Here is a 72,089-nt window from a genome sequence, read left to right on the forward strand (position 1 = left end):
ACCTTTGGTCCCCACCTGGCACTCAGCTCTCACCTGTGGCTCCCCGGAGCTGTTTGCATGTGACAGTGGGCACAACCAGGGCAATGGCCTCAACAAGCCAGATAAACCAGGTGAGGATAGCCAACGGGTCTCAAATGCTCGGTGAGGTAGGGAGTTGTCTATCCCAGCATGTGAAGACAGACTCTGGTGGATTGAGTGGACAAGACCAATGGAAGGTCCAATGGTCAGGAAGGCGGCCGCTGAAAGTGTCATGGAATGTGTAGAACACAACAACACAGAGGAGATGTCCTGGTCATCTACTGTGCCTAGTCCCATCCCCAGCCGTCTTGACTCTCATCTTGCCACTGGGTCCAGATGGGAATTGGGATGAGAGAGTGAGGCTGACGCTATGCAACTCTCCCTCACGTAATCCAAATCATGCACTAGTCTCAACGCCATCATCACTGGAATTCTTGACGAAAGGTCCCGAGTTCAAATCCGGCTGGCTCCCTTGAACACTCTTAATCTGTGCTGGGTTGAGCATTGATCTAGCAACTTCACCTCGTTAGAAAAAAAGTACTAATGGTGTCAAGGTCTGCATCGATGATGCTGGATGAACACTAGATATGTCTCCAAATGTCCATACATCCTGCCTCTCAGGATTTTTTCCATCTACTTCCCAACCACTGAAGTAAGAGAGCACTGATTAGAGAGCTAAAAGTTACGGCACCATTAGGACAACATGATCAGAATATGATAGCATTCACCCTGCACTTTGGGAGGGAGAAGCTACAATCAGATGTATCTGTATTACAGAAGAGTGAAAGGAATTACAGAGGTAGGAGAGAGGAGCTGCTGATGTTGATTGGAAGGGCCCACTAACGGGGATGATGGCAGAGCAGCAATGGCTGGAGATTATGGGAGCAATTTGGAAGTCATAGAATGGGAACATCCAAAAGAACTAGTTTGCTGAAGAGGGAGTGAGGCGACTGTGGCTACCAAGGGAAGTCAAAGCCATCATAAAGACAAAACCAATGGCAAAGCTTAGTTGGAAGCTATTAAACACCAATAGAAGACAATTAAAAAGACTAAGGAGGGGAAAGATTAAATCTGAAGGTATACTAGCCAACAAGATAAGAAGGGTATCGAAAATGCTTTCAGTTATATAAAGGGTTAAGGAGCAGTGAGAGTGGATATTGTATCACTGGATAATGATGCTGGAGAGGTAGCAGTGGGGGAGAAAGAAATTGTGGACAGTCAATAAGCATTTTGGTCAGTGTTCATTGTGCAACACACCAGCAGCATGCTGGAGGTTCAAGAGATTCAGGGGGCAGAAATGCATGTGGTCACTTACTGAGGAGAAGGTGCTTCAGAAGCTGATAGGTCTGAAGTTAGAAAATTCAACTGGACTAACCCAGGGATCTGAAGAGGCAGCTGAAGAGACTGTGGAGACATTTGAAGAGATTTTTCAGTAATTAGTAGATTCAGCAATAGTTCCAGAGTTGCAAATGCCACTCCACTCTTTAAGAAGGGAGGGAGGTAAAGTCAGGAAATTATAGGTCAGTTAGCCTGACTTCAATGGTTCAAAGTTCAAGGATCAAGGTTAAGTGTCATTCAACCATACATGAAGCTCATGAATACAGTCAAACGAAACAGCATCACTCCTGGACCAAGGTGAACAACACAGCACCAAGAGTCGCACACAAAGCACAGTAAGATATCAGTCAGATACATTCACACAAGAAAAATATAGTCCATGTTCTGGAGTCCATGAATGTTGCAGCAGTCTGCAATCAAACACAATCCAGCTTGTCTGTTGCTGAATAAACACTGGGGTCAGCACGACTCCAGTTTGGATGCCACACCACACCGTCACCAAAGCCTTTCTCCTGCGCAGTTGTAGATAGGCAACATTGCGGCTTGAGGCCTAGTCCTCGCTATGACCGAGGCCACACAGCTCCCGCACTGTCCACCAATAAATCACCAGTATTCCACAGTTACAATGGTCAACTGGAAAGAAAGCTAAGACAATCACTCGCTGTTAGACTGCACACCACCTTCACACACCAATGCCTCTCTGACACAGCAGCACGTCCTGCTCCTTCAGTTTCCCCGGCAACAAGCAACTCACTGATGGGGTAGAAACCACTGTGATCGAAAGTACCTGGTTGGAATGATGTTGCAGTCCATTATTGAGGATGTTTTGGGGTACTTGATGGAACATGATAAAATCAGATGAAGTCAGCAGAGAGAATCTTACCTTACAAACCCATTGGAACTCTTTGAGGAAATAACAGGCAGGATAGACAAAGGAGAGTCAGTGGATGTTGTTCACTCAGGTTTTCAGAAGCCATTTGACAATTAACCGTACATGAGGCTGGAACGATACTAGCATGGATTGAAGATTGGCTGACTGGCAGGAGGCAAAGAATGGGAATGAAGGAGCCTATTCTGGTTGCTGCCAGTGACTAGTGGCATTCCACAGGGGTCAGTATCCGGACAGCTTCTTTTCACGTTATATGCCAATGATATGAATGACAGAATGGATGCATTTGTGGCCAAATTTGCAGAAAATACAAAGCTAGTGGAAAAGCAGTTTTTTTTTACTGTAGGGAATCTGCAGAAGGATTTACACAAATTAGGAGAATAGGTGAAAAACTGGAAGATATAATATAGAAACAGAAACATAAAAAACCTACAGTACCATACAGGCCCTTCAGCTCACAAAGTTGTGCCATACCTGTCCCTACCTTAGAAATTACTAGGGTTACTCGTTGCCCTCTATATTTCTAAGCTCCACGTACAGCCAGAAGTCTCTTAAAAGACCTTATCGTATCCACCTCTGCCACCATTGCCGGCAGCTCATATCATTCACTCACCACTCTCTGAAAAAAAAAATTACCCCTGACATCTCTTCTGTACATATTGCCAAGCACCTAAAAACTGTGCCCTCTTGTGGCAGCCATTTCAGCCCTGGGAAAAAGCCTCTGACTATCCACAAGATCAATGCCTCTCATCATCTTATACACCTCTATCAGGTCACCTCTCATCCTCTATCGCTCCAAGGAGAAAAGGCTGAGTTCTCTCTTCTTGTTTTTATAAGACATGTGCCCCAATCCAGGTGACATCCTTGTAAATCTCCTCTGTACCCTTTCTATGTTTTCCACATCCTTCCTGTAGTGAGACGACCAGAAGTGAGTACAGTACTCCAAGTGGGGTCCGACCAGGGTCCTATGTAGCTGCGACATTACCTCTCGGCTCTTACATTCAATTCCACTATTGATGAAGATCAATCACCATATGCCTTCTTAAAAAACAGAGTCAACCTGCGCAGCTGTTTTGAGTGTCCTATGGACTCGGACCCCAAGATCCCTCTGATCCTCAGTGCAGGCATTACAATAAATAATAAACAGGACAATAGGGCAGTAAAGTGTCAGTCCAGGCTTTGGGTATTGAAGGGTCTGCTAGCTTGGGGGAAGAAATTGTTACATAATCTCGAATGCTTCAGTGACTTTTCCCAGACAGCAGGAGGGAGAAGAGTTTGTATGAGGGGTGTGTGGGATCCTTCATAATACTGTTTGATTTGCGGATGCAGTATGTAGTGTAAATGTCTGTAATGGCGGGAAGAGAGACCCCGATGATCTTCTCAGCTGACCTCACTATCCGCTGCAGGGTCTTGCAATCCGAGATGGTGCAATTTCCAAACCAGGCAGTGATGCAGCTGCTCAGGATGCTCTCAATACAACCCCTGTAGAATGTGATGAGGATCGGGGGTGGAAGATAGAAATACAGAACCCTAGAGCACAGTACAGGCCCTTCAGCCCTCCATGTTGTGCTGTCAACCTGAAATTATTAACCTGCTCAGTTGAGGAAAAACACCAGAGACACAAAATTACCTCTGAAACGGTTTGTATTCAGAGAGGAGTTCGCAGCCCCTCGCACTTCGGGCGTAAGGTAGCCAACTCCCAATTACTCGATTTACAAAGGCCATACTTATACCCAAAAGCAGGGTACTAGATTCGGAAATATGGTTACCGATTTAAATTCATCAATTGATTGGCTATTGCATAGCTAAGCATGTGAAATACTCAGAATTAGCAAAGGTATAAAGCGAAATACCTAGAATTAATACTGACGCACTTCAAAACACTTGAAATAGGTATCCTCAAAATACTTTGCCAAGCACATTGTCTTGTGGTCGCAGGTTCCCTTTTCCTTGTGGTCTCCACATCTAGCCTGGCACCTTATTTTAGCTACCTCTCCTTACTTCCCCAATGACGTACTTCTCCCTTGTCCTGTCTACATATTTTGCTACACTTACCCCTCGCCCACCCCCTCTACACGTACCCCTTACCCTCTTCACATTCTCAGTGCTGACCTATATAATCCTTAAAAAAAAGTACTAAACCCACACTACCCCATGACACTCCATTTTTCTTTCATCCATGTGCCTGTCCAAGAGGCTATTAAATACCCCTAATGTTTTAGCCTCCATCACCATCCCTGGCAAGTCATTCCAGGCACTCACAACCCTCTGTGTAAAAAACTTACCCTTGATGTTTCCCCTAAACTTCCATGGAACATAGAACATGGAACATAGAATAGTGCAGCACATTACAGGCCTTTCGGCCCACAACGTTGTACCGACCCTCAAAATCTGCCTCCCATATAACCCCCCCCCCCCCACCATAAATTCCTCCATATACCTGTCTAGTAGTCTCTTAAACTTCACTAGTGTATATGCCTCCACCACTGACTCAGGCAGTGCATTCCATGCACCAACCGCTCTCTGGGTGAATAACCTTCCTCTAATATCCCCCTTGAACTTCCCTCCCCTTACCTTAAAGCCACGTCCTCTTGTACTAAGCAGTGGTGCCCTGGGGAAGAGGCACTGACTGTCCACTCTGTCTATTCCTCTTAATATCTTGTTCACCTCTATCATGTCTCCTCTCATCCTCCTTCTCTCCAAAGAGTAAAGCCATAGATCCCTTAATCTCTGATCATAATCCATACTCTCTAAACTAGGCAGCATCCTGGTAAATCTCCTCTGTACCCTTTTTAATGCTTCCACATCCTTCCTATACTGAGTTCACCAGAACTGGACACAGTACTCCATGTGGCCTAACTAGAGTTTTATAGAGCTGCATCATTACATCGTGTTTCTTAAACTCTATCCCTCGACTCACACCCAATAACCTTTCTTAACTACCCTATCTACGTGTGAGGCAACTTTCACAGATCTGTGGACATGTACCCCAGATCCCTCTGCTCCTCCACACTACCAAGTATCCTGCTATTTACTTTGTACTCTGCCTTGGAGTTTGTCCTTCCAAAGTGTACCACCTCACACTTCTCTGGGTTGAACTCCATCTGCCACTTCTCAGCCCACTTCTGCATCCTATCAGTGTCTCTCTGCAATCTTCAACAATCCTCTACACTATCTACAACACCACCAACCTTTGTGTCATCTGCAAACTTGCCAACCCACCCTTCTACCCCCACATGCAGGACATTAATAAAAATCATGAAAAGTAGTGGTCCCAGAACAGATCCTTGTGGGATTCGACTAGTCACAACCCTCCAATTTGAATGTACTCCCTCCACCATGACTCTCTGCCTTCTGCAGGCAAGCCAATTCTGAACCAACTGGCCAAACTTACTTGGATCCCATGCTGTGTGACTTTCTGAATAAGCCTACCGTGTGGAACCTTGTCAAATGCCTTACTAAAATCCATGTAGATCACATCCACTGCACTACCCTCATCTATATGCCTGGTCACCTCCTCAAAGAACACTATCAAGCTTGTTAGGCACAATCTGCCCTTCACAAAGCCATGCTGACTGTTCCTGATCAGACCGTGATTCTCTAAATGCCCATAGATCCTATTTCAAAGAATCTTTTCCAACAGCTTTCCTACCATAGATGTAAGGCTATAATTACCTGGACTATCTCTACAACCTTTTTTGAACAAAGGAACAACATTTGCCTCATTCCAATCCTCTGGTACCATTCCCATGGACAACGAGGACATAAAGATCCTAGCCAGAGGCTCAGCAATCTCTTCCCTTGCCTTGTGGAGCAGCCTGGGGAATATTCCGTCAGGCCCCGGGGACTTATCCGTCCTAATGTATTTTAACAACTCCAACACCGCCTCTCCCTTAATATCAACATGCTCCAGAACATCAACCTCACTCATATTGTCCTCACGGTCATCAAGTTCCCTCTCAGTGGTGAATACTGAAGAGAAGTATTCACTGAGGACCTCGTTCACTTACACAGCCTCCAGGCACATCTTCCCACTTTTACCTCTAATCAGTCCTACCTTCACTCCTGTCATCCTTTTGTTCTTCACATAATTGAAGAGTGCCTTGGGGTTTTCCTTTACCCTACTTGCCAAGGCCTTCTCATGCCCCCTTCTTGCTCTTCTCAGCCCCTTCTTAAGCTCCTTTCTTGTTACCCTATATTCCTCAATAGACCCATCTGATCCTTGCTTCCTAAATATCACGTATGCTGCCTTCTTCCACCTGACTAGATTTTCCACTTCACTTGTCACCCATGGTTCCTTCACCCTACCATTCTGTAGCTTCTTCACCGGGACAAATTTATCCCTAACGTCCTGCAAGGGATCCTTAAACATCGACCACATGTCCATAGTACATTTCCCTGCAAAAACGTCATCCCAATTCATACCGGCAAGTTCTAATCTTATAGCCTCATAATTTGCCCTTCCCCAATTAAAAATTTTCCTGTCCTCTCTGATTCTATCCTTTTCCATAATAATACTAAAGGTCAGGGAGTGGTGATCACTGTCCCGCAGATGCTCACCCACTGACAGATCTGTGACCTGACCCGGTTCGCTACCTAATACTAGATCAAATATGGCATTCCCCCTAGTCGGCCTGTCAACATACTGTGACAAGAATCCATCTGGGACACACTTAACAAATTCTGCCCCACCTAAACCCTTGGAACTAATCAAGTGCCAATCAATATTAAGGAAGTTAAAGTCACCCATGATAACAACCATGTTATTTTTGCATCTTTCTAAAATCTGCCTCCCAATCTGCTCCTTGGTATCTCTGCTGCTTACCAAAGGGCCTATAGAATATCCCCGGTAGAGTAACTGCTCCCTTCCTGTTCCTGACTTGCACCCATACTGACTCAAAAGACGATCCTGCTACATTACCCACCCTTTCTGCAGCTGTAGTAGTATCCCTGATCAGTAATGCCACCCCTCCTCCCCTTTTCCCCTCTTCTCCATCCCTTTTAAAGTACTGAAATCCAGGAATATTGAGAATCCATTCCTGCCCTGGTGCCCGCCAAGTCTCCGTAATGGGCACCACATCATAATTCCATGTATGTATCCAAGCTCTCATTTCATCACCTTTGCTCCTGATGCTTTGCATTGAAGTACACACACTTTTGCCCTTCTAACTTACTACCTTTATACCCTTTATTCTGCTGTTCTTTCTTCAAAGCCTCTCTATATGTTAGATCTGGCTTTACTCCATGCACTTCTGTCACTGCTCTATCACTCTGGGTCCCATCCCCCTTGCAAATTAATTTCAACCCTCCCGAACCATGCTAGCAAACCTACCTGCAAGAATATTGCTCCTCCTCGAGTTCAGGTGCAGCCCATCCAGTCTGTACAGGTACCACCTTCCCCAGAAGAGATCCCAATGGTCCAAAAATCTAAAACCCTGCCCCCTGCACCAACTCCTCAGCCATGCATTCAACTGCCATCTCCTCCAATTCTTACCATCACTATCACATAGTACTGGCAGCAATCCTGAGAATGCCACACTTGAGGTCCTGTTCTTCAGCCTTCTGCTTATTTCCCGAATCTCATACTTCAGGACCTCATCCCTCTTCCTGCCTATGTCATTGGTCCCAACATGTATCACGACTTCTGGTTGCTTTCCCTCTTGTACCAGAATGTCATGCACCCAGTCAGAGACATCCTGGACCCTGGCACCCGGGAGGCAATAAACCATGCGGGTTTCCTTCTCACATCCACAAAATCTCCTGTCTGCTCCCCTGACTATAGAGTCTCCAATGACGACAGCTCTCCTCTTCTCTGTCCCATCCTTCTGCACCACAGAGTCAGACTCAGTGCCTGAGGCCCTGCCACCGTGGCTCACACCTGGTCGGTCATCCCCGCCAACAGTATCCAGGATGGTAAACTTATTATTCAGGGGAATGGCTACAGGGGTGCTCTGCACTGCCTGTCTACTCTCTTTCACTTTCCCCCCTTGGACTGCTTCTGGCAGCCTAGGTGTGACTACCTCCCTGTAGCTCTCATCTATGACTGCCTCATTTTCCCTTATGAGTTGAAGGTCATCCAGCTGCTGATCCAGATTCCTCACACGGTCTGCCAGATCGCCCAGCCGCAAGCACTTCTGGCAGATATGACCCTGTGGGAGAGGGGAGTTCCCCCAAGACTGCCACATCTCACAGGAGAGGCACATCACCGTCTCAGGAGGCATTGCAAAGACTAACTGGGAACAAGCTCATCCACCGCCTCTTCTTGTCGAAGTCTCTCGAGTCAAAGCCTCAAATCTCCACTCCTTCACTGGCCCACTCACTCACTGGTCGATTTCCACAGGCTGCTCCGCTTGAGGTGACCCTCTATTTATTTTTTTGAGCTTTTCAAACTGCTTGGTCACCTGACCTCGATTGCCCAATCAGCTGCTTTCTGCTGAGTCTTCCCTCCCTTAATTTTGTACATATGCCCTCTGGTGTTTGTTATTGGTGCCCTGGGAAACAGGTACTGACTATCCAACCTATCTATGCCTCTCATAATCTTCTAGACCTCTATCTAGTCCCCTCTCATTCTTCTACATTCCAAATAGAAAAGTCCCAGCTCTGCTAACCTTGCTTCATTTGGCTTGTTCTCCAAGCCAGGCAACATTCTGATAAATCTCTTCTGCACCCTCTCCATAGCTTCCGCATCCTTCCTATAATGAGGTGACCAGAATTGAACACAATATTCTAAGTGCGGTCTCACCAGAGATTTGTAAATTTGCAACATGACTTCTCTACTCTTGAACTTAATCCCCCTGTTAATGAAGCCTAGCATCCAATAGGCCTTCTTATCTACCCTATCAACCCATGCAGCGACCTCAACAGATGAATGGATTTGAACCCCAAGGTCCCTTTGTTCATTCACACTCTTAAGTAACTGACCATTAATCCTGTACTCAGTCTTCTGGTATGTTCTTCCAAAATGCATCACCACACACTTGTCCAGATTGAACTCCATCTGCCATTTTTCTGCCCAAATCTGCAGCCTGTCTATATCCTGTTGTAACCTTCCACAGCCTACAGATCCATCCACAAACTTACTCACCCATCTTTCCACCTCTATATCCAGATCATTTATAAAAATCACAATAAGCAGGGCCCCAGGACAGATCCCTGTGGCACTCCACTAATCACCAACTTCCAGGCAGGATACTTTCCTTCCACAACTACCCTCTGCTTTCTTCCATTAAGCCAATTTTTATCCAAACAGCCAAGGTTCCACTTATCCCATGCCTCATGACTTTCTGGGATGAATCTCTCATGAGGGACCTTGTCAAATGCTTTGTTAAAGACCATGTAGACCACATCCACTGCCCTACCCTCATCAATTTCTTTTGTTACCTCTTCAAAAAAAACTCCATCAGGCTCATGAGGCACGATCTTCTCTTCACAAAGCCATGTTGACTATAAATGAGTAGACTGTACTTCTCCAAATGCTAGTAGATCCTATCCTTAAGAATCCTTTCCAGTAGTTTTCATACCACCGACATAAGATTCACAGGTCTATAGTTCCCAGGTTTCTCCCTATTACCTTTTTTTAAACAAGGGAACTACATTTGCTATTCTCCGGTCCTCTGGCCCTGCTCCCAAAGAGGATTCAAAGTTCATAGCTAATGCTCCTGCAATCTCTTCTCTCAATTCCCACAACAACCTGGGGTGTATTATATCCGGCCCTGGGGATTTATCAATCTTAATGTTTTTAAGAAGATCCAGCACTTCTTCCTTAATCTCCACGTTGTCCGGCACACAGGCCCATTCTACTTCAACCTCATCCTGATCAAGATCCTATTCACTTGTGAATACTGAAGCAAAGTATTCATTTAGGACCTCCAGGACCTTCTCCACCTCCAGGCACATGTTGCCCTCTTTATCCTTTAGCGGTCCCACCTTTGTTCTCGTCACTCTCCTGTCCTTCACATATGCATAGAATACCTTGGGGTTCTTCTTAATTCTAAATGCCAAGGCCTTCTCATGCCCCCTTCAAACTCTCCTAATTTCTTTCTTTAGCTCCTTCTAGGCTACCCTATATTTCTCATAAGCCCCTCCAGCTTCTTATGTCTAACATACGCTCCCTTTTTCCTCTTGACATGTTGCCTCACGTGTTTCGTCAGCCACCGTTCCCTTTTCCTACCATTGTTTCCTTCTCAGTGGGACAAATCTATCCTGAACCCAGCTCAAGTGGTCCCTAAACCTCTCCCACATTACTTCTGTGCTTTCTGCTTTGAACATCTGTTTCCAATTTACTCTCACTAGATCCTGCCTCATCCCTTCAAAGTTAGCCCTTTCCCAGTTAAGCAATTTACCATTTTGTCTGATTTTATCCCTTTCCATATCTATGCTGAAGCTAAGGGAGTTGTGGTCACTCTCACCAAAATGCTCCCCTGCCAAGAGGTCTGTCACCTGACCAGGTTCATTACCCAGAACTAGATCCAGTATAGCCTCTCCTCTCATCGGCCGGTCCACATACTGTGTCAGGAATCCTTCTTGAACACACCTGACAAATTCAGCCCCATCTATCCCCCTTGCACTCAGGAGGAGCCAGTCAATATGAGCGAAGTTGAAATCACCCATAACTACTACCCTGTATTTCCTGCTCCATTCTAAAATCTGCTGGCTTATCTGCTCCTCGGTGTCTGACTGATGTCTCCCAGTTAGGAAGTCTAGGATCCAGTTGCAGAGGGAGGTGCTCAGGCCCAGTAGGTTCAGCTTTCCAATCAGCTTCTGAGGGATGTTCCTTTGGATCTCATGCCTCCTTACTTTCTCAATAAGCCTTACATGGGGTACATTATCAAATGCCTTGCTGAAATCCATACATACTACATCTACTGCTCTTCCTTCAGCAATGTGTTTAGTCACATCCTCAAAAAATTCAATCAGGCTCATAAGGCACAACCAACATTTCACAAAGCTATGCCGACTATTCCTAATCATATTATGCCTTTCCAAATGTTCATAAATTCTGCCTCTCAGGACCTTCTCCATCAACTTGCTGAAGTAAGACTCATTTGTCAATAATTTCCAGGGCTATCTCTACTCCCTTTCTTGAATAAGGGAACAACATCCGCAACCCTCCAATTGGTGATGCAAAGATCATTGCTAGAGGCTCAGAAATCTCCTCCCTCACTTCCCATAGTAGCCTGGGCTACATCTCATCCATTCCTAGTGACTTATCCAACTTGATGCTTTCCAAGAGCTCCAGCACATCCTCTTTCTTAATATCTGCATGCTCAAGCTTTTCAGTTGGCTGCAAGTCATCACTAAAATCACCAAAATCATTTTCCATAGTGAATACTGAAGTAAAGTATTCATTTAAGTACCTCTGCTATTTCCTCCAGTTCCATAAACACTTTTGCACTGTCACACTTGATAGGTCCTATTCTCTCACTTTCTATCCTCTTGCTCATCACATACTTGTAGAATGCCTTGGAGTTTTCCTTAATCTCACCCACCAAGGCCTTCTCATGGCCCTTTCTGGCTCTCCTAATTTCCATCTTGAACTCCATCCTGCTAGCCCTATAATCTTCTAGATCTCTAACATTACCTAGCTCTCTAAGCATTTTGTAAGCTTTTCATTTCTTCTTGACTAGATTTACTACAGCCTTTGTACACACCACAGTTCCTGAACCCTACCATAACTTCCCTGTCTCATTGGAATATACCTACGCAGAACTCCATACAAATATCCCCTTAACATTTGCCACATTCCTTCCATACCTTTCTCTGAGAACATCTGTTCCCAGTTTAGGTTTCCTGCCTTATAGCCTCATAATTCCCCTTACTTCAATTAAACACTTTTCTAACGTCTGTTCCTATCTCTCTCCAATGCTATTGTAAAGGAGATAGAATTACGATCACTATCTACATAATGCTCTCCGATTGAGAGATATGACACCTGAACAGGTTCATTTCCCTATACCAAATCAAGTACAGTCTCTCCTCTTGTAGGCTTATCTACATACTGTGTCAAGAAACCTTCCTGAACACACCTAACAAACTCCACCCTATCTAATCCCCTTGCTCTAGGGAGATGCCAATCAATATTTGGAAAATCATGACAACCCTGTTGTTATTACACTTTTCCAGAATCTGTTTCCCTATCTGCTCCTCTATATCCCTGTTACCATTGGGTGGTCTATGAAAAACACCCAGTAAAGTTATTAACCCCTTCCTGTTTCTAATCTTCACCCACAGAGACACCATAGACAATCCGTCCATGGCGTCCACCTTTTCTGCAGCTGTGACACTATCTCTGATCAACAGTTCCACGCCCCAACCTCTTTTACCTCCCTCCCTATCCTTTCTGAAACTTCTAAAACCCGGCACTTGAAGTAACCATTCCTGTCCCTGAGCCATCCAAGTCTCTGTAATGGCCACAACATCATAGCTCCAAGCACTGATCCACGCTCTAATACAGTGTCAGGAAATGTATGGCCATGCACTTTGGTAGAAGGAATTAAGGTGCGGACTATTTTCTAAACTGAAAAAATTCAGAAATCAGAAGTGCAAAAGAACTTGCCTGTGCTTGTGCAGGATTCCATAAAGGAAGGCAAATGCAAAGTTAGCATTCATTTTGAGAGGACTGAAACACAAAAGTGGGGCTGTAATGCTGATGCTTTATAAGGCATTGAACAGCCCACACTTGCAGTATTGTGATCAATTTTGGTCCCCTTGTTTAAGAAAAGATGTGCTGAGATTGGAGAGGGTTCACATGACGTTCATGAGAATGCCTCTGTGAATGAAAGGGCTAATGTATGTGGACCGTTTGATGGTCTAGGCCTTTACTCACTGGATCTCAGAAGAATGAGGGCATCTATTGAAGTCTATCAAGTACGGAAAGACCCAGATAGAGAAGAGCATGACTCCTATAGTGGTGGAGTCTAGGAGCAGAGGACATGGCTTCAGAATAGAGTGACATCCATTTAGAACTGAGATGAGAAAGAATTTCATTCGCTAGAGGGTGGTGAATCTGTGGAATTCATTGTCATAGATGGCTGTAGAGGAAATGACATTGGGTACAGTTAAAGCGAATATTGATATATTCTTGATCAGTAAGAATCATGGGGAGAAGGAAGGGCATGGATTTGAGAGGGAAAATAAATCACTCATGATGGAATGGAAGAGCAGGCTTGATGGGCTGAATGGCCCAATTCTGTTCCTATGTCTAATGGTCCTCTTGTGGTTCTGACGTTGGATACTGACAGGGAATAATAGCCTCACAGTCACTGCTCCTGAGCCTTATGGTCTCTTCAGAGATTTGTCTTGGTTGGCTTGTCTGCACATCACCTGTCAACTATCCTTGTCTGGACATTACCTTGCCTCACTCCTCCCCTCATCAAAATTACTCACAATTTCATCAAGGAATCTCACTTTGGTAAGACCTGCATGAAGCCATGTTGACTCCACACGATCAACTCCTGCCTTTCCAAATGAAAGTACATCTTATCCCTCAGTGCTTTCCAGCAGATGTGAAGCTATGATGTCTATAATCAAGGACAAAGGTTGGGGGGGGGGGGATTCATTTGCTTGGAAGTAGAGAATATCAGTGAGTACTTTGCTTCAGTATTTTCAAGGAAAAGGACATGGAGGACCAGAGGATCAGTGCTGAGTGTATAAGTATGTTCAGTTGTTTAGAGGTCAAGGAGGAGGAAGTGTTGGCATCCTAATGAATATTAAGGTGAATGTCCCCAGGCCATGATGGGATTTACCCAAGGTTATTGAAGGGGTAGGAAATGAGATTTCTGGGGGCTTGGCCAGTATTTTTGTGTTCTCTCTGGCCACAGGTGAGGTCCCAGTGGACTGTTGGGTCACTAATGTTGTACCTCTGTTTACAAAGGGAATAAGGGAAAATCCTAGGAATGATAGACCAGTGACTCTCACAGCAGCTGCAAGGAAATTGCTGGAGAAAATTTTTAGGGTCTACAGACAGTTCTGGTCACCCGACTACAGGTAGCATGCTGAGGCTTTGGAGAGGGTGCAGAAGAGGTTTAGCAGGATGCTGCCTGGTTTAGAGAGCATGTGCTATCATGAGAGGCTGGATAAACTTGGGTTGTTTTCTCTGGTGTGGTGGAGGCTGAGGGTAGATCTGATAGAGGTTTATAAGATTACACGAGGCAAGGAGTAGATCAAGTAGGCAGTGAGTATCTGTTTCCCCAGGTGGAAATGTCTAATAGCAGAGGGAATGCATTGCAGGTTAGAGGGGAGGTTCAAGGGGATGTGAAGGACAAGTTTTTACTCAGAGAGTGGTGGATGCCTGAAATGCGCTCCCTGGTATGGTGCTGGAGGCAAATACATGAGAAGCTTTTAAGAGATGTTTAGATCGGCACGTGAACGTGGGATTGAGTTTAAGAGCTGACAGATAATGTTGCAGCTATATAGGACCCTGGTCAGACCCCATGGAGTACTGTCCTCAGTTCTGGTCGCTTCACTACAGGAAAGATGTGTAAACCATAGAAAGAGTGCAGAGGAGATTTACAAGGATGTTGCCTGGAGAATAGGTTGAGTGAACTCAGCTTTTTCTCCTTGGAGTGATGGAGAACAAGAGGTGACTTGATAGAGGTGTACAGGATAATGAGAGGCATTGATCGTGTGGATAGTCTGAGGCTTTTCCCCAGGGTGGAAATGGCTAGCACAAGGGGGCATAGTTTTAAGTTGCTTGGAAGAAGGTACAGAGGAGACATCAGGGATAAGTTTTTTTATGCCGAGAGTGGTGAGTGTGTGGAATGGGCTGCTGGCGGTGGTGGTGGAGGCAGAGACGATAGGGTCTTTTAAGAGACTCCTGGATGGCTACATGGAGCTTGTGAAAATAGAGATCTATGGGTAAAGCCTAGGTAGTTCTAAGCCAGGGACATGTTCAGCACAACTTTGTGGGGTGAAAGGCCTGTATTGTGCTGTAGGTTTTCTATGTTTCTGTGAATGCAAGGAAAATGGAGGGATATGGACATGGTATAGATGGGGAGAGATTAATGTTTGAGTGATTTTGATTTATTTTCTAGTGGTTCAGCACAACATTGTGGGCCAAAGGGCCTGTCCTGTGCTGTACTATTCTATGCTCTTGATATAAAGGTACTTCACCCATTTCTCCCAGAAATGCTGAAACTGAGGATGATTTTCTAACACCACAACATCATCTCAATGCTTGGACTTGAACTTAAACTCGTGGCATTGTGAATGTCTCGTTAGGAACACATGCATAATCAAAGGCAGATCTGATTAAAGCAAACTACATTTGTTTAACTGACCTCCTGCTCACACCACAATCACACCCAGCTAAGCACCTGAACACATTAAGAGCTCTTTTTTCACACTCTCGGTTTTTATTCACTTGTACCTTCCATGATAGCCTGTGTCCATTCACATTTCTAGAAACTTACTGACTCTCGTTTATGAGATTTATCATATAACTTGTAATTAATTGTGGGTGTAAAGTTCCTTTTAGAAAAAAATAACTTGAGTCTTTGCAACAGTAAATGTAAACCCCCACTGACATTGCCCATTGCCCAGCGTCAAGAACAGCTGCCTGCATTTTTAACTTTATAATTTATATTCCTGCCTCTCTTCCATAGTGCACCATAAATGATTTGTAAATGTAAGTGAACATTTCAGAAAATATAATTGATCATAATATTAAAATGAGCGGTTTTACACACACCCCTGTGGAGTCCCAATCTCTGTCTCATACTCCTTCCAGAGTGTTCTCTTATCACATAAAAATCTTAAATGCAATTGAACATTCTAACACCTATTCCCATCTTTTCCAGTTTAAGCAGTATTCCTGTTTCCATAACATATCATAACTGTTCTCGAGATCCAACTGTCACCACTGATTCTTTCACGTGGGCCTAACAAATATCAGATTCGAAACTTAACATTGAGATCATGGTCATCCTCCCTCTACAAAATCCAGATTGGTGTCCAACTAATTTTCCCACAATTCTCCACAGAGTCAGGAAGCCTTGATATAATCATTCATTCCAAAATCTTACATACATGTGAAGTTAATGAAACATCGTATAGCAGACATCATCTTCCCCAGTCGGATCTGCACCACTAATAGCCTGTTTAAGTTCAGACAATGTAAGCTCAACATCCAAGCAAGAATTAGAACATCCTTTTTTTCTCTGCAATCTGGCAATTGATTGTCAAACCAGTTTCTCGATAAGACCTCTTTACTTGAATTGGCTGAACTATGTACACATATATATTTTAGTTGATGACTCTGCTTTTTCAGAGCTGGTAACTGCAACCTTCTCCCCACCATACAAAACCCGTAATGCATCCAGTTTTCTAACTCTCCCCATTTTTGTATCAGACCTCAAACTTCCCCCACATGGATCTCTTCCCAACGCCATCACAGTACATTATCCAATACAATTTCTTTGCCCTTCTTACTACTTTTAGAACTATAGATTGAGCTCTTTTCTATTGTATGAAAGATAAATAGGAGTAACATAGAAAACATACAGCTCAATACAAAGGTGTGCTAAACATGTCCCTAGCTTAGAACTACCCAGGCTTTACCCATAGCTCTCTATTTTTCTAAGCTCCATGTAACCATCCAGGAGTCTCTTAAAAGACCCTATTGTTTCTGCCTCCACCACCACCGCCAGCAGCCCATACAATGCACTCACCACTCTCTGGGTAAAAAACCCTACCCCTGACATCTCTTCTGTACCTACTTCCAAGCACCTTAAAACTATGCCCTCTCATGCTAACCATTTCAGCCCTGGGGAAAAGCCTTTGACTATCCACACAATCAATGCCTCTCATTACCTTGTGCACCTCTATCAAGTCACCTCTCATCCTCCATCACTCCAAGGAGAAAAAGCCAAGTTCACTCAATATATTCTCATAAGGCATGCTCCCCAATCCAGGCAACATTCTTGTAAATCTCCTCTGCACCCTTTCTATGGTTTCCACGTCCTTCCTATAGTGAGGTGACCAGAACTGAGCCCAGTACTCCAAGTGGGGTCTGACCAGGATCCTATATAGCTGCAACATTACCTCTCGGCTCTTAAACTAAATCCCACAATTGATGAAGGCCAATCACCGTATGCCTTCTTAACCACAACATTGTCTAACTTTCCTAAACACTGTATTTCGCTCCTTCATAGCCCTTTTACCTTCATCCATCCACTAGGGAACAGCTCTCTTTTTATTATCTCCCAGCGACATGGGTTGATTCCTTAACTATCAAGTGGAGTACAGAGCACAAGCTATTATTACTCAGCTCGACATTCTCCAAAACCAAGTGATCAGGAAATGTACTTTTACCTAGATCACCAAAACTTCCCAATTTGCCTTATTAAAAATTCCATTTGGGGATATGGGATCTTTTCTTCTGATACACATTTATTTCCATTGTACAGATGTTGGAAAAGTGATCCCCTCTCACTGTTGTATCATTATACACTTGCTGGATACATAGATTTGCTATATCCTCAGATGCAAGTGTGAGGTCTATAGGAGAAACAGTGTTGTTAAATAGATTTATCCTTGTACTCCCACCATCACTGAAGCACACCGAACACTTTCCTTCCAGGAAATATCCCACCACTGTCCTGTTCACATTTGTGTCACTGCAACCCCACACAGTACTATGGGCATTAAAATCCCCACACCATATAACCTTATTTTTCCATTTCCACCCAACACTTTCCAAATATATCAGGTGCTAACCTTTCCCAAGGGTTATAAGAAATTATTATCAGAACTTTACTTTTTTTCCCCAAATTACCACAACAACCCCTATCTCCAGAATGCTGTGTTACCCTGTTTTTGACCAAAGTACCCACTACTGCTCCATTGTCCATTTTCTGACAGCATCCTATATTAACAAAGCCTTGTATAGTAAAACTTAAGATTCAAATTTAACCAGGTTTCCCGTATACAAATATATTTCTTAAACTCTTGACCATTAGCTAGCAGGCTTCTAGCATTCCTTTGTAAGATTAGAAACAAAACCTTTGACCCCTGAACATCGTTTATTCTTCTTGTAAGGCATCATTAACAAATTCTGGAGTCAAGTCTTTTATCTCTAGATATTTTTCTGCAGCTTTTAAAATACAACATTTCCTTTAACTAAATTATTTTTAACTTGGTCCATCTATACATCCAGAGATTACTCGCCAAAGCTACTGTCATTCAACATAATTTCTTGGTGTTACTTTCCTTCCTCCCACATCTTTTAACCCCAAAGCTTCCTCACTTTGCTTACTATCTTTACAAAATCTCTTAAAGGTTTTGCACCCACAATATATCCTAATACTTTTCTTTTCAAATCTTTAGTTAATCTAATTGGATTGATATCAGAAACAGGACCAGATTCAAAACATAACAAAACTTTAAATTAGCCAGCTGGCTTCCCTAGGTCCCCCTCTAGCTCACCTCCTTCCTCTTTCCCCACTTTTTATTCTGGCATGTTCCCCTTTCCTTTCCAGTCTTGATGAATAGTCTCGACCCAAAATGCCAAGTGAATATCTCTATTCATTTCCATAGATACTGCCTGACTTGCTGAGTTCCTTCAACATTTTGTGCATGTATGTTGTCTCCCTCCTCTTCCTTTTATTTCAATTCTGTCTACTGCCTTCACCACTGGATGATAAGTCAGTACAATCTTCAATCAGCTGCTTATATTCTCATCTGCAATTCACCATCCTCAAAACAACTCCTTTCACTCAATCCTACTTCCCATTCACTACCTTCGTCACTTCCCACAATCTCTACCCCACTTCCATTCTCTTTCTCAATTTCCGACTCTTCCCTTCCCTTCCTTGACTCTGACTCTTCCCTTCCCTTCCTTGACTCTGACTCTTCCCTTCCCTTCTCGATTTCTGACTCTTCCCTTCCCTTTCTCAACTACCGACTCTTCCCTTCTCGATTTCTGATACATTTCTTCCCTTTCTCAATTTCCGACTCTTCCATTTTTTCTCAACTTCCGACTCTTTCCTTCCTTGACCTCTGACTCTTCCCTTCCCTTCCTTGACTTCTGACGCTTCCCTTTCTTAACTTCCGACTCATCCTTTCACTTCCCCAATTTCTGAAGCTTCCCTTCATCGATTTCCCATGCTTCCTTTCCCTTTCTGGACTTCCAACTCTTCTCATCCCTTTCTCGACTTCCTACTTGTCCCCTTTCATGATTTCTGACTCTTCACTTCCCTTCCTCGACTTCCGACTCTTCCCTTCCCTTCTCGATTTCTGACATGTTCCTTTCCTTTCTCGATTTCAGACTCTTCCATTTTTTCTCAACTTCCGACTCTTCCCTTCCTTGACCTCTGACTCTTCCCTTCCCTTCCTTGACTTCCGACGCTTCCCTTCCACTTCTTGACTTCCAACTCGTCCTTTCACTTCCCCCATTTCCAACGGTTCCCTTCATCGAGTTCCTATGCTTCCTTTCCCTTTCTTTACTTACAACTCTGCTTATCCTTTTCTCGACTTCCTACTCATCACTTCCCTTTCTCGATTCCCAACTCTTCCCTTCTTTCTCTACTTCTGACCCACCCCTTTCCTTTCTCGTTTTCTGACTCTTCCCTCCGCTTTCTCGACTTCTGACTCTTTCCTACCCTTTCTCCATTTCCGACTCTTCCCTTGCCCGATTTCTGACTCTCCCCTTTCTCAATTTCCGACTTTCCTTTCAGTTTTTCAACTTCTGACTTGTCTCTTCCCTTTCTCGACTTCTGATGCTCTCCTTCACTTTCTTGTTTTCTGATGCTTCCCTTTCTTGAACTCTGACTCTTCCTTCCCTTTCTTGACTTCCGACTCTTCCCTCCCCTTTCTCGATTTCTGACTCTTCCCTCCCCTTTCTCGATTTCTAACTCTTCCCTTCACTTCTCGATTTCTGACACATTCCTTTTCCTTCTCATTTTCTGACTCTTCCCTCCCCTTTCTTGATTTCTAACTCTTCCCTTCCCTTTCTCAATTTACAACTAATCCCTTCTCAATTTCTGACACTTCACTTCCTTTTCGTGATCTCGCTGCCTCTATCTCCTGAGACAGCTTGTCCACCGATGTCTGTTATAAAGCAATGGACTCTCACAGCTACCTGGACTGTACCTCATCCCACCCTAAAACACCATCCTCTTCTCTCAATTCCTCTGGCTCTGCCGCATCTGCTCTCAGGATGAGGCTTTTCATTTCAGGATGAAGGAGATGTCCTCCTTTTTCAAAGAAAATGGCTTCTCTTCTTTCACCGTGAATGCTGCCCTCAACCTCATTTCTTCCATTTCATACACGTCCGTTATTACCCCATCCCCTGCCTCACTACCAGGGATCAGGTTCCTCTTGTCCTCACCTACCACTGCACCAGTATCCGAATCCAGTGCATAATCTCCGAAACGTCCGCCATTCTAACTGGATCCCACCACCGAACACATATTTCCCTCCCCCACCCCCACTTTTTGCTATCCACAGAGACACTCCCTATGCAACTCCCTTGGCCATTCGGTCCTTTCCCACTGGTCTCCCTCCTGGCACTTCTCCTTGCAAGCAGAACAAGAGTTACTCCTGCCCCACACCTCCTCTCTCACTACCATCCAGGGCCCAAAACAGTCCTTCCAGGTGAGGCGGCACTTCACCTGCGAGTCTGTTGGGAACACGTTCTGTGTTCAGTACTCTCGGTGTGGCCTCTTTTATATCAGTCAGACGTGACGTAGATTAGGAGACCGCTTCACCGAGCAGCTACGCTCCATCCGCCAGAACATGTGGGATCTCCCAGTGGCCACCCATTTTAATCCCACTTCCCATTGTCATTCTGATATGTCCATCCATAGCCTTCTCCACTGTTGGGATAGGCCACACTTTGGTTGGCTGAACATTACCTATTATTCCGTTTGGATATCCTGCAATCTGATGGCATAAACATTGATTTCTCAAACTTTCAGTAATACCTCCTCCCACCCCTTCACCATTTCCCATCCCCCTGTCCCTCTCTCATGTCATCTCCTCCCTGCCCATCACCACCTCTGCTGCTCTTCCTTCCATGGCCTTCTGACTCTTTCCCAATCAGCTTCCACACTCTCTGCTTCATCCCTCCCCTCCAAGTTTCACACATTGCCTGGTGTTTCTCTCTCTTCTCCCCCCACCTTTCAAATCTACTCAGTTTTGTTTTCTCCAGTCCTGCTGAAGGGTCTTGGCCTGAAACATCGGCTGTACTTTTTTCCATAGATGTTGCCTGGCCTGCTGAGCTCCTCCAGCATTTTGTGTGTGTTGCTCGGATTTCCAGCATCTGCAGGTTTTTTCTTTTTGTTCCTTTTCTCTCTTCCTTCGTCTCTGCCTCATCCCTACCCAGGACTCGGCTTTCCTTTCCTGGACATCAGAGATATCCTCCTTCTTCATAGAATGGGGTTCCCTTCCTCCACCAATGATGCTGCCCTGAGCTATGTCTCCTCCACTTCCTGGACATCCGCACTCACCCCACCTTCTCTCCGCATTAGCAGTGATAGAGTTCCTATTGTCCTTACCCACCACCCCATCACTTCCACATTCAACACATCATCTTCTACAATTTATACATCTCCAAAGAGATCCTACCATTAATCATATTTCTACCTCCCACCTCTCTCCGTTTTCTGCAGGAATTCTTCTCTCTGTGATTCACTTCTCCATTCATTCTGGAAAAAAGATCCCTCCCCTTCTCTCCTCTCCCCTCCATTTATCCCCCAATCTGGGCTCTCACCTCTTCTCACCAGCCAATCACCTCCCCCGGTCCCCTCCTCCTTCCCTTTCTCCTATGCTCCATGTTCCCCTCCGATTAGATTCCTTCCTTACCATCCCTTTATCTTTCTGACCCATGAATTCACCTTTCAGCTTCTAGCTATACTCCATCCCTTCCCCCCACCTTTTTATACTTGCATCTGCTTCCTCATTTCCAGTCCTGAAGATGGTCTTGGACTGAAATTTTGACAGTTTATTCATTTCCATATATACCGTGTTCCTCTAGTGATTGTATGTGTTGCTTTGGATGTCCAGCATCTGCAGAATTTCTTCTGTTAATCTCATAGGCAGAATATTCAAACTCTTTCCAGACAGCTGTGGGACTGATCCTGGGTCACTGGGTCTGCCACAGTGTTTTGCAAACCATTATGCTACCGTCCAGCACTCTTAATTCACCAAGACAATGAAAGTAAGAGCAAGGAGAACTGACGAGGACATACTAGAACTTTGTAACACTAAATGTGTGTCAAGTCTGTCCATTTCTAGTTATCCCATTCCAGCAAGGATCTGACAGTTTTAATGGGGGCAATTGATGCTACTATTGGTGAAATTTGGCTGTGGACAGATCAGTTACAATTGGGATAGTTTCTTTGGAAAAGTTTGGATGAGGATATATATTTGAGCTGCCTACATGAAAGGGTTTTGTGTAAAAAGGGTGAGAAGGATTTTTGTCCAAGGGTCATAATGGCACAAAACAGAGTCAGCATTGTGATGCCAACCATCAAGTACCAGTCTCTAGTTTTCTGCCTTGGCAATATCTCATTCTGCTTGGTTACTCTGAAACCCAACAGTTGGAACATTGTTTCTGTGTGGCAAACTTTTCCCTGCATTCTCCATGCAGGATTTGGTAGGGTTTCAACCAAATCATCATCATATGGCTCCCCAGGGCTGCGTGACCCGCTGAATTGTCTCTGCATTCTGCTTTTCCCTTTCATGGGAATTGTTGGGGAAACCTTGAGATACACTTCTTGTTGAGAAACCCTTCGGCACCTGGAAATGACTGTTTATTGAGGCAACAAGTATGAATATGACATTTTGCACACATCAGTTCCTGAGGAGACATCAGACTGCGTGTGGGGAAATAGAATTTCAATACAAGCTCATGTTTGACCGTTACATCTTCACTGTGAGAAACTTGTCGATGTTTCTGACCATATTATTCAGAGTGTACAGGGCATGAATGCATTTTGTCTTGATCTGACCACTCCATTGATTCGAAACCACAAACATGGAACACATTTCTATCCCAGTAGATTCTGACAACTTCTTAAACTGAAGGAAGGAGAGAGACAAGTGTTACTGTAATTATAAACTCAAAGGGATTAAACATTATACATCTTTAATCTGTAGATGAAACACAATTACTCCTCATTAATCTCTCTGCTGTTCTTTGAGATCCTGCTGTGCACATACTGGCTATTTTGTTTTCCACACCACAACAAAGACACACACACCATGATGGAAATACTCCGGGCTTACTGAGGTTCTATTCTAAAAGCACTGTATTGATATCACTCCTCCCGATTACAGATTATTACTGCCTTTCTCAACCTTTTTGCCCTGGAGGAATGCTTGAAATAATTTTCAGGTCTCAGAGAAACCCCTGCATAAAATTATGATATCTACAGCTCACAGTATGTTAGCATGATCAGTAAGTAGATATAATAATCAAAAATAATTGTCTGTTCTCTTTTAAGTAGAGAATGAATTTTCAGCCAAACTTTCTTGAAAAAGTAACAGAAAGTTACGCTTAGCTTACCTTTCTTGAAGGCATATTTACGGCAGTGATTTGTGTATTTAAGGCAGAGATTAATAGGTATCTGAGTAGCCAGGGCATCAAAGGTTATGGTGAGAAGGCCCGGGAGTGGAACTAAATGGGAGAATGGATCAGCTCTTGATAAAATAGCGGAACAGACTCGATGGGCCAAATGGCTGAATTCTGCTCCTTTGTCTTATTTTTTATTTTGTTTTATGGGAAGTCTGTAATAGAGAAATGGAGGTCACTTAAAGGTGAAAATTTGAAGTTACAGAATCTTTATCTTCCTGTTAGGTTGAAAGGAAAGGTTAAAAGTTTGAGAGAGCCATGGTTTTCAAGGGATATTGGAAACTTGGTTAGGAAAAAGAGAGATATCTACAATAAATTTAGGCAGCATGGAGTAAAGGAGGTGCTCGAGGTATATAAAGAATGTAAAGAGAATCTTAAGAACGAAATGAGAAAAGCTAAACAAGGTACGAGGTTGCTTTGGCAAGTAAGGTGAAAATAAATCCAAAGGGATTCTACAGTTACATTAATAGCAAAATGATAGTGAGGGATAAAATTGATCCCTTAAAGAATCAGAGTGGACAGCTACGTGTGGAGCCAAAAGAGACTGGGGAGATTTTGAACAATTTCTTTTCTCCGGTATTCACTAAGGAGAAGGATATTGAATTGTGTAACATAAGGGAAACAAGTAGGGAAGTTATGGAAACTATGATGATTAAAGAAGAGGAAGTGCTGGTGCTTTTAAGGAATATAAAAGTGGATAAGTCTCTGGGTCCTGAAAGGATATTCCCTAGGACCTTGAGGGAAGTTAGAGTAGAAATAGCAGGGGCTCTGACAAATATTTCAAATGTCATTAGAAACGGGGATGGTGCCGGAGGATTGGCGTATTGCTCACGTTGTTCCATTGTTTAAAAAGGGTTCTAAGAGTAAACCTAGCAATTATTGGCCTGTAAGTTTGATGTCAGTGGTGGGTAAGTTAATGGAAAGTATTCTTAGAGATGGTATATACAATTACCTCGATAGACAGGGTCTGATTAGGAACAGTCAACATGGATTTGTGCGTGAAAGGTCACGTTTGAAAAGTCTTATTGAATTTTTTGAAGTTACTAGGAAAGTTGTCGAGGGTAAAACAGTTCTGGGGGAGGTGGGACCAGTACAAACAGGATGGCCTGCACTTGGGCTGGACTGGAACCAATGTCCCAGGAGGAGTGTTTGCTACTGCTATTCAGGAGGATTTAAACTAATGTCTTAGAGGGATGGGAACAAGTGCAGAGAGACAGAGGGGTGTAAAATGAGGGTAGAAGCAAAAAGTAGTAAAGTGAAAAGTAAAAGTAGCAGGCAGGCAAATCCAGTGCAAAAAGCAAAAAGGGCCACTTTTCAGCATAATTGTATAAGGGCTAAGAGTGTTGTAAAAACAAGCCTGAAGGCTTTGTGTGTCAATTCATAACAAGGTGGATGAATTGAATGTGCAGAAAGTTATGAATGGATATGATATAGTTGGGATCACAGAGACATGGCTCCAGGGTGACCAAGGATGGGAGCTCAACATCTAGGGATATTCAATATTCAGGAGGGATAGACAGGAAAGAAAAGGAGGTGGGGTAGCTCTGCTGGTTAGAGAGGAGATTAACGCAATAGAAAGGAAGGACATTAGCCTGGAGGATGTGGAATCGATATGGGTAGAGGTGCATAACACTAAGGGACAGAAAATGCTGGTGGGAGTTGTGTACAGGCCACCTAACATTAGTAGTGAGGCTCGGGATGGTGTTAAACAGGAAATTAGAAATGCGTGTAATAAAGGAACAGCAGTTATAATGGGTGATTTCAATCTACATATAGAATGGGTGACCTAAATTGGTAAGGGTCCTGAGGAAGAGGATTTCTTGGAATATATGCAGGATGGTTTTCTGAACCAACATGTTGAGGATCCAACCAGAGACCAGGTCAGTCTAGGCTGGGTATTGAGCAATGAGGAAGGGTTAGTTAGCAATCTTGTGCAAGGCCCCTTGGGTATGAGTGACCATAATATGGTGGAATTCTTCATTAACATGGAGAGTGACATAGTTAATTCAGCAAGCAAGGTTCTGAACTTAAAGGGTAAGTTTGAAGATATGAGACTTGAATTAGCAAGATAGACAGGCAAATGATACTTAAAGGGTTGACGGTGGTGGATATGCAATGGCAAACATTTAAAGATCACATGGATGAAGTACAACAAGTGTTCATCTCAGTTTGGCAAAATAATAAATCAGAGAAGGTAGTGCACCCATGGCTGACAAGGGAAATTAGGGATAGTATCAAATCCAAAGAAGAAACATATAAATTAGCCAGAAAAAGTGGCATACCTGAGGACTGGGAGAAATTCAGAGTCCAGCAAAGGAGGATAAAGGGCTTAATTAGGAAAGGGAAAAAACATTATGAGAGAAAGCTGGCAGGGAACATAAAAACTGACTGTAAAAGCATTTATATATATGTGAAAAGAAAAAGATTAGTTAAGACAAATGTAGGTCACTTACAGTCAGAAACAGGAGAATTGATCATGGGGAACAAGGATATGGCAGACCAGTGGAACAACTACTTCGGTTCTGTCTTCACTAAGGAGTATATAAATAATCTTTGGGAAATACTAGGGGACCGAGGGTCTAGTAAGATGGAGGGAAATACATGTTAGAAGGGAAGTGGTGTTAGGTAAATTGAAGGGATTTAAAGCAGATAAATCCCCAGGGCCAGATGCTCTGCATCCCAGTGCTTAAGGAAGTAGCCCAAGAAATAGTGGATTCATTAGTGATAATTTTTCAAAACTCTTTAGATTCTGGATTAGTTCCTGAGGATTGGAGGGTGGCTAATGTAACCCCACTTTTTAAAAAAGGAGGGAGAGAGAAACCAGGGAATTATAGACTGGTTAGCTTGACATCGGTGGTGAGGAAAATGCTAGAGTCAGTTGTCAAAAATGTGATAACAGCACGTTTGGAAAGTGGTGAAATCATCGGACAAAGTCAGCATGGATTTGTGAAAGGAAAATCATGTCTAACGAATCTTATAGAATTTTTTGAAGATGTAACTAGTAGAGTGAATAGGGGAGAACCAGTGGATGCGGTATATTTGGATTTTCAAAAGGTTTTTGACAAGGTCCCACACGGGAGATTAGTGTGCAAACTTAAAGCACACGGTATTGGTGGTATGGTATTGATGTGGATAGAGAACTGGTTGGCAGACAGGAAGCAAAGAGTGGGAATAAACGGGACCTTTTCAGAATGGCAGGCAGTGACTGGTGGGGTACTGCAAGGCTCAGTGCTGGGACCCCAGTTGTTTACAATATATATTAATGATCTAGATGAGGGAATTGAATGCAGAATCTCCAAGTTTGCGGATGACACAAAGCTGTGCGGCAGTGTTAGATGTGAGGAGGATGCTAAGAGGTTGCAGGGTGACTTGGATAGGTTAGGTGAGTGGGCAAATTCATGGCAGATGCAATTTAATGTGGTTAAATGTGAGATTATCCACTTTAGTTGCAAGAACAGGAAAACAGATTATTATCTGAATGGTGGCCGATTAGGAAAAGGGGAGATGCAATGAGACCTGGGCATCATTGTACACCAGTCATTGAAAGTGGGCATGCAGGTACAGCAGGTGGTGAAAAAGGCAAATGGTATGTTGGCATTCATAGCAAGAGGATTTGAGCACAGGAGCAGGAAGGTCCTACTGCAGTTGTACAAGGCCTTGGTGAGACCACAACTGGGGTATTGTGTGCAGTTTTGGTCCCCTAATCTGAGGAAAGACATTCTTGTCATAGAGGGAGTACAAAGAAGGTTCACCAGATTGATTCTTGGGATGGCAGGAATTTCTTATGAAGAAAGACTGGATCGACTAGGCTTATACTCGCTGGAATTTAGAAGATTGAGGGGGGATCTTATTGAAACGAATAAAATTCTAAAGGAATTGGACAGGCTAGATGCAGGAAGATTGTTCCCAATATTGGGGAAGTCCAGAATGAGGGGTCACGGTTTAAGGATAAAGGGGAAGCCTTTTAGGACCGAGATGAGGAAAAACTTCTTCAAACAGAGAGTGATGAATCTGTGGAATTCTCTGCCACAGGAAACAGTTGAGGCCAGTTCGTTGGCTATACTTAAGAGGGAGTTAGATATGGCCCTTGTGGCTAAAGGGATCGGTGGTATGGAGAGAAAGCAGGTACAGGGTTTTGAGTTGGATGATCAGCCATGATCATACTGAATGATGGTGCAGGCTCGAAGGGCCAAATGTCCTACTTCTGCACCTATTTTCTATGTTTCTATGTTTACTCATGGAGGACCTCACCCACATCCAGGCAAGTGTCCACTCCCCTTCTCCTTGAAGAGTCCAACCCTCTCTATATTTATTCTCTTGTATAGAATGTCTTGGGATTCTCTTTAATCCTACTTGCCAAGAGCCCCTCTTGCTTTCCTAATCCTTCTCTTCAGTTCTTTGTTTGATTCTCACTTCCTCGGCTTCATATACCTTTCCCTAACCTTCTTGACTAAATTCATCCCTTCTCTCAATATCCAAAGTTCACTTACCTTGACCTTCCTTCAGAGTGGAACATACCTGTCCAGTACTGTGCTGTTGGTCTTTAAACACCCTCCGTGTGTCAGATGTGGACTTGCCCAATAACAGCTGTTCCCAATTAACTCTCACTAGTTCCAGCCTCATGCTCTGGTAATTTGCCCTGCTCCAATTTAACCCTCTCACACAAGGTCCATACGTATCCTTATCTGTAGCTATCTTCAAACTAAAAAGATCTGGTCACTGTTCCCTGTCTGCTCACCTGTTGACTGGTTGGTCACCTGGTCAGGCTCGTTGCCCAACACCAGGTCCAGTTCAGCCCCTTCTCTTGTTGGACAATCTACATGTTGACTTAAGAAACTCTTTTGGATGCCAATTCTGCCCCATCTAAACCTCTTCCACTAAGAAGGTTCCAGTTTATATTAAGTAAGTTGAAGATCCCCATGACAACAATCCTATTGATTTTTACACCTTTCCTTAATCAGCCTGCAGATCTATTCCTCAATGTCCCAGTGACTATTGGGGGGGGGGGGGGGTGTTTACAGTACAATCCCATCAGAGGGATGGGATTGTACTGTAAACACCCTTCTTATTTTTGAGTTCTACCCATAGAGATTCAGTGGACAAGTCCCCCATTTTGTTGCCTCTGAGTGCAGCTGGGTTATTGACCTTGATTAGTAATGCAACTCCTCCCCCCACGACTCTACCTCACATGCTATCTTTTCTAACCCACTGAATCCTGTAATAATTGAAATCCAGTCCAGTCCCCTCTCACAATCAATGTCCCCGTTGTTTTCACTTTCCTTAATCAGCCTGCAGATCTATTCCTCAATGTCCCAGTGACTATTGAGAGGGGGGGGGGGTTGTTGTCTGCACTACAATCCCATCAGAGAGATTCCACCCTTCTTATTTTTGAGTTTTACCCATAGAGACTCAGTGGTCGAGCCCCCCCCCCCCCACCCCATGTTGCCTCTGAGTGCTGCTCAAGTCAAGTCACTTTTTATTGTTATTTCGAGCATAACTGCTGGTACTGTACACAGTAAAAATTAGATATTTTTCAGGACCATGGTGCTACATGAAACAGCACAAGAACTACACTGAAACTACATAAAACAACACAAAAACTACACTAGACTACAGACCTACACAGGACTGCATAAAGTGCACAAAACAGTGCAGGCAGTACAATAAATAATAGCAGTACAATAAAAACAATGGGCACAGTAGAGGGCAGTAGGTTGGTGTCAGTCTAGGCTCTGCATATTGAGGAGTCTGATAGGTTGGGGGAAGAATCTGTTACATAGTCTGGTCGTGAGAGCCTGAATGCTTTGGGGCCATTTACTAGATGGCAGGAGGGAGAAGGGTTCGAATGAGGGGTGCATGGGGTCTTTCATAATGCTGTTTGCATTGCAAATAGAACGCGTGATGTAAATGTCTGTAATAGCAGGAAGAGAGACCCCGATGATCTTCTCAGCTGACCTCACTGTCCGCTGCAGGGTACTACAATCCAAGATGGTGCACTTTCTGAACCAGGCAGTGATTCAGCTATTCAGGATGCTCTCAATACAACCTGAATGTCTCTGAATAGTCCTGCATCTCCCCCCAACAACTCTACCTCACACACTATCTGTTCTAACCCACTGAATCCTGTAATATTAAACATCCAGTCCAGTCCCCCTCACAATCAAGTCTTTGTGGTGACCACAACATCACAGTTCCATATATTTATCTGTCTGTTCTATCAGTTCATCACCCTTACCCATAATACTCCCAGTATTAAAATAAACACACTTCAACACGTGCCTTCCATTGCTTCAATTATTTTGCCCCTGCCTGTTACTGGTCATGACATATACTTTCCTCTCAATCCCTCCACTCTCTTATCCAAGGGACTGGTTCCCGTCCCACCAAACTAGTTGAAACCCTCCCGAATAGTTCTGGTGACCATCCTGTCCAGAACATTGCTTGCCCTGCAGTAAAGATGCAACCTGACCCTCTTGAATGGGCCACCACTGCCCCATTAGAATGCATAGGATCCATAGTGACTTGACTGTTTGGATTCACAATTGGTTTGGCTATGAATGAGAGGGTGGTGGTCAATGGGACTTTTGCTGGCTGGAGGTCTGTGACTAGTGGTGTTGTACTGGTCTATACTGGGACCTGTGCCTTTTATGAATCAGTAAGATCGCAGAGGATACGAAGATTGTTGGTGTTGATAGTGTAGAGATTGTCAGTTCCAGATATGGGTGGAGAAATGGCAAGGAGAGTCTGATCCAGGCAGTTCTGAGCTGATACCCTTTGGCAGGTCAAATATAAAGAGACAGTACATAGTTAATGCCAGGACCCTTAACAGTATTGACAGACAGGAGGATCTTCACCTTCACCATGGTTGGTCACTTCTATCCCCTATCAAGAAGGCGTTAGAACTCTCCAATTCTTTCTTAACAAAACAATCAATCGATTCCATTTCACCACCACCCTGCTCCAACCTCCATCTGGCAGGACTGGTCCTCACCCTCAACAATTTTCCTTCACCTCCTCTCACTTTTTCCAGACTAGAGGGATAGCCATGGGTCTCATAGGGGTGTTAGCCATGCCTGCCTCTTCAATGATTATGTAGAACAGTCCATGCAACAAGCCTTCCCCAGGAATACTCCCCAACTCTTTCTCCACTACATTGTTGACTGCATTGGTGCTGCTTCCTGCACCCATGCTGAACTCGTCAATGTCATCAACTTTGCCTCTAACTTGCAATCTGTCATTAATTTCACTCGGCCCATTCTGACTCCTTCCTCCTTTTTCTCGATCTCACTGTCTACATGTCTGGAGACCAACTGTCAACCAACATCTTTTATAAACCTACTGATTCCCACGGTTACCTCAACTATCCCTCTCCCTATCCACCTCATGTAAAAATGTTGTCCCATTTTCTCAGTTCCTTGGCCTCCACCACATCTATTCCTAGGGTGTGGCTTTGCTTTCCAGGATATCAGAGATGTCCTCCTTCTTCAAAGGATGGGGTTTCTCTCCCTTTACTATCGACGCTGCCCTCAGTCGCATCTCCGCCATTTCCAGAACATCAGATCTCAACCCATCTTCCCACCATCATAACAGTGATAAAAATCTCTTTGTCCTTCCCTAACACACCATCAGCTTTTACATCCCACACACTATCCCCTGCAATGTCCACCATCTCCAAAGGGATTCTACCACTAAAATCATACTAACCTCTACCTCCCCAACCCAGTCAGCAGATCTCTTTAATAACCCTTTCCTCAGCAGGTGATAATTACTGTGGAGAAATGGGAATTCCATTGGATGGGTAACAGAAATGTGCTGGGGAAGGACAGACTGATCTTGGTTCATAACTCAGGCTGAATGAACAGGTTCAGAGTCAATGAACAACAACGATGCTTTGCCTGTCTTTATATCACAGGTTTGGAATATTGGAACCAGGAAAATAGAAACAGGAGAGGGCTCATATTCTCTTGCACCTCCCTGCCCCACTGAATTATCATCAACCTCAGCTCCACCTTCCCATCCAGTCCACAGACCTTTGATACCCTTTCCACTGATTTCCTATTGGATATCCCTAGAAAGTGCACCTTCCCAGAGCAGAGATCCAAGACTTCAGAAATATTTCTCAACTCAGTGCTCAATGATCTTTGTCCCAAGACAGGGATCTCCATTCCTAACTGTTCAATACAGAGAAGGAAAGTGGAAACTGGCTAATCTGCATCATTCCAGCTCTCAGGAAAATGCTGGAATCCATTCTGAATATGTGACCAGTAAAACTTATTGGATAGACTCGATATCCAGGCCCAAATGGAAAATATAACTATATAACAATTACAGCACGGAAACAGAACATCTCAGCCCTTCTAGTCCATGCCGAACGCTTACACTCACCTAGTCTCACTGACCTGCACTCAGCCCATAACTCTCTATCCCTTTCCTTTCCATTTACCTATCCAATTATACTTTAAAGGACAATATTGAACCTGCCTCTACCACTTCTATTGGAAGCTCGTTCCACACAGCTACCACTCTCTGAGTAAAGAAGTTCCCCCTCGTGTTACCCCTAAACCTTTGCCTCCTAACTCTCACCTCATGTCCTTTTGTTTGAATCTCCCCTACTCTCAATGGAAAAAGCCTAACCACATCAACCCTGCTTATCCTCCTCATCATTTTAAATACCTCTATCAAGTCACCCCCTCAACCTTCTACACTCCAAAGAATAAAGACCTATCTTGTTCAACCTTTCTCTGTAACTTAGGTGCTGAAACCCAGGTAACATTCTAGTAAATCTTCTCTGTACTCTCACTATTTTGTTGACATCTTTCCTATAATTTGGTGACCTGACTGTACACAATACTCCAAAATTGGTCTTACCAATGCCTTGTACAATTTTAACATTACATCCCAACTCCTAGACTCAATGCTCTGATTTATAAAGGCCAGCATACCAAAAGATTTCTTCACCACCCTATCCACATGACATTCCACCTTCAGGGAACTATGCACCATTATTACTAGACCACTCTGTTCTACTACATTCCTCAATGCCCCACCATTTACCATGATGTTCTATTTTGATTAGTCCTACCAAAATGTAGCACCTCACACTTATCAGCATTAAACTCCATCTGCCATCTTTCAACCGACTCTTCTAACTGGCCTAAATCTCTCTGCCAGCTTTGAAAACCTACTTCATTAACCTCAACACCACCTATCTTAGTATCATCTGCATTTTACCACCGCTTCATCCAGATTATTAATGTATATGCCAAACAACATTGGACCCAGTACCGATCCCTGAGGCACACCACTAGTCACCGGACTCCAACCTGACGAACAGCTATCCACCACTACTCTCTGGCATCTTGCATCCAGCCAATATTGAATCCATGTTATTACTTCAATATTAATACCTAACCATTGAACCCTCCTAATTAACCTTCCATGTGGAACCTTGTCAAGGGCCTTACTGAAGTCCATATAGACAACATCCACTGCTTTAACCTTGTCAACTTTCCTAGTAACCCCTTCAAAAAATTCAATAAGGTTTGTCAAACATGACCTTCCACGCACAAATCTATGTTGACTGTTCCTAATGAGACCCTGCCTATCCAGATAATTATATATACAATCTCTAAGAATACTTTCCATTAATCTACCCACCACTGACATCAAACTGACAGGCCGATAATTGCTAGGTTTACTCATAGAACCCTTTTTAAACAATGGAACCACATGAGCCATTTGCCAATCCTCTGGCACCATCCCCGTTTCTAATGACATCTGAAATATTTCCATCAGAGTCACTGCTGTTTCTACACTAACTTCCCTCAAGGTCCTAGGGAATACCCGGTCAGGACCCGGAGACTTATCCTCTTTTATATTCCTTAAAAGCGCTAGGACTTCCTCTTATTTAATCATCATAGTTTCCATAACTTCCCTACTTGTTTCCCTTACCTTACACAATTCAATATCCTTCTCCTGAGTGAATACCGAAGAAAAAATATTGTTCAAAATCTTCCCAGTCTCTTTTGGCTCCACACATCGCTGTCCACTCTGATTCACTAAGGCACGGGTCGGCAACCCATGGCTCCGGAGCCGCATGCGACTCTTTGATCTCTGTGCTGCGGCTCCCCGTGGTTTGTTAGTTTTGAAATGTAATTCAAAATTTGAAGATTATGGTGATCTTGTACAATCTAAAAACGTTGTGGAGACCCCATTTCCTGGCACATCCGAACCGGCTCACAATTAGCCACCGTTCCAGCTAAGGGAGATAGCCTACGGGGGTTTGTGAGTACGTGTGTTTTGGAGCATCCGCGCCCACGGGGACGGGTTGAGGGAGGCTTTAAATCAAGGCTGTTTAGTTCGAATAAAGTTACCTTTGACTGCAGTGTCTTTATTTTCGCGCTGCGTGTAGCACTACACCGCTACAATGTGTTTTTTATCGCTATTAATATACATCACCACTGCCGATGCCTGACACCCGCCAGTGCGCGCTTTCTTTTAATTCTTCGATCCAAGGTAGGCTAACTATGGAGTAACCTTCAACCCAACGTCTTTTTTCGGAGTTCAAAATGTTTTTGTTGCATGCAGAAATGTAATTTAGTTTTCTCTGCAGGAGTTCATCGATTTCATAAATGCAACACATTATAGTTTGTTTATACATAGCATAAAGGCAAAAAAACCCGTTGTATGCAGTGTTATTTCATTTTAAATGTCAAACGGGTTTTGTGGCTCCCAGTGTTTTCTTTTCTGTGGGAAATGGGTCCATATTGGCTCTTTCAGTGGTAAACGTTGCCAACCCCTGCGCTAAGGGAACAATTTTACCGCTCACTATTGTTTTGCTATTAATATAACTGTAGAAACTCTTTGGATTTATTTTCACCTTAGTTGCCAAAGCAACCTTGTATCTTCTTTTATCTTTTCTCATTTCTTTCTTAAGATTCTTTTTACATTCTTTATATACCTCGAGCACCTCATTTATTCCATGCTGCCTGTATTTCTTGCAGATCTCTTTCTTTTTCTGAACCACGTTTCCAATATCACTCGAAAACCATGGCTCTCTTGAACTTTTAACCTTTCCTTTCAACCTAACAGGAACATAAAGATTCTGCACCCTCAAAATTTCACCTTTAAATGACCTCCATTCCTCTATTACATCCTTCCCATAAAACAAATTGTCCCAATCCACTCCTTCTAAATCCTTTTGCATCTCCTCAAAGTTAGCCTTTCTCCAATCAAAAATCTCAACCCTGGGTTCAGTCCTATCTTTCTCCATAATTATATTGAAACTAATGGCATTGTGATCACTGGACTCAAAGTGCTCCCCAACACATACCTCTGGCAGCTGACCTATCTCATTCCCTAACAGGAGATCCAAAGCTGCCCCTTCTCTTGTTGGTACCTCTATGTAATGCTGCAAAAATCTATCCTGCACACATTTTACAAACTCCAACCTTGTGCTTACTACAAATATCTGCTATCTCCTTACAAACTTGCTCCTCCAAGTCTCTCTCCACATTAGGTGGTGTATAATACACCCCTATAAGAGTAACTACAACTTCCCATTCCTCAATTCCACCCAAATAGTCTCCCTAGACGAGCCTTCCAATCTGTCCTGCCAGAGCACCGCTGTAATATTTTCCCTGACAAGCAATGCAACACCACCCCCTCTTGTCCCTCCGATTCTATCACACCTGAAGCAACGAAATTCAGGAATATTTAGTTGCCAATCACACACCTCTTGCAACCATGTTTCACTAATAGCTACAACATCATATTTTCAGGTATCAATCCATGCTCTAAGCTCATCCACCTTTCTTACAATGCTCTTTCTTACAATTTTACTATCTCCTTTTTCTTCCTTTTCCCATATATCTGTTCCTATACTGTTTTTCTTCTCCCCACTTGTCTCTAGTTTAAATCCACTGGAGCCTCTCCAGCAAGCCTACCTGCAAGAATATTTGTCCCCCTCTAGTTCATATGTAAATTGTTCCACCAGAACAGGTCCCACCTTCTCTGGAAAACTTATTTGACCTGGAAAAATAGTATTTGACGGTTTCACCACCAGGGCAGTAAAGAGGAACCAGAACATAATTTTATCTTTAACACACTGAGAGATATGACAGTCACTGAGTGTCCCTCTTTGCTACTGAACTGAATGGTCCTCCTGGCCAGTTCAGAGCAGAATGAGGAATTGTCCCCTGTGGATGTGGAGTTACCTCTGACCAACAGCAGGTCAGCAGGGGGAAAGGAGATTGTCACCCTCTGTACATCAGACACTGACATTAACAAGGGCAAAAATATCTGTGTTGAAACCTTTACTCACCCTGACTCTTGCTGATGCATCTTTTCACTTTGTCCATCACCTCCTTGTTGCTGGGACTGTCCAGAATCTTAACAGGTGAATTCCACCACTGCTGCTCCCAGAGAATTCGCAAAACGACAGTGTTGGCATCAAACATTCCCTGATGAGCAACTTCCACTGGTTTATACACTTTATCCAAACACTTTTCCAGCAGGATCACAACACTGATGTCTTCTCTTTTCACCCCTTGTTTCTCTGTGGTGGAATTACAGAGATTTCATTCACCAGGGTTTACCTGTCTCTGCATCAACAACTATCACCCAGTGGATCTCACAGCAAATGTGATGAAATGCTTTGAGAGGTTAGTTGTGACCAGAATTAACTCCTGTCCAAGCAATAACATGGACCTGCTATATTTGCCTATCACCACAATAGGTCTAGCGTGGATGCAGCCTCACTGGCTCTCCACTTGTCCTTGGATCACCTGGACAACAGCAATACCTACACCAGGCTGCTGTTTATTGATAACAGCTACCTGGACTATACCTCTTCCCACACTGTTAGTTGTAAAAATACCATCCCCTTCTCTCAATTCCTCCATCTCCGTGGCATCTGCTCTCACAATGAGGCTTTTCACTCTAGAGTGAAGGGGATGGCCTCCTTTTTCAAAGAAAGATGCTTTTCTTCCTCCACCATCAATGCTGCCCTCAACCGATCTTTCCTATTTCATACACATCTGCACTTACCACATCCTCCAGTCACCCTAACAGGGATAGGGTTCCTCTTGTCCTCACATACCACCCTACCAGCCTCCACATCCAGCACACAATTCTCTGAAATTTCCGAAATCTCTAATGGGATCCCACACCAAACACATATTTCCACCCCTCAACTTCTGTTTTCTGCAGGGATCGCTCCATATGCGAATCCCTCATCTATTTATCCCTCCCCACTAATCTCCCTTCTGGCACTTATCCTTGCAAGCGGAACAAGTGCTACGTCGATTCCTTGAATTTCTGGAAATGGACCTCGTCCTTCACCATTCCCCCTCCCCTTTTCCTTCTCTCACCTTATCTCCTTGCCTGCTCATTGCCTCTCCCTGGCGCTCTTCCCCTCTTCTTCCATGGTCTTCTGTTGTCTCCTATCAAACTCTCCCTTCTCCAGTTCAGTATCTCTTTCACCAATCAACTTTCCAGCTCTTTACTTTATCCCACCCTTCCTGGATTCACCTCTCTCCCCTCCCCCAACTTTTAAATCTACTCCTCATCTTTTTCTCTCCAGTCCTGCTGAAGTATTTCGGCCCAAAACGTTGACTGTACATTCTTCCACAGATGCTGCCTGTCCTGCTGAGTTCCTCCAGCATTTTGTGTGTGTTGCTCGGATTTCCAGCATCTGCAGATTTCCTCGTGTTTGCGTACTGACACCTTTTGTCTCTGTGACCTTTGCAGGATTTTTACACAGTTAACATGATGAACTGAGATGGCTAATGTGAGCAGGCTTGGGCCCACTTCGGCTTCTCCGGGGAGCGGACTTAGGACTCAATCTGATTCAGAATGCTGTTCTGAATTCTATTCTTCGTCATCTCTGCTGCAAGATTTATGAACAGTTCATGAGACCATGAACCCTACCTCACTATTTCAGTCTCTATTTACACTACTTTTTAAATTGTTTTCATTTTTCTGATTTATGTTTTATACTGTACTGCTGGTACAAATCAACACATTTCACTCCTTATGTCAGTGTTATAAAACCTGATCCTGAATGCAGTGGGTCAGGCAGGGTCTGTGCAGATGGAGGGATGGTGACATTTCACAATCCTGATGCAGGATTTCCATATGAAACATTGACCATCCCTTCACCTCCACAGATGCTGCCTGACCCACTGACGTCCTCCAGCAGATTGTTTTATGCTTCACAATTATTGAGTGACGGAAAAGAAGAGGGAAAAGTCAGCACAGTCACCATTGAGAAATGTCACAAGTCAGAGAGAGCAACAGAGAACAAGAGTATCGACCTGTGACCCACTGGAGGGCATTTCGAAGATCCTCATCTTGACAAGACACTTCATAAACAAACAGAAGACAGGGAACTCCTGGCCCTTCACATGGGGAAATGTGCAGTTCCTCCACAATCTTCTCATGGACGTCTCCTCGACCGTAACACTGCACTGTAAAACACAGAACCTGTGCTCACTCAGCCTGTCTCACACCATGTGTACATTTCACTCAGGGTGATTCTCATTTTATAACTTATCGATGCAGCTATGAAGAAGGCAAGACGGTGGCTATATTTCGTTCAGAGTTTGAGGAGATTTGGTTGTCAAATAAAACACTCGTAAACCTCTACAAATGTACCCTCAGGAGCATTCTGAGTTGCTGCATCACACTCTGGTGTGGGGTGGGGTGGCCACTGCACAAGAACAAAGTAATTTGCAGAAACCTGTAAAATTAGTCTGCTCTATCAAGGGTACTGGCCATTTTATCCAAGACATCACACTGCTTTGTAATTTCTTTTTTTTTTCAATACTTATTTTAACTTACCTATATTGAGCATTTGGTCCATAATGACAGACGAGAAAGCTGATTAACCTCAACAACCATTTTATTGTGATAGACATGAAACAGACTGGGTACCATGACCCGGAGAGTGAACCCAAACAATCTCACACAGACGGGGGAGGTGACCATCACAGACCCCGGTTACAGTCAGGGCGACCCACAAATAAACAAGCGAATAACTGTATAATCCAAGCTAAAATGTAACAATAAATGAACTGGAACTTCCTACCATAATCCCACAAAAACATTTTAACCCAGGAACAATAAACAGTGCTGGTGATTCGAAATGCAGGGGCAGGGGCCGACCACGCTCCCCCAATTACTTTATATATGTGGTTAAGGTATTTATATATATATAAAATTGTATTTTTCCCCTCGATATTTATCATATATTTCATTGCACTACCACCATGAAGTTAACAATTTTCATGTCACATGTTGGTAACACTAAACCTGATTCTGATTAACAGAAGGGAATGGGGTTGATTTAACGTTCCTCTGAGCTCGGAGGTGGGCGCCAACTGTCGTGGGTCAATAGACCATGTTCCGGGAATGAGAGATCATGATTCAACAGATTAACTGTTATCTCCCCACGGGACACATCTCTGTGATGCTCCAAATGGGGTGTCTGAGGGCAAGTATTGCACATTGTACAGTTCAGAACTGGGAGTAGATCCATCTCCCACACCCCACCCACCCTCTGCTCGCAGTCCCATAAACAAGTGCAAACACGTCTGTGTTGAAACCTTTACTCACCCTGACACTTGTTGATGCTCCTTTTCACTTTGTCCATCGCCTCCTTGTTGCTGGGACTCTCCTGAATCTTAACAGGTGAATTCCACTGCAGCTGCTCCCAGAGAATTCGCACAACAACAGTGTTGGCATCAAACATTCCCTGGTGAGCAACTTCCTTCAGATTATACACTTTATTCCAACACTTTTCCAGCAGGATCACAACACTGATGTCTTCTCTTTTCACCCCTTGTTTCTCTGTGGTGGAATTACACAGATTTCATTTACCAGGGTTTACTTATCTCTGCATCGACAATTATCACCCAGTGGTACTCACAGCTACTGTGATGAAATGCTTTGAAAGGTTGGTCATGGCCAGAATTAACTCTTGTCCAAGCAATAACCTGGACCTGCTGTATTTGCCTATCACCACAATAGGTCTAGAGTGGATGCAATCTCACTGGTTCTCCACTTGACCTTGGATCACGTGGACAACAGCAATACCTACATCAGGCTGCTGTTCATTGATTACAGCTCAGCATTCAACATTATCAGACCCTCAGCACTGATCCGGAAGAATGAAAACCTGGACCTCTGAGTCTCCCTCATCAGGAGACGACAGTCAGTGTGGATCGATAATAACATCTCTTCCTCACTGACAATCAACACCGGAGCACCTCAGGGATGTGTGCTTAGCCCGCTGCTCTACTCTCCATAAACCCATGATTGTGTAGCTAGGTAAACCTCAAACACCATCTATAATTCTGTTGATGACACTCAGATGATTCTGAGGCAACGTACAGGAGTGAGAGATCAGCTGGTTGAGTGGTGTCATAGCAACAACCTTGCATTCTATGTCAGTTAGAGCAAGGAATTGATTGTGGACTTAGGGAAGAGGAAATCAGGGAAACACACACTCGTCCTCATCAAGGGCTCAGTTGTGTATAGGGGGAGCATTTTTAAGTACCCGGCTGTCAATGTTTCATTAGGTTTAGCCTGGGCCCGATATTTTGATGGAGTTATGAAGAAGCCACATCAGCGGCTACATTTCATTTGGGGATTGAGGAGATTCCATCTGTCACCAAAAACCAGTAAATGCCTACATATGTACTGTGAACAGCATTGTGACTGACAATCAACAGAGGTGCAGCTACGCTACATTGATGACTTCATCAAATTTGCCTCCAATTTCCACCCTGACCTCAAATTTACCTGGTCCATTTCTGACACCTCCCTCCCCTTTCTTGATTTCACTCTCTCTGGAGACAGCTTATCTACTGATGTCTATTTTAAACACACGGACTTTCACAACTACCTAGACTATACCTCTTCCCACACCGTTACCTGTAAAACAACCATGCCCTTCTCTCGATTCCTCCATCTCCACAGCATCTGCTCTCAGAATGAGGCTTTTCATTCCAGAACGAAGGAGATGTCCTCGTTTTTCAAAGAACGGGGCTTTTTTTCCACCACTATCAATACTGCCCTCAACCGATCTCTCCCATTTCATGCACGTCTGCACTTACCCCATCCTCCAGCCACCCTACCAGGGATAGGGTTCCTCTTGTCCTCACATACCACCCTATCAGCCTCCACGTCCAGCACACAATCTTCTGAAATTTCTGCCATCTCTAACGGGATCCCACCACCAAACACATCTTTCCCTCCCCCAACTTCAGCTTTCTGCAGGGATTGCTCCATATTCAACTCCATATGTATCGGCTGGGTAGCCTCCAACCTGATGGCATGAACATTGACTTCTCTAATTTCCGTTAATGCCCCTCCTCCCTTCCTTACCCCATCCCTGATATATTTAGTTTTCTCACCCCTCGTTTTTTTCTCTCTTTCTTCGCATCACTCTGCTTGTTCTCCATCTCCCTCTGGTGCTCCCCTCCCCCTTTCTTTCTCCCTAGGCCTCCCATCCCATGATCGTTTCCCTTCTCCAGCTCTGTATCCCTTTTCCCAGTCACCTTTCCGGCTCTCATCTTCACCCCAACCCCTCCAGTCTTCTCCTGTCATTTTGCATTTTCCCCTCCCCCTCTTACTTTCAAATTTCTTACTATTTTTCCTTTCAATTAGTCCTGACAAAGGGTCTCGGCCTGAAACATCAACAGTGCTTCTCACTATAGATGCTGACTGGCCTGCTGTGTTCCACCAGCATTTTGTGTGTGTTGCTTGGATTTCCAGCATCTGCAGATTTCTTCGTGTTTGCCTACTGACACCTTTTGTCTCTGTGACCTTTGCAGGATTTATAACCTGTTAACATGATGAACTGTGAGGAGGCTTGGGCCCACTCGGGGTGCTCCGGGGAGTGGACTAAGCACTCAGTCTGATTCAGAATGCGATACTGAATTCTATTCAACGTCATCTCTGCCACAAGATTTGTGAACAGTCCATGAGACCATGAACACTTCCTCACTATTTCACTCTTTGTTTTACACTATTTATTTATTGTTTTCATTTTTCTGATGGTATTTATGTTTTATACTGTGCTGCTGCTACTAAACAACACATTTCACTCCTTATGTCAGTGATAATAAACCTGATTCTGGACACAGTGTGTCAGGCAGGATCTGTGCAGATGGAGGGATGGTGACATTTCACAATCCTGATGCAGGATTTCCACATGAAACATCGACCATCCCTTCACCTCCACAGATGCTGCCTGACCCACTGACGTCCTCCAGCAGATTGTTTTATGCTTCACAATTATTGAGTGACGGAAAAGAAGAGGGAAAAGTCAGCACAGTCACCATTGAGAAATGTCACAAGTCAGAGAGAGCAACAGAGAATGAGAGTATCGACCTGTGACCCACTGGAGGGCATTTCGAAGATCCTCATCTTGACAAGACACTTCATAAACAAACAGAAGACAGGGAACTCCTGGCCCTTCACATGGGGAAATGTGCAGTTCCTCCACAATCTTCTCATGGACGTCTCCTCGACCGTAACACTGCACTGTAAAACACAGAACCTGTGCTCACTCAGCCTGTCTCACACCATGTGTACATTTCACTCAGGGTGATTCTCATTTTATAACTTATCGATGCAGCTATGAAGAAGGCAAGACGGTGGCTATATTTCGTTCAGAGTTTGAGGAGATTTGGTTGTCAAATAAAACACTCGTAAACCTCTACAAATGTACCCTCAGGAGCATTCTGAGTTGCTGCATCACACTCTGGTGTGGGGTGGGGTGGCCACTGCACAAGAACAAAGTAATTTGCAGAAACCTGTAAAATTAGTCTGCTCTATCAAGGGTACTGGCCATTTTATCCAAGACATCACACTGCTTTGTAATTTCTTTTTTTTTTCAATACTTATTTTAACTTACCTATATTGAGCATTTGGTCCATAATGACAGACGAGAAAGCTGATTAACCTCAACAACCATTTTATTGTGATAGACATGAAACAGACTGGGTACCATGACCCGGAGAGTGAACCCAAACAATCTCACACAGACGGGGGAGGTGACCATCACAGACCCCGGTTACAGTCAGGGCGACCCACAAATAAACAAGCGAATAACTGTATAATCCAAGCTAAAATGTAACAATAAATGAACTGGAACTTCCTACCATAATCCCACAAAAACATTTTAACCCAGGAACAATAAACAGTGCTGGTGATTCGAAATGCAGGGGCAGGGGCCGACCACGCTCCCCCAATTACTTTATATATGTGGTTAAGGTATTTATATATATATAAAATTGTATTTTTCCCCTCGACATTTATCATATATTTCATTGCACTGCTGCCGTGAAGTTAACAATTTTCACGTCACATGCCGGTAACATTAAACCTGATTCTGATTAACAGAAGGGAATGGGGTTGATTTAACGTTCCTCTGAGCTCGGAGGTGGGCGCCAACTTTCATGGGTCAATAGAGCGTGTCCTGGGAACGAGAGATCCCGACTCAACAGGTTAATTGTGATTAACAGGAAACATCTCTGTGATGCTCCAAATGGGGTGTCTGAGGGCAAGTATTGCACAGTGTACAGTTCAGAACTGGGAATAGATCCACCTCCCACACCCCATCCATCCTCCTGCTCGTAGTCCCATAAACAAGTGCAAAAACATCTGTGTTTAAACCTTTACTCACTGTGACACTTGTTGATGATCCTTTTCAATTTGTCCTTCGCCTCCTTGTTGCTGGGACTCTCCTGAACTTTAGCAGGTGAATTCCACCTCGACTTCCAAAGAATTTGTACAACAACAGTGTTGGCATCAAACATTCCCTGGTGAGCAACTTCCTCCGGATTATACACTTTATCCCAACACTTTTCCAGCAGGATCACAACTCTGATGTCTTCTCTTTTCACCCCTTGTTTCTCTGTGGTGGAATTACACAGATTTCATTCAAAAGGGGTTACCTGTCTCTGCATCGACAACTATGACCCAGTGGTACTCACAGCTACTGTATGAAGTGCTTTGAGAGGTTGGTCGTGGCCAGAATTAACTCCTGTCTGAGCAATAACCTGGACCTGCTGTATTTGCCTATCACCACAATAGGTCTAGGGTGGAAGCAACCTTACTGGCTCTCCACTTGACCTTGGGTCACCTGGACAACAGCAATACCTACATCATGCTGCTGCTTATTAATGACAGCTCAGCGTTCAACATTATCAGACCCCACTGATCAGGAAGAATGAAAACCTGGACCTCTGAGTCTCCCTCATCGGGAGACGACAGTCAGTGTGGATCGATAATAACATCTCTTCCTCACTGACAATCAACACCGGAGCACCTTAAGGATGTGTGCTTAGCCCGCTGCTCTACTCTCCATAAACCCATGATTGTGTAGCTAGGTAAACCTCAAACACCATCTATAATTCTGTTGATGACACTCAGATGATTCTGAGGCAACGTACAGGAGTGAGAGATCAGCTGGTTGAGTGGTGTCATAGCAACAACCTTGCATTCTATGTCAGTAAGAGCAAGGAATTGATTGTGGACTTGGGGAAGAGGAAATCAGGGAAACACACACTCGTCCTCATCAAGGGCTCAGTTGTGTATAGGGGGAGCATTTTTAAGTACCCGGCTGTCAATGTTTCATTAGGTTTAGCCTGGGCCCGATATTTTGATGGAGTTATGAAGAAGCCACATCAGCGGCTACATTTCATTTGGGGATTGAGGAGATTCCATCTGTCACCAAAAACCAGTAAATGCCTACATATGTACTGTGAACAGCATTGTGACTGACAATCAACAGAGGTGCATCTACGCTACATTGATGACTTCATCAAATTTGCCTCCAATTTCCACCCTGACCTCAAATTTACCTGGTCCATTTCTGACACCTCCCTCCCCTTTCTCGATTTCACTCTATCTGGAGACAGCTTATCTACTGATGTCTATTTTAAACCCATGGACTTTCACAGCTACCTGGTCTAGGGTTCCTCTTGTCCTCACATACCACCCTATCAGCCTCCACGTCCAGCACATAATTCCCTGAAATTTCTGCCATCTCTAACAGGATCGCAACACCAAACACATCTTACCCTCCCCCAATTTCTGCTTTCTGCAGATATCGCTTCATATGAGATCTATTTATCCCTCCCCACTGATGTCCCTCCTGGCACTTATCCTTGCAAGTGGAACAAGTGCTACAGCTACACCTCTTCCTCACCACTATTCAGGGCTCCAAATATTCCTTCCAGGTGGGGTGACACTTCATCTGTGAGTCTGTTCGGGTCAGATACTATATCTGCTGCTCCCGGTATGGCCTCCTGTATAATTGCTAAGACTAAGCATAAATTGGGAGACCATTTCTCCAAGCACCTGCACACAATCCACCGGAAGAAGCAGGATCTCCCACTGGCCACCCATTTAATTCCAGTTCCCATTGTCATTCCAGTCTGTCCATCCATGGCCTCCTCTACAGTCACGATGAGAATACACTCAGGTTGGAGGAACAGCACCTTGTATTCCATCTGGGTGGCCTCCAATCTGATGGTATGAAGGTTGATTCCCTAAATTCTGGAAATGAACCCCTGCTTGCCCACATCCCCCCCCCCCCCCCCACCATTCCCTCTCTCACCTTATCTCCTTGTCTGCTCATTGCCTCCCCCTGGTGCTCTTCCCCTCTTTTTTTTCTTCCATGGTCTTCTGTTCTCTCCTATCAAACGCTCCCTTCTCCAGCTCAGTATCTCTTTCACCAATCAACTTCCCAGCTCTTTACTTCATCCCGCCCCTCCTGGTTTCACCTCTCTCCCCTCTCCCAGCTTTTAAATCTACTCCTCATCTTTTGCTCTCCAGTCCTGCTGAAGTGTTTTGGCCCAAAACGTTGACTGTACATTTTTCCACGGATGCTGCCTGGCCTGCTGAGTTCCTCCAGCATTTTGTGTCTGTTGCTCGGATTTCCAGCATCTGCAGATTTTCACTTGTTTTTGATTCTGTCTGACTGTCCAGTTTAAGATGGCTCTCCTGAAGTTGTGCAGCCGTTTACTGGTAGTTCAGGTGTTAGGAAATGTGACTAAAAACATTCCTACTGACACCTTTCGTCTCTGAGTTTTGCAGGACTTTTACCCCATTAACATGATGAACTGAGGTGACTCATGTGAGGAGGCTTGGGCCCACTCGGGGTGCTCCGGGGAGTGGACTAAGGACTCAGTCTGATTCTTCTTCATCTCTGCCATCAGATTTGTGAACTGTTGATGAGACCTTGAGCACTACTTCACTATTTCACTCTCTTGTTACACTATTTATTTATCGTTTTCATATTTCTGACAGTATTTATGTTTCATACTGTACTGCTGATACATTTCACTCCTTATATCATTGTTAATAAATGTGATTCTGGACACAGTGGGTCAGGCAGGGTCTGTGCAGATGGAGGGATGCTGACATTTCACAATCCTGATGCAGGATTTCCATGTGAAACATCGACCATCCCTTCACCTCCACAGATGCTGCCTGAACCACTGAGCTCCTCCAGCAGATTGTTTTATGCTCCACAATTATTGAATGATGGGAGAGAAGAGGGAAAAGTCAGCACAGTCACCAATGAGAAATGTCACAAGTCAGAGAGAGACAGAGAATGAGAGTATCGACCTGTGACCCACTGGAGGGCATTTCGAAGATCCTCATCTTGACAAGACACTTCATAAACAAACAGAAGGCAGGGAATTCCTTGCCCCTCACGTTGGGCGATGTCCAGCTCCTTCACAATCTTCTCATGGATGTCTCCTCGACCGTAACACTGCACTGTAAAACACAGAACCTGTGCTCACTCAGTCTGCCTCACACCAGCACATTTCACTCAGGGTGATTCTTATTTTGTATCTTATCGATGCGGCTATAAAGAAGGCAAGACAGTGGCTATATTTCATTCGGAGTTTGAGGAGATTTGGATGTCAAGTAAAACACGCGAAAACCTCTACAAATGTATCCTTGAGAGCATTCTGAGTGGCTGCATCACCGTCTGGTGTACAAGAACAATGTAATTTGCGGAAACCTGTAAAATTAGTCTGCTCCATCATGGGTACTGGCCATATTATCCAACACATCTCACTGCCTTTTAATCTTTTTAAATTCACCTCCCCCAGGTGACCATCACACACCCCGGTTACAGTCAGGGCGACCCACAAATACACAAGGGAATAACTTTATAACCCAAGCTAAGATGTAACAATAAATGAATTGGAACTTTCCATCATAATCCCACAAAAGCATTTTAACCCAACAACAATAAACAGTGCTGGTGATTCGAAATGCAGGGGCGGGGCCGACCACGCTCCCCGATTACTTTATATATGTGGTTAGGGTATTTATATACATATATATATATTTCAGTTCTTTCTCGATATTTATCATATATTTCATTGCACTGCCGCCGTGAAGTAAACAATATTCACGTCACATGCCGGTAACATTAAACCTGATTCTGATTCACGGAAGGGAGTGGGGTTGATTTGACGTTCCTCTGCGCTCGGTGATGGGCGCCAACTGTCATGGGTCAATAGACCGTGTTCCGGGAACGAGAGATCCCGACTCAACAGGTTGATTGTGATCTTCCCACAGGAAGCATCCCCGTGAAGCTTCACTGGGGCATCTGACGGCAGGAATTGCAGCGTGGAGTCCAGAGATTGGAGGGACCGATGCCCACAGATCTGGGAGTGGATCCACCTCCCACACCCCACCCACTTGCCTGCAGACCTATAAACCTCTCCCCCTGCCCATTCCTGGACAAAAACAGGGAGAGGTGTTGGAGCAGAAAGGGTCCCATATAAGAGGATATGACATACCTCACCTCTCCCTTTCACTCCCCTCCCTTCCCTCATTCCTCATCCCGGTACCCACCGTTCCACTGATTCGCCATTTTCCTCTTGTTGTTTCCGTGTTCTCCAAACGACTTCGCTCCGTACTACGATACCATTGGACCCAGCGGGAGCCACTCATCACGCTGCCGGATTGTGAGTGGCCAGGGAGGATAAGTTTACCTCTCATTCTTTGGAAGTCCAATCACAACCTATTTACTGTCTGTCTGTGGGACAGCCCTCTCATGTCAGGAATTAGCCTGGTGAATCTCCTTTACACTGTCTCCAATGTTCCTGTTGCTCAGGGCGCCAGAACTGTCGGCGCTGTTCTAGATGATGTCATTGCGACAAAACCTCTCTATTTTAAACTCTGAAACCTTGCGAGTCAAGGTCATCCTGCTATTTGACTACAGTGTCTGTTGAACCTATCTGCTAACGTTTTATCTAGTTATTAATATTCTCAGAAAATCTTGTAGCCGGTTTCTGACGGGGCTGGTCTGGGTGAGGTTCGCAAACCCAGCCTGGTACTGACAGCCTCCAACATTGCAGGAAAACGTGTTGAGACCCGGCAAGACCCAGAAAGGTGTCACATCAGTGCAGGTCTCTGCACTTTGAATCAACCAGTACAGGTCCCTCCATCCTCAGTGAGGGTCTCCAATTGGAATTGATTTATTATTGTCAGGTCTACTGAGGAACAGTGAACTATGCAGCCTCCTCTACATTGGCGAAACCCGTCGTAAATTAGGGACCGTTTCATCAAGCACCTCCACACTATCCGCCACAAGCATGACTTTCTGGTGGCCAAACATTTTACTTCCACTTCTCATTCCTTTTCCAGCATGTCAATCCATGGCCTCCTCGTGTCAAGATGAGGACACTCTCAAGGTGGAGAAGCAACATTTTATATTCTGCCTGGATATCCTCCCAACTGATAGCATGAATATCCATTTCCACTTCTGGTGAACAAATTCCAGACCCTTCCTCTATTCCCCATTGACCTTTAACTTCTCACCCACCTGGGTCCCCTCTTCTTTCCCTTTCTCTTATTGTCTACTTTCCTCTCTTTTCAGATTCCTTTTTCTCCAGCCGTCGACCTTTCGCACCCACCTGGCTTCACTTGTTACCTTCCAAGTAACCTCTTTCCCCTCCCCCCACCTTTCTATCCTGGCATCTTTCCCCCTCCTTCTCAGTCCTGAAGAAGGGGCTTTGTCGAATACATCAACTGTTTACTCTTTTCATTTGATGCTGTCTGAGCTGCTGAGTTCCATCAACATTTGTGTGTGTTGTTGTTGAGTAGATTCTGTGATTTAACTGCTCTAAGGAGCCTGACACATGCCACACATTCCTCGACAACACCCTGGTGTGTCTGGTTTGACCAGTCAGTACATGGATTAAACCTCCCATACCTTCATATTTTCCTGATTTATTTTTGTCTCATAGAGAAGCCTCATTTTAAGGGTCTATGGACCTGTCCCATCTGTGCTCTCACTATTTACTGCTCATTATTTACTCTGCAACAGATCCCCTGTTGTTGTCTGCTCTCTCTCTCTCTCTCTCTCTCTCTCTCTCTCTCTCTCTCTCTCTCTCTCTCTCTCTCTCTCTCTCTCTCTCTCTCTCTCTCTCTCTCTCTCTCTCTCTCTCTCCCTCTCTCTCTCTCTCTCTCTCTCTCTCTCTCTCCCCATTCGGCCCACCTGTTCAGAGATCAACAGCTCTCCCCTGCCTCCTTTCCCTTTGACCTGTTCTTTGGGAATGTTGATAAACTGGAATATTGTGCTCACGGTGCTGCTCACCCAGCAATCACGTCAGTGTAACAGTATTTAGTTCATGCTGATATGTTGCTGCCGGTGCCACGAATTCATCTATTCTGTTGAAATTGTTTTGTGAATTCAAGTAAAGAACAGTAAACTTTGAATTTTTACATTTTTAATCAGTCTGAATGTACTTTGTTCTGTATTTGATCTGTTTCTACCCATTTCTGCCACAGTTGGTTTGCCAATTCCACCCCCCCCCCCCAACTACTCTGTCTCTCACTTTCTCTCTCTTCACCTATGACTGTGTGGCTGAGTACAGCTCCAATGCCATGTGCAAGTTAGCTGCTGACACCACTATAATGGACCATATCAAAGGTGGTGATGAATCAGCACACAGGAGGGATATTGAAAATTTGGCTGAGTGGTGTCATAACAACAACCTCTCACCACATGTCAGTAAGACCAAGTGCGAATGATTCCTGCCCAGGAAGAGACTGGTCCACGCCAAGACTTTTCAAATGTTCTCCCTGGGTGAAGCCCAGTTGCCGGCCCCACACTTAGACTCCATCACGCTGTCCGACAACGACTTCAGCAGAGTCCTGGCGGATTTCCCATCGGTTCTGGCACCGCAGTTCATGGCAGCCATGCCCCAACACGGCTTACAGCACCACATCCCGACACAAGTACACCCCTCCACGCCCATGCTTGAAGGCTTCCCCTGGACAAGCTCTGACTGGCGAAGGAGGAGTTCAAGAGGATGGAGGAATTGGGGATCATACGGCGGTACAACAGCCCATGGGTCTCCCCGCTGCACATGGTGCCCAAAGCGACGGGGGGCTGGAGACCATGTGGCGACTAACGCAGGCTGAACGAGGTTACAACACCGGACCGCTACCCTGTGCCACACATATAGGACTTTCCAGCAAACCTGCACGGCGCATGGATCTTCTCCAAGGTAGACCTCGTCCGGGGATACCATCAAATCCCGATGCATCCAGACGACGTCCCCAAAACGGCTCTCATCACCCCGTCAGGCCTTTTCGGGTTCCTCCGCATGCCGTTCGGCCTGAAGAATGCCGCACAGACGTTCCAGCAGTTAATGGACATGGTGGGATGAGACCTGGACTTCACTTTCATCTATTTGGACGACATCCTCATAGCCAGCGGCAGTCGTCAGGAGCATCTGTCCCACCTCCATCAACTTTACCCCCGACTGAGTGAATATGGTCTGACAATCAACCCGGCCAAATGTCAGTTCGGGCTTGACACCATCGACTTCCTGGGCCACAGGATTACTAAAGATGGGGCAACTCCTCTGCCCGCTAAGGTAGACGCGGTCCACCATTTCCCCCAACCCAACACAATCAAAGGCCTGCAGGAATTTGTGGGTATGGTGAATTTCTACCACCGCTTCCTCCCTTCAGCTTCCCGAATCATGTGCACCCTGTTCGCCTTGATGTCGGGTAAGGGCAAGGACATTACCTGGGAAGAGGAGTCCGCCGCCGCTTTCATTAAAATGAAAGAAGCCTTGGCAAATGCCGCGATGCTAGTGCACCCCAGAATGGACGTCCCTACCACCCTCACAGTGGACGCATCTAACACAGCAGTCGGTGGAGTGCTGGAACAACTCATCGAGGGTCGCTGGCAACCCTTGGCGTTTTTCAGCAAACACCTACGGCCACCGAGCTCAAATACAGTGCTTTCAACTGGGAACTGTTGGCGCTATACCCGGTAATCCGGCATTTCAGGTACTTCTTAGGTAAGCCTTTCACCACGTTCATGGACCGCAAACCTCTTACCTTTGCATTCATGAAACCATCCGACCCCTGGTCGTCCCGCCAGCGGCAACATCTGTCCTACATCTCCGAATACGTGATGGATGTCTGGTATATCTCGAGAAAGGACAATGTTGTGGCGGATGCTCACTCCTGCCCTAACATCCTAGCCCTGTCCCAGGGGGTAGACTTTGAGGCGCTGGCAGAGGCGCAGCAGGCAGACGAGGAGATCCCTAGTTACAGGACTGCAGTCTCCGGTTTGCAGCTCCAGGACCTCCCCGTAGGCCCAGGTGAGAGGACCCTACTCTGTGACATCATCACCGGCCAAACCCGCCCCATCGTCCCGGCAGCCTGGCGGCGAAGCATTCACTACTTAGCGCACCCCTCCATCTGGACAACCATCTGGATGGTCTCCAACGGGTTCGTTTGGCACGGACTCCACAAACAGGTCAGTGAATGGGCCAAAACGTGCATGCACTGCCAAACAGCCAAAATGCAGCGGCACACCAAAGCCGTGCCGCAGCAGTTCCACCCCACCCACCGGCGTTTCGGCCACATCCATGTGGAAATCATGGGCCCCCTGCCAGTGTCGCGAGGAGCACGGCACCTCCTGACTATTGTGGACCGGTTCACAAGATGGCCAGAGGCGGTCCCGCTCACCAACACCACCTCTGAATCTTGCCCCCGGGCACTGATTGCCACCTGGGTATCTCGCTTTGGTGTACCAACTTACATTAGCTCTGACAGAGGCGCCCAGTTCACCTCCAGCCTGTGGTCAGCTATGGCCAGCCTTTTGGGGACACAGCTGTACCACACAACTGCCTACCACCCACAGTCGAACGGACTAGTGGAGAGTTTCCACCGTCACCTGAAGTCGGCTCTCATGGCCCGCCTCAAAGGGCCTAACTGGGTGGACGAGCTTCCCTGGGTCCTACTCGGAATCCGCACGGCGCCCAAAGAGGATCTGCACACCTCGTCGGCCAAGTTGGTGTACGGCGCACCCCTGGTCGTCCCAGGAGAGTTGATACCAGCCCCAAGGGGGCAAGAGGAAGAACCTGCAGCAGTCCTGGGCAGACTACACGAGAGGCTCGGTAACCTGGCCCCCATACCAACTTCGCAGCATGGGCAGAACCTGACCTGCATACCCAAAGACCTACAAAACTGTAAGTTTGTTTTTGTACGACGGGGCGGACATCGGGCACCACTACAGCGGCCCTATGAGGGGCCATTTACAATGATCAGAAATGGGTCCACGTACGTTCTGGACATTGGGGGGGGGGAAAGGAGGTTTTCATGGTGGATCGACTCAAACCGGCCCATGTGGTCTTGGCGTAGCCGGTCTAGATTCAGGCACCGCGGCGCAGAGGCAGGCCGCCCAAACAGAGTCCGACCCAGACTGTGGACATTGGGGGGTGTATCACCGGTTTTGTGGGGGGGAGGATATGTGGCAACCCACTTCCCAGCGCACTCAAACTGGCTCACAAAGCGGCGCGCGCCGGCATTGAGGCCAGTCCCAAAAAGGGCGCCAGGCCTTCTTCACCAGCAAGGGGAAAAGCCCGCGTGTGGGACGGGACTGTGAATGTTCGCCCCCTACAGCATTCCCGCCTGGGGAGGGCGGGATCAGGAGGGCTTTAAAGTGGGGCCGCGAAGTTTGAATAAACCTCTTTTTGCAACTGCAGCTCACCGACTGCACGTTGTTTATTGCAGCGCTGCGTGTAACACACCGCTACAACATTTCTCTCTGTCCATTTGGGATCATACACCACAATTAAAGGAGTCTACCTCTCATCCATCATTGGCTGGTGAAAGCAGCCATCCTTTGAAAATTCTGAAATGGAATGTTAAAAAGAGTCATTAATCATTTTGCATTTCAAGACCAAGTTCTCAATGAAAGCATGAAGATATAAACTCACAGCTTCTCTGTTCTTGTCTCGAAGACCCCACTGCAAATTCCAAAGAGGTATTAGAGGATATCTTGACAGCATTCAGAAATGAATTTCCTGAAGGATCATCCAGTGAAGATTTCTGGATGGAGCTGAGAAATAAGAAGATGATGATTTACATTGTCGGGATTGTACTATAGATCTTCCTTTTTTTTAAATCTTTTTATTAATTTTAAACAAACATAAACAAAACATAAGTACAAAGTGTTTGAGAGTACATAATTAATAGTTTGAATAGACATTCATATAGTAATAAAATTATAACCTCCCAAATTCATAACATTAATACACAAAAAGATAAAAAGAGAAAAAAAAATGAAACCCCAAAAAAATAAAATAAAAAAACTAACCAACATGGGCCATTGAATAATATTAAGTATGTATACAGAAGTGCCAATAACTCCGAACCTCCATCCAAATAATTAAGGATAATAAAAGTAAGTTTTAGGAGAAGACAATTTAACTCATATGAAAATGTTGAATAAGTGGTCTCCAAGTTTCTTCAAATTTAACTGAAGAATCAAAAACCACACTTCTAATTTTTTCTAAACTCAAATAAGAGATAGTTTGAGAAAATCACTGAAATACAGTTGGAGGATTAATTTCTTTCCAATTCAATAAAATAGATCTTCTAGCCATTAATGTAACAAATGCAATCATTCGTTGAGATGAAGCAGATAAACGGTTATTATCCATCATTGGTAAACCAAAAATTGCAGTAAAAGGATGCAGTTGAAAATTGATATTTAAAACTCTTGAAATAATACTGAAAATATCTTTCCAATAATTTTGTAAACAAGGACAAGACCAGAACGTATGAGTCAATGAAGCAATATCAAAATGACATCTGTCGCAGGTTGAATTAACATGAGAATAAAATCGAGCCAGTTTATCCTTAGACATATGAGCTCTATGTGCAACCTTAAATTGTATTAGGGCATGTTTAGCACAAATAGAGGACGAATTTACCAATAATAAAGTTTTTTCCCATTGCTCAGTGGATATAGGACAATGCCATTCCTTCTTAATTTAAACTTTACTATTGGGCACTTAATATACGGTATTTAATATTTTGGACACAAGAATTGACTATAGCTGCTTGCCCACAATGGGTAAATTTGGTATGCAAATCTGTGCAAGATTTTTCACTGAATTCTATCTTAGAATCTTCACTTCCTTTTTCTTTATTCAAATTGAATAAACAGATAACTAATCCTGTAGTCAAATATACATTGCGAATTTGGTTTCAATTTTGTAAATTTTTTGGTTTGAATAAATTTATTTTATCATGCCCTATAATATCTAACTATTTTTTTCAGCCTTCATCTATGGATCAAGCTTTTCTTTTATGGAAAACAAAAGGTATAACATGTTTTTGTGATCTGTTTCTGGTTGTTAACATTATGTCCTTTGAACAGCTATCTAATAAATATAATTTACCTAAAACCCATTTTTTCAGATATTTGCAAGTTAGAAATTTTTTGTATAATGAGTTACAGTCTTTTTTGAAAGAATGTCCATTGGACATTACAGAGAGAATTTTAGCCCTCAATCCTTATCAAAAGGGTTTAATAGCCATCATTTATAAGGTGATCATGAATTTACAGACAGATGTATCAGAAAAAATTAAGAAGGAACTATAGATCTTCCAAACAGTGAATGGAATGAGAAAAACAAATATGCAGGGAGATTGTGGAGTGTTGTACGAATAATACAGTTTTAATAGTCAGGCACATTATCTTCCCTAACATGTACTGGGACTGCTGTACAGTTATGAACTTAGATGGGTGAAATTTGTTATGTATACTCATGAAAGAGTCACAGAAAACTACAGCACAGAAACAATCCATCTAATTTGTGCCATCCCAGTCCTATTGACATGCACCCAGACCATAGCCCTCCATACCTGTACCATCCATGTAGTGATCCAAACTTCTCTTGAACATTGAAATCAAAATCACATCCACACCTCCACTGGCAACTCATTTCACCCTCTCATCACCCTGAGTGAAGAAATGCCCTCCTGGTGATCCCCTGAAACACGTCACCTTTCACCCTTAACTTACGACCTCCAGTTGCAGTCTCACCAACCTCAGTGGAAAAAGCCTGCTTGCCTTTACCCTATCTATACTCCTCATAATTTTGTATATCTTTATCAAATCTCCCCTCAGTCTTCTACAATCCAAGGAATAAAGTTCTCAGCTATTCAATCTTTCCTTATAACTCAGATCCTCCAGTCCCGGCAACAACCTTATAAATTTTCTCTGTACTCTTTGTACCTTGTTTACATCTTTCCTGTAGGCAGGTGAACAAAGCTGCACACAATACTCCAAATGAGGCCTCACCAATGTCTTTTACAACTTCAACATAACATCCCAACTCCTGTACTCACTACTTTGATCTATGAAGGCCAATGTGCCAAAAGCTTTCGTAATGACCATATCTACCTTTTCACTACTTTCAATGAATTATAGACCTGTGTTCCTAGAATCGTTGTGTAAGGTTGTGTAAATGCAACACCTCACATTTGCCTGCATTAAGTTCCATCTGCAATATTTCATCTCATGTTTCTAGCTGGTCTGGATCGCGCTACAGTCTCTGATAGTCAACCCAATATGCACTACAGCCCCAATCTTGGTGACATCCCCAAATTTGCTGATCCGGTTAACCGCATTATTATCCAGTTCATTGATATAGGTGAGAAACAACAACAGTCTCAGCACCGATCCCTGGGGCATTCCACCAGTCACACACCTCCAGTCAGAGAGGCAACCATCTACTACCTCTCTCTGGCTTCTCCCACTAAGCTAATATCTAATCCAATTTACTATCTAATCTTGAATGCTAAACAACTGAAATTTCTTGACCAGCTTCCCATGTGGAACCTTGTTAAATGTCTTCCTAAATTCTATATAAACAACATCCACTGTCTTGCTTTCATTGACTTTTCTGGTAACATCCTCAACCAACACTTGGTTAGACATGACCTACAATGCACAAATCATACTGTCTATCCAAATACTCATATATCCAGGCCCTGGGGAGTTGTCCACCATAATTTACCTCAAGACAGCCAACACCGCCTCCTCTGTAATCTGTACACGGTCCATAATCTCATTGCTGACTTGTCACTTTTCTATTAACTTTGTGTCCATCTCCCGAGTAAATACAAATGTAAAAAAAATCAAGTTAAGATCTCCCCAATCTCTTTTGGCTCCATGCATAGATTAACATTCTGATCTTCCAGAGGACCAATACTGTCCCTTGCAATCCTTTTGTTCTTAAATATCTGTGGAATCCCTTAGTGTTCCATTCACTTTGTCTGCCAGAGCAACCTCATGCCTCCTTTCAGCCCTCCAGTTTTCTTTCAGAATTGTTCTCTTGCATTTCTTATTTTCCTCAAGTGTCTCATTTGCCCTGCGCCTCCTTTTTTTTCTGAACCAGGGCCACAGCATTTCTTCAAAATCAACATTATCCAAACCTGTTCTGCTTGTCTTTTATTCTGTCAGGTACATACAACCTTTAGCTCCAAAGGTATTCATAGCCGAAGGGTGGTAGTGGGAATGAGCTCCCACTGCTAAATAAATGCTCTTCATGGCATGCATCTCAAACAGCCTCTGACAACCAAGTCCAACTCCTGGCCTTCACATTTGGCATAGTCCTTATGCCCGGCGGAACTGTTCTTATTGACAGGAAAAGGGGAAAAGGCGGCCTATTGGCTCCTTAAAACCAGTTGCTCCGGGCAGATGGGGTTCGTTAACCAAGGATGGTAGCTCATCTTGGAGACAGAAAACTGTGATTTCAAACCTCTGCTGCCTAGTGGAGTAAACTCCAAAGAAAAATCCAGAGCCAGAGTTGAAGGCGGTTGACTGCTGTACCCAGCACCGGCACGGCAACTCCTGCAATGTTGCTGGCAACAATCTGACTTTTGTCATTCCTTTGGACCTGTCATCAGCATGGAGAGGGGGATCCCACTGTATGGGCAACAGATGGATCTCCGTATCAACTCCGCCCTGGCTTGTGCCCCGGAGAAGCCACTCCCGGTGACTACAAGAGGCGCAGTACCCATGGCTGACCACGACCGACAGAGGCTGCATACTCTCAAAAGTTCACTTTTGAAGGTCTCCCACTTACTAAGTAACCTTGGCCAGAAAGCAGCTGTCCCAATCCACACTTAGTATTTTTCATCTGGTTATGGATGGGGACAGATTGGGTATACAGGTTCATGCTCAAAATTGGAGTGAGGTGAATTTTACGTTTAGATTTATTTATCACATGTGCATTGAAACATGCAGTAAAATTTGTTTTTTCCATTAACAACCAATACATCCAAGGATGTGCTGGAGACAGCCTGCAAGTGTCACCACATATTCATGCACACAGTATTCTGAATTTTGATGGTATGAGATAAGAACTTGGAGAGATTGATTGGAGTTGATTGCAGGCAAAGGGACTCGAGGTGAGTTAGTGACTTTTGAAGCTGAAGGAGCTCAAATTCAGGGAGGGCTTTCACAGTGAACAGTGGGATCCTGGGGAGTATTGTGGAAGAGAGGGACCTTGGATTTTCTACCATCGGTCAATAGTTTCCGATGCATAAAGACAAGAACAGTCAGGATGATAAACAGTTACGTCCTCCCTTAGGTTTCTGTCTCCCTGCCGCATCGTATTCGTTGTCACTGGTTGATCTGTTCTGTACCTTACAATATTTAATATTAATGCACTTTGTTATTTAAGTGATTCATCTTTATATTTTATCATTAATTTCATGTTATTGTGTGCTTTACACCCTAGCTCAGAGAAACGTTGTCTCCTTTCCATTTATATCATGTGATTGTACATGTTTTATAAATACTGTATGTACATAGTTAAAAGACAATAAATTTGACTTGATTTGAGTGCAAGGACATGACTCACTGGAAGTTTAGTTGCAGATAGACAGGGTCATTGAGACAGCTTTCAGCATGCTGGCCTTCATCAGTCAGATGATAAGACATGGGAGCAGAATTAGGCAATTTGGCCCATCAATTCCACTATGGCTGATTTACTATCACTCTCAACCCCTTTCTCTTGATTTTTCCCCTGAAACTTTGATGCCTCACTAACCAAGAACCTATCAACCTCTGCTTTAAATATTCCCAATGACTTGGCCTGCACAGATGTCAGTAGCAATGACTTCCACAGATTCACCATTGTTAGGGAATTTCCTTTTACACACGAGAATCAGGACCAGGTATTCACTAGAAGATTCTTTATTTATGTAACATGAGAAGCAATGACTCCCCTTACAATCAGTACATGTACCCCCTTTATGGTGGATTCTAGTGGGTATGGTTTGTTCAACAGTTCCGTATTGATATTGTCCTAAGCAAGCTAGAGGGAAAAACACTCAAATCGTGTAGCTTCGTGGTGTGCAGCTGCAAGCTAGAAAAAATACCACATAATCTCATACCTACAGCAGAAGCTAAAAGGCAACACCACTTTATCTTATGTCTAGAGCTGCAGGGAAGAGAGCAGCTCTACAATATTCTGCTGTTCCAGGCATTAAGTAATACAGACACACAATTCTAAAGTCTTGCAAAGGTATTTACCTGAGCCCCATTGGCCAAGATCCTCCACAACTATCCTCCGTCTGAAGAAATCCCCCTTCATCTCTTGTTCTAAAGCTATGCCCTCTGGTCCTAATTTTCAGTCTTTTCATCTGAAGCAGGACCTTACTTTCTAAGATCTCTAAGTCACTTAAAACAACCTTATTTCTCTACACTTACTGGGATATGGCTAACATCTTCGCAGGTGAATACTTAAGCAAAATCTGAGTTACGAGTATCCAGTGTGTCCTTCTCTGCATAATTTAGCACCCCATTATTATTCCTAATACACTTAACTTCCTCCTTGACTTTTCTTTCACAACTAAAGTATGGGTTTCTTCTTTTTCTTTGTTACTGTGTATGTAATCAAAATGACTTCTTTGTTTTGTTAAAAGCAGGAATGCTTCTTTGTTGCGAGAGAGTGCTGGAAGCTTGTTTGGGTTAAAATTTACTGATAACGAGAATTGTATTCCTTTGTAAACCAATTGGGATTAATGTTGTTCTTTCTTCTGAGTCTGTAAACTATTGTTGGTGGGATTTTGGGGAGATCAGTGCGATGGGGTGAGAGAGAGAGGACGTGATGCTGTAAACTGGGTGAGGAATGGACCCCAAGCGGGGGTCCGAGGCCAGGAAGTACCCTGTGTAGGGGAAACAAAGATAGATGTGCTTGGTTGACCACTTCGGGTGGTCCTGAGCTGCGAGTCGAGGAGTTCGGAGGGGATCGAATGGTGGCCAGAAGACTTCAGTAATTGAGCTCCAATGGTTGTGCACGAAGTGGTTTGGACTTTGATAAGTTTGGTGCCTTTTCTTTATTTTCTTTTCCTTCATATATACTGTATGGTATATACAGTTATAGTAATCTTTATAAATTGAAATCATTTAATCGCATATAGTGTACTGTCTGTTATTTGGTGAGGTGGGGACATCACACAGCATCCACACAAGCTGATGGTCCAGTTTGGCGGGGCCGAAGGCTGCTCCCTTTGGACGGAAGTGAGCTGAGTGAGCCTGAGGCGACCCAGAGGGTTACATATGAAAAATATCTCTTGGGGTCAATCTTAGCATTATCAGCAATATCCTTCTCAATCTGCCTTTTAGCAATCTGAATTCCTCTCTTGACTATTGCTGTCATATTTTCATATGCCCTACTGTTATCAACATAGAAATATAGAAAACCTACAGCACAATACAGGCCCTTCAGCCCACAAAGCTCTTCTGAACATGAAATTACTTAGGATACCCATAGCCCTCTATTTTTCTAAACTCCATATACCCATCCAGGAGTCTCTTAAAAGACCCTATCATGTCTGTCTCCACCACCATTGCTCACTGCTCATTCCACGCACTTACCTCTCTCTGCATAAAAAGCTTACCACTGACACCTGTTCTGTACTCACTTCCAAGCAACTTAACACTGTGCCCTTTCGTGCTAGCCATCTCAGCCCTGGGAAAAAGTTTCCAACTATCCACACGATCAATGCCTCTCATCGTCTTGTACACCTCCATCAGGTCACACTTCATCCTCCGTCACTCCAAGGAGGAAAGGCCAAGTTCACTCAAACTATTCTCATATAGCATGCTCCCCAATCCAGGCAACATGCTTGCAAATCTCCTCTGCACCCTTTCTATGGTTCCACATCCTTCTTGTAGTTAGGCTACCAGAACTAACCACAGTACTCCAAGTGGGGTCTGACCAGGGTACTATATAGCTGCAACATTACCTGTGGGTACTTAAACTCAATCCCATGATTGATGAAGGTCAATGCACTGTATGCCTTCTTAACCACAGAGTCAACCTGCTTAGCGGCTTTGAGTGTCCTATGGTCTCGGACCCCAAGAGCCCTTTGATCCTCCACACTGCCAAGAGTCTTACCATTAATACAATATTCTGCCATCATATTGACCTACCAAAATGAAACACCTCATACTTATGTGGGTTGAACTCCATCTGCCACTTCTTAGCCCACTTTTGCATCCTATCAATGTCCCACTGTAACCTCTGACAACCCTCCACACTATCCACAACACACCCAACCTTTGTGTCAGATTTACTAACCCATCCCTCCATTTCCAGATCCAGGTCATTTATAAAAATCATGAAGAGTAGGGCTCCCAGAACAGATCGCTGAGGAACTCCACTGGTCACCAACCTCCATGCAGAATATGACCTGTCTACAACCACTCTTTGCCTTCAGTGGGCAAGCCAGTTCGGGATCCACAAAGCAATGCCTCTTGGATCCCATGCCGCCTTACTTTCTCAATAAGCCTTGCTGAAATCCATACGCACTACATCAACTGCTCTACCTTCATCAAAGTGTTTAGTCACAACCTCAAAAAATTTAATCGGGCTCGTAAGGCAAGACCTGCCTTTGACAAAGCCATGCTGACTATTCCTAATGATATTTTGCCTCTCCAAATGTTCATAAATCCTAACTCTCAGAATCTTCTCCATCAAATTACCAACCACTGAAATATGACTCACTTGTCTTTAATTTCCTGGGCTATCTCTACATCCTTTCTTGAATAAGGGAATGACATCTGCAACCCTCCAATCCTCCAGAACCTCTCCCATCCACATTGATGATGCAAAGATCATCGCCAGAAGCTCAGTAATCTCTTCCCTTGCCTCCCACAGGAGCCTGGGGTACATTTCATCCAGTCCAGGTGTCTTAGCTAACATGATGCTTTCCAAAAGCTCCAGCACATCCTCTTCCTTAATACTTATATGCTCAAGCTTTTCAGTCTGCTGTAAGTCATCCCTACAATCACCAAGGTTCTTTTTCATAGTGAATACTGAGCAAAGTATTCACTAAGTGCCTCTGTAATCTCCTCCAGTTCCATACACAATTTTCCACTGTCACACTTGATTGGTCCTATTCTCTCACGTCTTAAGCCACTTGCTCTTCACATACTTGTAGAATGTCTTGGGGCTTTCCTTTATTCAGTCCACCAAGGCCTTCTCATGGCCACTTCTGGCTCTCCTAATTTCCTTCTTAATCTCCTTCCTGCTAGCCTTATAATCTTCTAGATCTCTATCATTACCGAGCTTTTTGAACCTTTCATAAGTTCCTTTTTTCTTCTGGACTAGATTTACAGCAGCCTTTGTACCACATGGTTCTTGTACCCTACCATCTTTTCCCTGTCTCATTGGAATGTACCGATGGAGAACTCTACGTACGCAAGTATCTCCTGAACATTTGCCACATTTCTTCTGTACATTTCCCTGAGAACATCTGTTCCTAATTTATGCTTCTGAGTTCCTGCCTGATAGCCTCATAGTCCCCTTACTCCAATTAAATGCTTTCTTAACTTGTCTGTTCCTATCTCTCTCCAATGCAATTGTAAAGGAGATGGAATTATGTTCATTATCTCCAAAATGCTCTCCCACTGAGAGATCTGACACCTGACCAGGTTCATTTCCTCTCCACTTGTAGGCTTATCTATATATTGTGTCAAGAAACCTTCTTGAACACCCCTAACAAACTCCACCCCATCTAAACCCCTCACCCTCAGGACATGCAAATCAATATTTGGGAAATTAAAATCTCCCACCATGACAAACATGCTATTATTACACCTTTTCAGAATCTGTCTCCCAATTTGCACCTCGATGTCCCTGTTACTATTGGGTGGTCTATAAAAAACACCCAGTAGAGTTATTGTCTCTGTAGGCAATCCATCTATGTCTTCCTCCTTTTCTGCAGCCCTGACACTATCTCTGATCAACAGTGCCATGCCCGCACCTCTTTTGCCTCCCTCCCTGTCCTTTGTGAAACATCTAAAGCCTGGCACTCGAAGTAACCATTCCTGCCCCTGAGCCATCGAAGTGTCTGTAATGGCCACCACATCATAACTCTAAGTACTGATCCAAACTCTAAGCTCATCCACTTTTGTTCATAATACTCCTTGCATTAAAATAGACACATCTCAAACCATCGGTCTAATCGCGTCCCTTCTCTATCACCTGCCTATGCTCCCTCTCACACTGTCTTCAAGTTTTCTCTACTTGTGAGCCAGCTGCCTCTTCCTCTGTCTCTTCAGTTCACTCCCACCCCCCAGCAATTCTAGTTTGCTTTTGCAAACCTCTCCTCCAGGATATTAGCCCCCTGTGATTCAAGTGAAACCCTTCCTTTTTGTATGGGTCACACTTGTCCCAAAAGAGGTCCCAATGATCTAGAAATCTGAATCCCTCCCTTCTGCTCCAATCTCTAAGCCATGCATTTATCCTCCACCTCATTCTATTCATATACTCACTGTTGCGTGGCACCCCAAGATCCTGAAATCCCGAGATTTCTACCCTTGTGGTCCTGCTTCTCAACTTCCTTACTAAATCCATGTAGTCTGTTTTCAGGACATCCTCCATTTTCCTACCAATGTCATTGGTACCAATACGTACCACGACCTCTGGCTGTTCTCCTTCCCACTTCAGAATATCGTGGACACAATCAGAAACATCCTAGACCCTGGCACCAAGGAGGCAACCTGCCATTCTTGTACCCACAGAATCACCTGTCTGACCCCCTAACTGTAGAGTCCCCTACCTCTTCCTTTCCCTACCCTTCTGAGCCACAGGGCCAGATGGCTTCCCCCAGGTAGGCCGTTCCCCCCCAACAATACTCAAGCAGTACATATTGTTAAGGAAGACAGCCACAGGGGCAGTCTCTAGTATCATTTCTAATTTTTCTGTATTCCTTATTAGCTGTCTTTTATTCAATAATCTTTAATGTGTATTCATCCACGTTCTATTGTTTCTATATATCCTATGATCTATTGTTTTTGTTGCTTCTCCTGACCTTGGGTATGAACATTTCCTGCACTGTGTGTATTACCTCCTTAAACTAACTCCATTCTTCCTCAATTGACTCAACATCAAGCATTTCCTTCCAGTTACTTTCTAAAGTCTTCGTTACATCTGCTCAAACTTCACCTTTCTGAAATTCAATTCAATGGCTTTGGCTTTTATTGATATACTCTCCCAAAAAACTTTGAGACTAACAATGTTATGATCATTGTTCCTAAAGGCTCAAAAACAACAACTCAAAATTTGGTTCTGATTGTTACAGAATATCAAATCTACACAGGCCTCCCCTCTTGTTGGCACATTAACATACTGGATCAAGAAACAGTCATTCAAAACTCAGTAAGTTCTCTTTCCTGTAATACATTAGTCACTGGGTTCTTCCACTCAACATCTGTGGAATTAAAGTCACCTATAACTATAACATTACCCTCAGAGCTTGTTTTTTTAATATTCTGATATTGTTTATTGAAATCACTATCAGCATTAGGGGGTCGATTCGTTCATCCTTATAGCTTACAATTCTCACCCAGATATCTTCACTAACTCCCAATTCATCTATAAGCAGACTCACATTTAAACTCTCTCATGTATATGGCTACTCCCCCACCTTTACAAGCTTGCCTATCTTTCCTAAGTAAAGTATATCCATTATTATTATATTTATAACCATCATTTGATGGTTTTAGTTATTGGTATTACATCATACTTATAAATACATATGATTCCAGCTCATTTATTTTATTCTTAATACTTGTTGCATTTATATAGGCCATCCTTAGTCTAGTTCTGATGCTTTTCAAACTAATCCGATCCAATTTTCTATTTTTGAAGCTTATAATTAATTTATGTCCAAATATTTTATTCTCCACTGAAGTGTTTAAACAGTTGAGCCTGGCCAGTTCTAAGTTCCCTGCCCACCCTCCCCCCACCCCCAATCTTGGTCAGCATGGACAAGTTGCACCAAAAGGCTGATACTATGACTGAAGAGGTGGGGCTTGGAGTGATATATGTCAACACAAGAAATTAGGATTAGTTGGGTGTGCACCGTAGTCAACATTGGGCGGATAAAACCTATCCACGCTTTGATGTTGCACAGTCTTCAGAATCTTGTGAAGAACTTGAAATGCAAGTTGAAAACATTATGTATCTCAAATAATGTTGAGTTGGTGTACAGCAAGGGAAAGAGAGCTTAGTGACATGGTGTCATGATAATCATCTTCCCTTCAATGTCAGCAAAACAAAAGAGCTGGTGATTGACATCAGGAAGGGAGATTGTGCACTTCCTCCTGTCTACATCATCCTCCTGTTTACATCAATGGTACTGAGATTGAGATGGTTGAGAGCTCAGATTCATCACCAAATCCTGTCCTGGTCCAACCACAAACGTGGCATGGCTATGAAAGTTCGCCATCATCTCTACCTTCTCAGGATGCTAAAGAAATTTGGCAGAGTCTTCATGTCTTTTTCCACAGTGAAAACAGAGGGGAATGTCCATTGTGGACTTTGCTCATCTTCTGCAACTCCACAAAATGATGTCCACTTTGGTCAAAGAGGGATCTATCATGACTTTTTTTCTTAAAACTCCATCTGCCAATTCTCCACCCATATCTGCAACTGATTTATTCCTCAGTCTTCACAACACCACCACCAATCTTCTTATCATCTGAAAACTTACTAACCCACCCATCTACATTTTCATCCATATCATAAACAGATCCCTGCTGAACACCACTAATCACAGACCTCCAAGTAGAATATGTCCCTCCGTCTTTTATGGGCTGCCAGCTTTGAATCCAAACAACCAATTCATCATGGATCCCATGCATCTTAATCTTCTGTATGTGCCTCCCATGAGGGAACTTGTCAAACGCCCTGCAGACAGCAACCACAGCTCTACATTCATCTACCACTCTGGTCATCTCATCAAAAAATGCAATCAAGTTAGTAAGGCATGACTTGCTCAGCTCAAAACCTTGGTGGCTCTCCCTAATTAAGCCATGGTTTTCCTATCCGTAAGAATTCTCTCCAGAATCTTCTCTGTCACTGATAAGAGACTCACTGGTCTATAGTTTCCAGAATAATCATTAGTTCCTGTCTTGAATTATGGAACAAAATTAGCTGCTCACCAGTCCTCCAGCACACTTCCCATAGCTTGATATTGACACAGATATTGGTCAAAGCCCCAGTTATTTCATCTCTTTCCTCTCTCAATAAACTGGGGTATATCCCATCAGGCCCTGGGATATAGTGTTGGGTCTCTTAAAAGGCATCATGTTGAAGCTTCCTGCTCTATGCCAAAATGCCCAAGTATATTAATAGGCTCAGCATTGATCTCCTTGGCCTCCAAGTCCTTCTCCTTGGTAAGTATTGATGTAAAGTACTCATGGAGGACCTCACCCCATCCTCTGCATCCAAGTAAATCCTCCCCCGCTTTATCCTTAAAGGGTTCAACCCTCTCCCTAGTTACTCTCTTGCCTTAATGTATGTATCGAATGCCTTGGGATTCTCTTCAATCCTACTTTCGAAGACTTTTTGTAGCCCCTCCTGGCTTTCCTAATTCCCTTCTTCTGTTCTTTTCTGGCTTCAGGGACTCTGTTTGATTTTAGCCTCCTCGACTTTAAATAGTTTTCCCTTACCTTCTTGAGTAAATTCAGCACCTCTTTCAATATCCAAGGTTCTCTTACCTTGCCATCCCGGTCCTTCCTGCTGAGTGGAACATGACCTTAAGACATAAGAGCAGAATTAGACCCTTTGAACCATCAAGTCTGCTCCGCCATTCAATCATGGCTGATACATTTTTTTTTTATCCTCCTCAACCTCATCTCCCGGCCCTCTCCCTGTAACCTTTGATGCCATGTCCAATCGAGAACCTATCAATCTCTGCCTTAAATATGCTCAATGACCTGGCCTCCACAGCTGCATGTGGCAACAAGCTCCATGAATTCACCACTCTCTGGCTAAAGAAATTTCTCTGCATCTCTGTTTTGAATGGACAGCCCTCTATCCTGAGACTGTGCCCTCTTGTCCTAGTCTCTCCAATCATGGGAAACATCTTTTCCAACATCTACTCTGTCTAGGCCTTTCAACATTCAAAAGGTTTCAATGTGATTCCCCCACTCATCCTTCTAAATTCCAGCAAATACAGGCCCAGAGCCATTAGAAGTCCCTCGTATGGTAACCCAGGATGTGAGAGATTGTCTTCTTCCAAGAATGGGGTTTTCCTTCCACCTCTATGAAGCTGCCCTGACCCACATCTCCTCCATTTTCCAAATAGCGATACTCACTCCATCATTTCACCCCTTAACAGTGATAGAGTTTCTCCTTCCCTTACCTATCACCCGATGAGCCTCCACATCATCCTCCTCAACTTCCACCATCTCCAAAGAGCTCACCACTAATTTCCCTCCCCCTTCAGGGTGTGCTCCCTCCAAAAACCCCTTGCTCATTTGTCCCTCCCCACTAATCTCCCTCCCAGTACTTATCCTTGCAAGTGGCCTAGGTGCTACGCCTGTCCATCCACCTCCTCTCTCATCTCATCTCTCATTCAGGACCCCAAACAGTCCTTCCAGATGAGGCAATACTTTATCTGTGCATCTGCTAGGGTTGCCCATTGTGTCCGCTGCTCCCGATGTGGGGACTGCTTCGTCAAGTACCTCCACTCCATCTGCTAAAAGTGGAATTTCCAGGTGGACAAACATCTTAATTTTCTGATTCCAATTCCCATTCCGATATGTTGGTACATGGACTCCTCTTGTGTCAAGATGAGGCCACCATTACGGTGCAGGTGTAACACTTCATATTCCATCTGGGTAGACTCCAACATGATAGCATGAATATCGATTTCTTCTTCCGATAAAAAATGTTTTTCCTCCCTGTCCCCTCTTCTTCTATTCCCCATTCTGGCTATTACCTCTTCTCACCTGCTTATCATTTACCTCTGGCTCCCCTCCACTTTTCCTTTCTCCTAAGGTCCACTCTCCTCTCTGATCAGATTCCTGCTTCTCCACACACCTGGCTTCACCCAACACCTTCTAGTTTGGCTGCTTCCCCTCCCAACCTCCTTTTTTCCCTGACATCTTCCTCCTTCTCTTTCAGTCCTGGAGAAGGTTCTTGGCCCAAGATGTCTAACGGTTTATTCACTGCCATCGATGGTGTCTGATCTGATAAGTTCCTCCAGCACTTTATGTGTGTTTCTTAGGGTATAACTTGATAGTTCCTGGAAAGTGACTACTGGATTCTGTCTGGATTAGAGGATGTGGGCTGTAAGGAGAGGTTGATAGAGAGCTGAAGAAGGTGCGTAGCATGCTTGCCATTGATGGCACATTGTTGTCGCAGTTTTATAAAGCTCCAGTGAGGCCACATCTGAATACTGCATTCAATTCTGGTTCCCCATTACAGGAAGGATGTGGGTGCTTTGGCGAAAATGCCGAAGAGATTCACCAGGATGCTGCCCGATTAGAGGGTGTGAGCAGAAGCATTGCCCTTGAATTCCATTATTCCAGTAATTTCTTGCTTCTAGGACATGGAAATTGTTGCTTTGCAGTAGAAATACTGCACAAAGATATAACAATTATTATGAATTACAAAATATATAAATAGTTCAAAGTAAAACTTGGGCTGTTTTCTCTGGAGCAAAACTTTAGAAGATTGTGAGAAACATTGCAGATAATGTAGACAGTTTGATATCTTTCTCCCAGGCTCAAAATGTCTAATGCTAAAATACATGCATTTCAGGTAAGTGGTGGAAATTTTAAAGGAGATGAGCAGGACAAGGTTAGTGTTTAAATATACAGAGAATGGTGAGTGTCTGGAATGTACTGCCTTGGGTGGGGAGGGGTGGTGGTGGTAGAGGCAGAATAGATAAAGGATATTTAAGAGTTTGTTAGACAGACATGTCAATGTACAGGTAGAACTGGTTAGTTTGGTTTAAGCACTTATAAACTAGTTTAAATAGTTCAGCACAACAGAATATTTTATTGACACTTTCCTTGGCAGATGATAATAAATGTGGAGAAATGGGAATTCCACTGGACAGGAAACCGAAACATGCTGGGGAGAGATGGAGTGATCTTGGTCCAAAACATGGGCCTAAAGAGGAACTTCAGAGTCACTGAGCAACGACAATGCTTTGTCTGTCTTTCCTGTCACAGGTTTGGAATACCGGAGCCAGGAAAATAGAAAATAGAGTGGACCAGTCAAACCCTGGGACCTACCCTCCCCCCCCCCACTCCCCTAAATGAGTTCCCACCAATGTCAGCTCCACCTTCCCATCCAGTCCGTGGGTCCTGGATACCTGTTCCACTAGTCTTGCATTGGATATCCTCAACAACTGGGTGATGACACATTCCTGGTATAGAAATCCAAATCTTCAGAGATGTCTCCTCATCTCAGTGCTCAATGAGACAGTGATCCCCATTCCCAACGAATCAATACAGGGAAGGAGAGTGGAAACAGAGAATCACTGGCTACTTTGCATCTTTCCAGCTCTCAGGAAAATGCTGCAATCTAGTGCAATGATGTGGTCATAGAAAAATGAATGAACAAACATGATGTCCAGGTCCAAAAAGGAAAATACGATTTGCTAATTACATTGTCTGATGATTTCACCACCAGTGCGCAATATGGGGAACTGAAACTGATCCTGATCTTTAATACACTGACAGATGTGACAGTCACTCATAGTGTCCCTCTCTGCTGCTGAACTGAATGGTTCTCCTGGCCAGTTCAGAGCAGAGTGAAGAGTTTCCCCTGTGGGTGTGGAGTTACCTTTGGACCACAGCAGGTCAGCAGGGGGAAAAGTGATTGTCACCATCTGTCCATCACACACTGACTTTAACAGTTGTAAAATCATCTGTGTTGAAACCTTTACTCACCCTGACACTTGCTGTTGATTCTTTTCACTTTGTCCATTGCCTCCTTGTTGCTGGGACTCTCCTGAATCCTAACAGGTGAATTTCACTGCAGCTGCTTCCAGAGGATTTGTACAACAACAGTGTTGGCATCAATCATCTCCTGGTGAGCAAGTTCCACTGGTTTATACACTTTATCCGAACACTTTTCCAGCAGGATCACCACACTGATGTCTTCTGTTTTCACCCCTTGTTTTCCTGTGATGGAATTACATAGATTTCATTCACCAGTGATACCTGTCACTGCGTTGAGTACTATCACCTAGAGGTACTCACAGCTACTGTGATGAAGTACTTTGAGAGTTTGGTCATGGCCAGAATTAACTCCTGTCTGAACAATAACCTGGACCTGCTGTATTTGCCTGTTGCAATGATAGGTCTACAGAGGATGCAACCTTATCGGCTCTCCACTTGACCTTGGATCACCTGGAAAACAGCAATACCTACATCAGGCTGCTGTTTATTGATTATGGCTCAGCATTCAACACGTCAGCACTAATCAGCAAGAATAAAATCCCGGACCTCTGTGCCTCCCTCATCGGGAGACAACAGTTAGTGTGGATTGATAATAACATCTCCTCCTCACTGACAATCAACACCGGAGCACATCAAGTATGTGTGCTTAACCTGCTGCTCTACTCTCCATAAACCTATGATTGAGTAAAATACAACTCAAACACCATCTATAATCTTGTTAATGACACTCCGATGATGATGAGCCAGTGGATCAGCTGGTTGAGTGGTGTCATAGCAACAACCTTGAAATCTATGTCAGTAAAAGCAAGGAATTGATTGTTGACTTCAGGAAGGGGAAATCAGGGAAACACGCACTCGTCCTCATCAAGGGCTCAGCTATGTATAGGGGGAGCATTTTTAAGTTCCAGGCTGTCAACATTTCATTAGGTTTAGCCTGGGCCCGATATTTTGATGGAGTTATGAAGAAGCCACACCGGCGGTTAGATTTCATTTGGGGATTGAGGAGATTTGATCTGTCACCAAAGACTAGTAATTGTCTACATATGTACTGTGGACAGCATTGTGACTGACAATCAACAGAGGTGCAACTACACTGCATTGACAACTTCATCAACTTTGCCTCCAATTTCCACCTTGAGCTCAAACATACCTGGTCCATTTCCGGCACCTTCCTCCCCTTTCTCAATTTCACTATCTCTGGAGACAGCTTATCCACTGATGTCTATTTTAAACCCACGGACTTTCACAACTACCTGGACTATACATCTTCCCACAATGTTACTTGTAAAAACACCATCCCCTTCTCTCAATTCCTCCATCTCCATGGCATCTACTATCAGGATGAGGCTTTTCATTCTACAACAATGGAGATGTCTTCCTTTTCCACAGAAAGGGGCTTCTCTTCCTGCACCATCAACTCTGTCCTCAATCAATCTCTTCCATTTCACACACATCTGCTTTTACCCCATCCACCTGTCACCCTACCAGCGATAGGGTTCCTCTTGTCTTCATGTACTGCCCCAACAGCATCTGCGTCCAGTACGTAATTCTCCAAAATTTATGCTATTTCTAATGGGATCCCATTGCCAAGCACATCTTTCCCGCCCCCACTTTCTGCTTTCTGCAGGAATTGAATTCAATTAAATTGAATATTTCTTATATCCTTCACATACATGAGGAGTAAAAATCTTTACATTATGTCTCAGTCTAAATGTACAATGTGCAATCATAGTAATTTATAATAAATAGAACAGACAATATGATATAGAGTACACGCAGAGTGTGAGTTCATCAGTCTGATGGCCTGGTGGATGAAGCTGTCTCAGAGCCTGTTGGTCCTGGCTTTTACGCTGCGGTAGCATTTCCCAGAAGCAGTTGGAATAGATTGTGGTTGGGATAGTTTGGGTCTCCAATGAACGTCTGGCCCCTTTCTACACACCTGCCCTTGTAAAGGTCCTGAATCATGGAAAGTTCACAACTACAGATGCGCTGCACTGTCTGCAGCACTCTCTGCAGAGTCCTGACATTAAGGGAGATATAGTTCCTATACCAGGCAGGATGCTCTCAATTGTTCCCCTGTAGGAAGTTCTTAGGATTTGGGGGTCCAGACCAAACTTCCTCAACTGTCTGAGGTGAAAGAGGTGTTGTTGTGCCTTTTTCACCACACAGCTGGTGTGCACAGACCACGTGATGTCCTCAGTGATGTGGATGCCGAAGAACTTGAAGTGCATACTCTCTCAACCATAGATCCATTGTTGTCAATAGGGGTTAGCCTGTCTCCATTCCTCCTGTAATCCACAACCAGCTCCTTTGTTTCTGTGAAATTGAGTGACAGGTTGTTTTCTTGACATCACTGTGTCAGAGAGATGACTTCTTCCCTGTAGGCCACCTTGTTATTGCTTGATATTAGGCCAATCAATGCAGTGTTGTTAGAAAATTTAATTAACAGATTAGAGCTGTGGGTGGGGATACAGTCATGGTGTACAGGGAGTAAAGGAGGGGTCTCATTATGCAGGCCCTGAAGGGCACCTGTATTGAGAGTTAGAGGGCTGGAGATGTGGGAGCCCACTCTCATAACCTGCTGATGAACTGACAGGAAGTCCAGCTGCACAAGGCAGGGTCAAGGCTGAGGTCTCTGATCTTCTTGTTGAACCCAAATGGAATTATTGTGATAAATGCTGAAC

General features: G+C 44.1%; 1 protein-coding gene across 2 annotated transcripts; it reads right to left on the reverse strand.

The window, feature by feature from the left end:
• Positions 1 to 22,979: 22,979 nt before the first annotated feature.
• On the reverse strand, positions 22,980 to 47,826 carry LOC132393912 (uncharacterized). 2 transcript variants are annotated; one of them, XM_059969344.1, is made up of 8 exons: positions 47,709 to 47,826; positions 46,461 to 46,613; positions 43,510 to 43,740; positions 42,213 to 42,365; positions 39,432 to 39,665; positions 38,132 to 38,284; positions 36,139 to 36,372; positions 22,980 to 23,263 (listed from the first exon to the last, which is right to left on the reverse strand). In XM_059969344.1, the coding sequence occupies exons 1-8, from the start codon at positions 47,725 to 47,727 to the stop codon at positions 23,259 to 23,261; spliced, it is 1,182 nt and encodes a 393-aa protein (XP_059825327.1). In that variant the 5' UTR covers positions 47,728 to 47,826; the 3' UTR covers positions 22,980 to 23,258. The 2 variants fall into 2 exon arrangements, with proteins under 2 accessions (XP_059825327.1, XP_059825335.1); XM_059969352.1 differs by lacking the exon at positions 47,709 to 47,826 and adding an exon at positions 47,269 to 47,296.
• Between the last annotated feature and the right edge of the window lie 24,263 nt (positions 47,827 to 72,089).

Source organism: Hypanus sabinus, chromosome 1, assembly GCF_030144855.1.
Source record: "Hypanus sabinus isolate sHypSab1 chromosome 1, sHypSab1.hap1, whole genome shotgun sequence".
Lineage (NCBI taxonomy): Eukaryota > Metazoa > Chordata > Chondrichthyes > Myliobatiformes > Dasyatidae > Hypanus > Hypanus sabinus.

What these genes read in the sequence shown, in the direction of transcription:
- LOC132393912 (XM_059969344.1), bottom strand. An exon ending in TGCCCTCCAGTGGGTCACAG is followed by an intron (nt 43,741 to 46,460) that starts GTCGATACTCTC and finishes ATTCCACCACAG; the next exon opens with AGAAACAAGGGGTGAAAAGA. An exon ending in TGCCCTCCAGTGGGTCACAG is followed by an intron (nt 39,666 to 42,212) that starts GTCGATACTCTC and finishes ATTCCACCACAG; the next exon opens with AGAAACAAGGGGTGAAAAGA.